At 32.7% G+C, this 72,089-nt stretch overlaps 7 protein-coding genes, 1 long non-coding RNA gene and 1 pseudogene across 10 annotated transcripts in view; 5 read left to right on the top strand and 4 right to left on the bottom strand.

Annotated features, from left to right (window-relative positions):
* Positions 1 to 390, top strand: part of LOC125854338 (intracellular ribonuclease LX-like) — a 2,321-nt gene extending 1,931 nt beyond the window's left edge. Inside the window, exon 4 of the mRNA XM_049533854.1 lies at positions 1 to 390. This exon is cut by the window's left edge and continues 66 nt beyond it. Coding sequence (XP_049389811.1) covers positions 1 to 203 — 203 coding nt within the window. The 3' untranslated portion in view covers positions 204 to 390.
* A 1,873-nt stretch (positions 391 to 2,263) lies between these two features.
* Positions 2,264 to 5,662, bottom strand: LOC125854814 (peroxisomal nicotinamide adenine dinucleotide carrier-like). 2 transcript variants are annotated; one of them, XM_049534397.1, is made up of 3 exons: positions 5,550 to 5,662; positions 5,215 to 5,299; positions 2,264 to 3,530 (listed from the first exon to the last, which is right to left on the bottom strand). In XM_049534397.1, the coding sequence occupies exon 3, from the start codon at positions 3,473 to 3,475 to the stop codon at positions 2,423 to 2,425; it is 1,053 nt and encodes a 350-aa protein (XP_049390354.1). In that variant the 5' UTR covers positions 3,476 to 3,530; positions 5,215 to 5,299; positions 5,550 to 5,662; the 3' UTR covers positions 2,264 to 2,422. The 2 variants fall into 2 exon arrangements, with proteins under 2 accessions (XP_049390354.1, XP_049390355.1); XM_049534398.1 differs by lacking the exon at positions 5,215 to 5,299 and having other exon boundaries at positions 5,550 to 5,656.
* Positions 5,663 to 6,588: 926 nt separating this feature from the next.
* Positions 6,589 to 10,604, top strand: LOC125855340 (uncharacterized). Its single transcript, XR_007445475.1, has 3 exons — positions 6,589 to 6,910; positions 9,251 to 9,329; positions 9,561 to 10,604. It is a non-coding gene; the product is annotated as an uncharacterized LOC125855340 (long non-coding RNA).
* A 2,317-nt stretch (positions 10,605 to 12,921) lies between these two features.
* LOC125855380 (transcription factor PRE6-like) lies at positions 12,922 to 14,488 on the bottom strand. The gene is made up of 2 exons (XM_049535101.1): positions 14,120 to 14,488; positions 12,922 to 13,271 (listed from the first exon to the last, which is right to left on the bottom strand). Exons 1-2 carry the CDS (start codon positions 14,252 to 14,254, stop codon positions 13,119 to 13,121), a joined length of 288 nt encoding a protein of 95 aa, XP_049391058.1. The 5' UTR covers positions 14,255 to 14,488; the 3' UTR covers positions 12,922 to 13,118.
* A 17,098-nt stretch (positions 14,489 to 31,586) lies between these two features.
* LOC125854714 (F-box/kelch-repeat protein SKIP11-like) lies at positions 31,587 to 34,436 on the top strand. Of its 2 annotated transcripts, XR_007445419.1 has the most exons (3): positions 31,587 to 31,835; positions 32,704 to 34,071; positions 34,154 to 34,436. XR_007445419.1 is itself a non-coding variant. In XM_049534296.1 (2 exons), the coding sequence occupies exon 2, from the start codon at positions 32,720 to 32,722 to the stop codon at positions 34,019 to 34,021; it is 1,302 nt and encodes a 433-aa protein (XP_049390253.1). In that variant the 5' UTR covers positions 31,587 to 31,835; positions 32,704 to 32,719; the 3' UTR covers positions 34,022 to 34,436. The 2 variants fall into 2 exon arrangements, 1 of the variants encoding a protein (XP_049390253.1); XM_049534296.1 differs by having other exon boundaries at positions 32,704 to 34,436.
* Positions 34,437 to 37,525: 3,089 nt separating this feature from the next.
* Positions 37,526 to 39,995, bottom strand: LOC125855013 (40S ribosomal protein S9-2). The gene is made up of 3 exons (XM_049534642.1): positions 39,865 to 39,995; positions 38,550 to 38,931; positions 37,526 to 37,861 (listed from the first exon to the last, which is right to left on the bottom strand). Exons 1-3 carry the CDS (start codon positions 39,890 to 39,892, stop codon positions 37,678 to 37,680), a joined length of 594 nt encoding a protein of 197 aa, XP_049390599.1. The 5' UTR covers positions 39,893 to 39,995; the 3' UTR covers positions 37,526 to 37,677.
* A 1,692-nt stretch (positions 39,996 to 41,687) lies between these two features.
* LOC125854284 (probable splicing factor 3A subunit 1) lies at positions 41,688 to 45,311 on the top strand. Its single transcript, XM_049533783.1, has 3 exons — positions 41,688 to 41,826; positions 42,279 to 44,428; positions 44,555 to 45,311. Exons 2-3 carry the CDS (start codon positions 42,287 to 42,289, stop codon positions 44,822 to 44,824), a joined length of 2,412 nt encoding a protein of 803 aa, XP_049389740.1. The 5' UTR covers positions 41,688 to 41,826; positions 42,279 to 42,286; the 3' UTR covers positions 44,825 to 45,311.
* A 438-nt stretch (positions 45,312 to 45,749) lies between these two features.
* On the bottom strand, positions 45,750 to 57,842 carry LOC125856288 (MLP-like protein 28). Its single transcript, XM_049535803.1, has 5 exons — positions 57,613 to 57,842; positions 51,926 to 52,181; positions 47,269 to 47,279; positions 46,864 to 47,061; positions 45,750 to 46,400 (listed from the first exon to the last, which is right to left on the bottom strand). Exons 1-5 carry the CDS (start codon positions 57,779 to 57,781, stop codon positions 46,144 to 46,146), a joined length of 891 nt encoding a protein of 296 aa, XP_049391760.1. The 5' UTR covers positions 57,782 to 57,842; the 3' UTR covers positions 45,750 to 46,143.
* Positions 57,843 to 69,742: 11,900 nt separating this feature from the next.
* The window catches only part of LOC125854311 (transcription factor MYB124-like), a 3,545-nt pseudogene continuing 1,198 nt past the window's right edge, over positions 69,743 to 72,089 (top strand).

Here is a 72,089-nt window from a genome sequence, read left to right as displayed (position 1 = left end):
AACATACTATTGGTGTAGAATGCAATATTGATTTAAATGGGAATAGTCAACTTTTTGAAGTTTATATTTGTGTTGATAAATCTGGTTCAAACATCATTGACTGTCCAATGATCCCAGAAACTAAGAGATGTAATGAAATTGTTGAATTTGCTGTTTTTGGATCAAGTAATATACTTGATGGGGGACATGCTTATTCTCTTTAAAGAGACTCTTTATGACAAGAAAATCATTGTTTGTAATCAATTTAATGAATTTTATCATGAAATAAGAGAATTTCTTGTATTTAATTTCATGTTTTTAGGGATGTTTATGAGTTGTGAGTTCAATGAATGGTCTGATGTGCCCTTATGTGTTGGATTGTAAAGTGGACCATTTTACTTATGACGTTGTCAAGTGAACACTTATAATTAATGAAACACAATATTTTAAACACCTCTGACTGTGGACCAAACATAAGTGGCAATAAAATTGCTGAGTTGGAAAAATTTGTGAGGTACATGCAAATTAAGAGTGTGATATTGATACTTTTCATCAAAAATACACCTATTATGAGGAGAAAAATAATTTAAAAACGGGAAAAACAAAAATATCCCATTCTTCTTCTCTTTTTTTCTATAGAAAAAAATTAGGTCATTCCATTGTTGAGTTTCCATTGTTTCCACCATTACTTATGTAATCTTGCTCCATTTCTAAAAGAAATTACTCATCCTTCAAACATCCCACAACAAACATACAAATTGAAAAGAAGAACTTTTTTGTTTGAATGATTCTTTGGGCTGATTTATTTGTCTTCAAATCTAAAATGGGTTACATAATTTGAGCTTTTAATTTGAAGGTTTAAATTGAAAACTTCTCTCTAAATTGAAAGCTCAAATTACAAGATTATATGGATTGAATTGAGGAACCTAATAACTCAACTTCAGATCAAGACGACAGAGTCAAATAACTCGATGTTGGACTCGCAGCTTGGGTTGTTACACGAAGATGACAAGAATGTATTGATTGCAGTAGCTCAAGGAATCATTTCGATGCTGGTCCATTTACTCGATTTCAGCTTTTTGCCGGGGATTAGGAAGAAAACTGTCACTGCCATTACTAAAATCTCCACAGTTGCTTCAAGCAAGCTTTTTTTGGTCGCCGGAGATTTATGTATTCTCAAAAATTTTCTAAGGATTTTTGAATCTCCGAGTGTTTTGGGGAAGGGAAATTCATGTATAGCTTTGCAAGCATTAGATCAAGAAGAGGAATTTCATCTTTTATAGAAACTTGCCAAACGAGAACATCCAATTCTCAAGCTATGGCATAAGGTGTATGTTTTATGCTTAAGGCAGATGGAAAATGGTGGGAGTGGGAGGCGGGTTTGGATTTGGGGGTGGTGGGGCGGCGGTTGGGATGACTAGATGAGAATGAAAGGGATTAAGGGATGAGAAAGAAGGTGCAACGAGAGAGGAAACAATAATATTTTTACAAAATATTATTTATTTTTTTATATTTAATTTATGATGTGGCATTAAAAAATGAGCTGGATTCTACATGTGTTTGGTTGCATTACATGCACTCTGTTCAAATGAAAAAAGGTTTAAAGTATTGTGTTTCATTAAGTTTAAGTATTCACTTGACAAAGTCATAAGTAGAAGGGTCCATTTTACAATCTAATACAAGTATAAGGGCCCATCAAACCATTCCGCCTTATTTATTTGTTTACTTCTAACACAGTGTTCTACACTTGTTTTGAAATCTGAATAATTCAAATTACGTGAAATTGAATAAAAATATCATCCATTAATAATTTGATCCAAAAATATTCAAGACAGTCTCGGATCAAAGACGTTTTTTAAGTAAATATTTTGTTTCTTACATTTTTAAAGACATTATTCTCCTAATAATAGTATTTTTTTAACTCAACTAATAATAGTTTTGAGTCAAAAATATTACTTATATCATGACACAAAACTAAATAGTGCTATTAAGAGTATGTTTGGTGTGCTATAATAATTGCGTAATAAAACACGAGATTATTTTATCTTGCGTTTGGTTGAAAGTAATAGAAAGCCCTAAGATTATTTGTCCACCATTTTTAATGAAATAAGTTATCTCATACACATGATGGAATAACTTATGACCCAGGTCCCAGAATAATTAATCCTAGAATAACTTATTCTAAACCAAACAACCCCTTAGTTTTGGCATAGCAGAAGCACAATTTTAGTCAACAGATGCACTATTTATCAAAATATAACCAAAAAGGACAAAGTTATCTCAAATAATAGTTTCATTCACCTGAGTTACTTTTCACTTTCAAGCTTACAATGGCTTTCTTTAGGGAATATTACAATTATTACTTTGTAATTTGAATACAGTACAATCATATGCAATTATGCAGCAAGAAGATTTATTAAATAGTTCACTTTATGACTGCAAGCTATACATTAACCTTACTCTTGTTAGCCAAAACGGCGTAGACTTTGACGAGCTCTTCCTTCACCATGAAAAGTACGGAGGCTGCAAAGACGCTCTGCACTATCTTTGTGCGCATTCCCTGATAGAAGCATCTGAATCCTTCATGATGAATCATCTTAATAATAGCATCGACTGTACCTGAATATCGTAATGAGACGTTTCCACTAATCTCCTGCTTTGCTTGAAGCCTTGACTTCACAACCAACAATGGATATGTGCAGACAGTTGCTCCAAGTTTAGCAAAGGCTCCGATAACAAAAACCTCCAAAGCAGTTATATTCTGCTGGTCTTTATTCTTTGCAGCACGTTTAGCCCTTAACTGCTTCGACAAACTCTCAATAATCATGAACTGAATCGAGGGATTAGACACCATGATCAATGCTGGGATGACTCCTTTCCAGAATCCTGTAACTCCTGATTCATTATAAACCTCTCGTGCAGCTTGCAATGTCCCGTAAGGATGAGGTTTCAACGAATCAAGTTCAGCGAGTTGTACTTCCAAGGAAGAAGCTGTCAAGACACTTTGAGAAGCTTCTTTTAATAGGGTTTCCTTTTTTGCCTCCATGATTTTCCTTTCTGCTTGTGTATGAGTCTGCATACGAGTAACTAGAACCCATATAGGGTTTGTCAACAATACATTTACTGAACCTGCAAGAGCTGCCACAACGAGCCAAGAAAGCATCCCAACAGAACCATCCCCTCGGCCTCTTTTCTTATTTGCAGCTGCTATAGCCTCAGCCCTGTTCTTAAAAACCTGGTAAAAATAGTAGTAGACACCCTGTGACACGGCAGTTCCAAGCAGAGAAGGCTTCAGGCCACTGTAAAGCCCTGGCAAGCCTTCGCTTCTAACAACCTGTAAGATTTGAAACAGGGCACTGCCACGAGAATCACGGCCCTCTCTTGAGACCCTCTCAGTCTGCTGCCGTGTATTGACAGTTTGGAGGGGGTAAGTAATTATTTGTGCAATTATGCCCCCACCAGCTCCAGCCAGCCCATTAGCCAAGGCACTTGACATTTTTCAGTCTTTACTGTTCAGCGTAAAGACTATTTGTGCCAGAAACACAAACCTCCTATGTAATCTCAACAATGGTTAGTAACAAGTCCTACACAACATTGATAATGCACTATTGGATTCAAGAATCCATACATTCCATACAAACAGCTTGATGGGATGATTGTTAACATACTTGTTATACCATAGTGTTATTTCAAACGCAATATTTGTTTTGATTGTTATATAAATTTTGTAGTATCATAAACGTTAAGTCCATTGTTATCCAACAACAAAAAATCCCATTTACGTAATGATACTATCTGGTGTAATCTCATGTTTAACTTATAATTTTTCTCACTTTTCTTGTGTTAATTATTTAACTATCATATTTAATTCTTCAATCTATATTTCTTACAACAACTCTAACTATATCCGAAGGTTGTATTTATTTTTTGTATAACTGAGAAAGAAATCCATATGTGACCCACCCTTTGGAGTTTGGACTAATCACAACCTTCTAAACTCAGTGGATAATGGGCCCGCCCCTCTACCCTTCTCCACTTAAATACCAGATTTCGCATTGCGTGGTGTGGGGCTTGAACTTGAGACCTAAGCCACAAATCCTTCACCTTTTGCCACTCGAGCTAGGCCTTGGGGGCAAGGAATGGCAATGGAGCGGGGCGAGGTGGGTTTAAGGCTATGCAGGGCGGAGCCGGTTTAAGGTTGTGCGAGGCGGGTTGAAGTGGGTTCTTTTTAAATTAATGTGGGGTGGGGCGGGTTGCGGGTATATGCGATTTCATGTGGGTTCAAACTTAATTTTAACTTCCTACATGTTATAAGAGCGATAGAACATTATTTATTAAAATAATTTCTTTACGTAAACTGTTTTGAATGGCTAAGAAACTAGAAAGAAGAAAAAATTATCTCACTACTTGCATTTAATATTTTGTTATTACATCAAATGTAACCAATTCAAATCTACCAAAAAAATGTTGCTGACATATCTAAAAGAGTTATAAAACATTGTAATGTTAAAATAATGTTATAACATGTTAATTTTAGCGATTAACAACAAACAAAATTTTAATTTCTTAAGTTGAAAACTTACTGAGCCTATTATTTGAAATGCTTTTTACAAAATATGTGGGATGGGGCGGGTTTTTGCAGGGTGGGCGGGGCGGGTTGAAAACAACAAAATATGTTATGTGGGGCAGAGCGGGGCGGGTTGAGATCTTAGCGGGTTTAAGCGGGTTGAGATCTTAGCGGGTTTAAGCAGCAACCGCCCCGCCCCATTGCCATCCCTATTGGGGGACATCCGAAGGTTGTATTCATCAACAACACAATACAATCATGGGCGAACGTATGGACGTATTTATAGTCTAGTTTAGGCCAACCTAGGTATTTTATGTACATACTTTTAATGTACTTGAGCCAAAGGTCTTTCAGACCTCTACAAGTCTACCTCCAACTCAACGAGATAGTGGTACGGTCTCTGTAAACTCTACACTCCTCAGACCCCACTTGGTAGGATCTCAAATGATATGTTATGTTGTACTTTCTAGAATTGATCTAATATTAATTTGCCCAAAGAAACAAGAATCGATTCCCACTTAATACATTCAATCTTCTCAATTTGTTTCAGTAGTGCACCCGTGTTATAGAAATTCTAGATCCATCTCTGAATACAATATTATACCTTATGAAAGGATATACAACAACTATCCAAACAAGCGGCAAGGAAATCAAAGAATATGACTTACTATTGCATAACACACAGATCCTGCCACAGTGATCATACTGCACAGCAACTAACAGACCGAGATGCCATCTCAATAATTGGCATGCCTGGATTTGGTACAACACCAAAATACACATTCAATCATAAATTTACCCAATTTATGCATGCCAACACTGAGATAACATCAAGGTTCAATAATATTTTTGTGCAAGTGTACAGATGATAACTATACAATTAGCTAATCAAAAGATCATCAAACCTAGATGTTATCTCAATTGTTGGTATACCAGAATTAGGTAAAAAAAAATATCCAAAAATATACTCTTTATCACTTGAATTTGGGCAGAGATATCTTACCCAATATAGACGGACAACAATCCTTCAACACCGATAATGGAGTTTTCCTTTTCAACAAAAATGGTTGTTTATGAAACAGTGGAGGCGCAATAATTGGGCAAAAGGAAAAAAATATTTTATAAAGGGGTACTAGGTTAAAGAAATTGGGCTTTCTTTGGGCTGGTATTTCACTTTTAGGGGCTAGTGAGATTTGGGCTGCAATTAATGGATTTTGATGGTATTGGGCTAACCGTGAATTACACATGAAAATCACACGAATAATTATCGAAAAAAATTGCACATATACAAAATAGGGAAAAGGGTCAAAATTGGGAATTTTCAAAGCTTTAGGTGTTGATATACGAAGCAACATGTGGACTGTATGTTGGACATGTGGTTCATATTTCGTATCATATGTGCGTTGCATGTTGAACATACAGAAAACATATGGTGGCATTATGATTAAAAAAAAACCCTTACAAATACATTTCTAGGTCGAATTGTCGTGGTTCATGTGAACCAACATGCGAGCCTCACGTGTTGAACATATGGACCACCACATATGGTGGTAGTATGTTGAATATGGCTTATCGGGAAGCATGTTCCCACTATGCTCATGGCCAGATTGATCTACCAATAATAGTGGAAATTCTATCGTTCCCTACTTAAGTCAGGTTATTGTATATGGTCTCAGACCATTGAGATCGCTACACATTTTTCATGTTTTCTTATCTCCGCAGTAAAATCTTAATTTCTTGGGGAAGAAAAACATGAACAAATTCATCTTCAATCTCAAGGTTTAAATACAACTAAATTTGTAATTTACTAAGTAGAGGTATTTATATTTACTTTTAGTTAATTAATAAAAGTCAAAATATAGGGGTTGATATTATAAAAATCATGCAAGTTGAAGAGTTACTTGTATAAATACAATGTATCTTATGAAAAAATAAAAAATGTATTTTTTTTTAATACCAAGGATATTTTTGTCCTAAAAATTTATGATTCACCCTTATATAAGCCTTGCAAACCCTAGTTACCATTCCACTCCACCTTCCACAATTTGAAGGAGCTTGACCAAAATTCTTCTTCCCCAGTCCAGGCATTCCAACAGTTGATAACATCTAGATCTGCCAATCCTTCGTATTTTTGTTCTTCTGTTTTTCACATGACATCTTCAAAACCCACTATGAGCTTCATTATGAGTTAAGAAATGGTGAGTTTTGATGATGTCATGCCTAAAATAGGATTAATGAAAGTATTAGTAAAAAGGTGTTCAAATCTGGAGGTTATGTTAAGCTGGTGGTATGCTTTGACTGGGAAAGATGACTTAGGTCAAAATAAATATGTCCAGATCTGGCACAATCTTGTGTTTGCTAATGGTGAGATTACTATACTCAGTGAAATAATGATGAATTAGTATAGTAACTAAGTCTTAATGATGAATTAGCAGCTAACTTTTATTGTAAATAAGATATATGAAGAAAAAGCCTATTTGACAATGAAAATGACCAAACATAATAGCATAGGCACCTTAGATTTTGCAACATGAGTGAAGTACAAGCATAATTTTTGTCAAGTCTGAGAGTGTTTTCAATACTTTTGTTTGATTTTTAATTAAGAGTTTCATGCTCCTACCAGAGTAAGATTGAGATTATTTTCTATGGCATGTGACATATCAGGTGTATTTGAATTCAGTTAGTCAACTTCGGTGGATGTTGTGTATCTAAGTTTAGTTAGTTGAGTATAGCGGGTGTTTATAAGGCTGTCAATGGTTTGAGAATGAAACTTATAATTTGCGTGAAGTTTGGATGTTTTCAAGCAGCTTACTGATAATAATTTGGAAAATAGTAACTTGCAGATAATAATTTGGAAAATAGAAACTTACTGGTAATAATTTGGAAAATAGTACTGATTTACTTGGTCAAGAAAATACATTCAGATCGGCACAATCTTTAGTGTTACTAGCTATTGTACATGATGCTATTAGTGAGATTACTTGAGTCAGTGAAGTCCTAATGATGAATTAGTTGCTAATCTTGTGTGTTTCTAACTATTCTACATGATGCTATTAGTGATATTACTAGACTCATTGAAGTCCTAATGATGAATTAGTAGCTAATCTTGTGTTATGCTAGCTATTCTACATGATGCTATTAATGAGATCGCTAGACTCAGTGAAGTCCTAATGATGAATTAGCGTGTTACTAGCTATTCTATATGATGTTATTAATGATATCACTAGACTCAGTGAAGTCCTAATGATGATTTAGTAGCTCATCTTGTGTGTTACTAGCTATTCTACATGATGGTATTAGTGAGATTACTAGATTCATTGAAGTCCTAATGATGAATTAGTAGCTAGTCTTGTGTGTTACTAGCTGTTCTGCATGATGCTATTAATGAGATCACTAGACTCAGTGAAGTCTTAATGATGAATTAGTAGCTAAAATGAATAAACTTTTATTGTAAGTTAGGTATACGAAGGAAAACTGTATCTGACAATGAAGGTGACCAAAGATATTAGTAAGAACTAAGAAGTAACTTGCTGATAATAATTTGGGAAATGGTACATGTAATTACCTGATTAACTTTTGTTAAGGGTCAAAGTTGGATACTTTTAGAGATATCAAAAAAAAAACTTGTCGAAGGTTACCCCATTAAGTTGTTCTTGTATCAGGTCTGATTACATCTTAGTTAAGAATTTATCCTATCATTTTAAGTTGTGCTTTCTGTATTTTTGGAGGATTTTTAGAAAACAAAACACGAAGTTTCAAAATCTGGTAAAGTCAAAGCAAGCCTAGGAAAGTTCCTGCTGTTTATCCCTTTATTCTCAAGAAGATAAATTCGTAAAATGGAGTTCATCATGGTCACTTGCAGCTAGCTATATTCAGGGATGCTAGCATTGTCTTCTAAAAAATGTCACACAAATTGCTTCGTCTTCAAATATCATTCAGAAGCTCCAAGTTTTTCAGCATTACTGGATTTGGAATTCACCCTTGACTTATCTTGATGTTCGGGTTTTTAAGGAACACATGTTACCATTCCTAGCCAATGTTTTGAACCTTGAAACTTTGATAGTTAAAAGAATTGGAGGTTGACTAATATTACAAGGTATCTTTCGAAGATGGCTAAGTTGTGACGCTCTGCATCTTTTTCTTGAGCAGATGATGCAAACTTGATCTCAGAGAAGATAGTGTTTAGAAACTGAGATGTAGATTTTCGACATATAACGGCTTTGTTCCCTACGTTCAACAACCTTAATAATGTTGAAATGCCCAATGTTTCTTGTGGTGGTACAGAGTTGTGAGTCTATGACCTCAAGTTCCCTCTAAATCAGATACGGAGCTAGCATTTTAAGTTTATGAGTTTTGCATTGTAGAAAACACAGCTTAGTTGGTGCTTGACAAGTTATTTATACATATTAAGTGGATTTTAAACGCAACTACACGGTTTTAGTCTAAGCTATTGGGTTCTACCAAACCCATAGGCAAAACTGTAGCTCTGCCTCTAGTTTAGATCTTGTGAAGTTAGCAGTATCCAACACTTTGTGTATACATACTTCATGCTTCCTAATCTTAGAGTTCGAACTATGTCATATATATGTAATTTCCTTCAAGACATTCTTGAAACAAGAAAATACTACTTTAGAATGGAGTATCCTGGACAACGCCTATTCTCGCCTTGAACATTTGATTTTTCATACTTGTACTCCACTTAAGGTGGTCCATATCTTTTTGGGACATTTCTAATTTGAAGGCCGTTGATCAGGGCAAAACAAGTTGAAGATGAAAATGTCAGGTAACAAGCTGCTCTTCTGAAGTAGATAATGCTCCAACCCTAAAATGGCATTTTAAATTGCTTGTCTGGTAACATCTTGAGTCTCAAGGAATGCTAGTCTTATTTTGAGTCCTCGTTAAATGGTTTCGTTTGATACTTGCTCCTTGGGTATTTGTTTTGGTACCTAGCATGTTTGGAGCCTGAATATGTTTCTGTTAAATTTCTTACTTTGTTTGTACTTTCTTGGCTTAGGCTTACCATTGAACATGAAATGGAAAATCTATCAATTTAGGACTTTCTTTTAGCTACCGGCCCAAACAAAAGAGATTTGCCTCTTGATCGATCGATTAATTGGATCGAAGTACGAAGGGGCTGATTGAAATCTGAGATCAGCCCAAGACTAAGGCTGAGCAACTAGCTGCTGCAGGATTGGACGTCTATCTATCTCACCACACTCTCCTACTCCTATAAAGGCCGGTGGAAGGAATGCTCTGCTCATATTTCTTAAGGCTCGTTACTGCAGCGCTCATTAACCCCTTGTGCTTCTTCCATTAAAAAAAAAGGTAGTTACTTCAGCTACCAGAGTTGGACCTTATTCACACTTGTAAGATATACTATCATTGCTCTTGAAGGTAGCTGTATCAGGGGAATCTTAGTAGTCTGAACTTTTCCTTGTTGGTGAGGGTTTAATTTTCAACCTTGTAACTCTCTCTGTTCCCCTTCCCGCTGTGGTTTGACATAATTAGTTTTCTGGTGTTTTGAGAAGTGTCTACAAATTGTTTTGATGTTTTAACCAAGCATGGATAAATAGCTTCAACAACAACATACCCTGTGAAATCCCACTAAGTGGGGTCAGCGGAGGGTAGAATGTACAGAGACCTTACTACTACCTCGTGGAGGTATATCTGGTTGTCACCAAAGGGTGTTCCTGCTGTTATTGGTGTTCAAAGTGCCATATTCATTTAGGGCCTTTGAATATGGCTCATTTTTCTTGTTGTCTGATCCCATTTGGGGCTCTAGCATGAATATTTTTAGTGGTATTGAGAAACATAGTTGATAATGAATTAGATACTGACGTTAACTTGTGTTGGTCTTCACAAGCAACATTTTGTAAATCTGCAGATGGTGACTTCTCGTATTGTACTTAATGGTTCGTTTTAGTGTAAGTGTAGGTTCATGCCTCAAATTCGTTCATCGTTCATCTATAGTGCATTTTGATACAGATTGTTGTATGGCGTCGCGATTTGCATCATATTTTGAATGCTTTGCTATTTAGCAGGCAGTGATCCACTTCTGGATTTGATACAGATTGTTGTATGGCGTCGCGATTTGCATCGTGTTTTGAATGCTTTGCTATATAGCAGGCAGTGATCCACTTCTGGATTTGGCTGCATCTATAAATGCATGTTTTGGTTCTGTTTAATACACATTCCTCCTTGTACATTTTACTGCAAATTCCAAATATAAAGTCAAGTTGTATGGCTTATTTATTTTTTTGCTTGTTTATATTAGGTAGAAGAAAATGGAAGCTTGTACAACACCAAATAAAGGTAACAATGATGGGAGTTTCAAGATATTCATGCTGTTTTCCTCGGGATGGAAGCGGATTCAGAATTTGAAGTTTATAGTATCCTATAATGATCTCAAGTGAATAATTGAATTCATAGTCAAATAACTAGTCATTCAGTGAATTCCTTGATACATATATAGGGTTCGAATAGAAGTTATTGAATTTTCGTAAACCCATGGAGAAACAAACTTCTATTCCTTAATACATATATAAGGTTCAAATAGAAGTTATTGAATTTCCGTGAACCCACGAAGAAACAAATTTCTTAGTTAGAATTCTTGAAAGTATTCACCACTAGAATATATGACTGTATTTAACTTTTCGCGTGTATCGTAATATATAGTCAGTTATAGTTCATATATATGTAAGTTATATTATATTGGTCAATGTATACTTTCTATGACTTCTGACAAGCTATATTGCATAGATAGTATTGACTAATCTTTTTATAAATAAAAACATGACTTTATTTGTTATAAACTAATAGTACTTTTATATATATATTTGAAACTATCCCTTTCATGAGCTACAAATTTGCAATTTGATTTTTGGGTGATATATTAATATCTTATAATTAAATTATCTTGAGAGTCCCCAAAATAAAAAGAATATTAAAATGTAATAAAATCATGTGCATTTCTCTATTGCATGGTCCACAGCCATGTTTAGCCAAGCTGCAGCACATGAACCTTTATGAAACCCCTAATTTGTCGAGCTACGAAATGGTCCACCACCAAGGACATGCTTTGGGACTAGTGTCTTCGTCCTAATTTACGTGACACGTTTCAAAATAAATAAATTGGAACGAAAGGATCTAATTTATAGAAAAATGCTTACGAGTTTCAAGAAATAGTTAAAATTATGAAACTTAAGAGTTAGAATATCTTGTTTTTTTAAAATAAAAAATAAAAAATCTATCACAAAACTCTTCTAATGACTAATATAATTGAACTAAGTCATAAATCTCTCTACTTGTTAGTCAAAAGACATCACATAGAAAACATGTACAACCTGGGCCACCTTTGATGTGTAATTTTAGGCCCTAAAATATGAGAGGGAAAATAACACAATTATAAACGTGTATCTCAATTGATGTGGTATTGTTCAGAATTGAGTCAAATTTCTTAAGTTTGATCATAAATTCGAATATAGAATTTTTAAATGTTTGGACACAAGATCAACATACTTTGTATGTAAAAAAATACATCTAAAAATTATAATAATTAACAATTCAAAATATTTTTAAAACATGTAAAGAAAATTACGATAAAAGAAAATTTTGTTTGACTCTTGAAATTTAAAAAATACTCAATAATTCTACTACATATCCAAAAATGCCAAATCTGTGTAGGAAAAAGATTTCATAGCTGATGCTAGTCAATCTAGAGAGAGGGAGGGGGTGGGGGAATGGTGCCCTTATAAGGTCTCTTCTCTGTTGAATTCAAAATTTAAATTTTATTCTTTCCTATTAAAATCTCAAGTTATTGTATTTAATCTCCTTATAATGACATTTCACTATATATGACCTAATTCGAATCGATTTTCATGTTTTATTTTACTTCTGTATAATAACATTATATCTCCAACAACAATAATAATATTCATGATATATACTAATACACCTTTTAATTTGTAAAACTAGTCCTCTATAACAACTATACTAAAATATATTGTGTAATAATATTTTGTAAGAAATAACATTATATATAAAAATGTTATGCCCATAATAACTTTAGGTATGAGTATCTAAAAGTTTTTTTAAAAAAATTGTATTTAAATGGTTTACAATAGTTATGGTCATAACTTCACTAGAAAAGACGAATGATGTTTGTTTTTTTAAATTATTTTTTATATTCATACTCTATATTATTATCATTAAGGTTAAGAAATATTTTTTTTCGTTTACAACATATAAAGTAATAATTTTGCATACTTTTATTTATAGCAGGTAAATAAGATCTAAACGTCAAATATCAGTATACACAATCATGAAACTTTCAGACAAACATAGTCACTGTAAAGAGGATTGACTATAATAATAATTGAATCCACAATCAATTTATAAATATTTAATAAATTTCTCAATACAAATATAAGGTCTAATTAATTAATGAACTATAAGTACTACTGCATCTTAGAAGAAGAAAAATAATAACAAGATGATAATTAAAGTGACTTACAAATTAAAATAGAACCTAGTACATTGAAATTATTGTTACATAATTAGTAATCTTCCATTATCACATAAATAGGCTTCTAATAATAGCAGCTTGAGCACTGTCACTCTCAGTAGATTCCAAAAGCACTGATAATCTATCACTTAAGTCTTCCACTTCTCTGTGTAAACTTCTTATGTAATTACATGTTTCTTGCAACACTTTGGAAGCTTCAACCTATTTTTCAAAAAAAATAATTAAAAAAAATTAGAAATTGCTTTATCGATGAGTTCTGATGAAGGTAGAGTGTACGAAGAGTCGTAGACAGTGGCAGAGCCAGAATTCTTACTAAGGGGTTCAAATTTTGAATAAGTAAAAACATGAACTAGCGGAAGGGGTTTCAACAACTACTATATACACATAAAAAATAATTTGAACCATGTATAAATGATACAATTTTCTGCCGAAGGAGGTTCGAATGAACCTCGACACTAAGCTGGCTCCACCCTTGTAGTAGACCTTACCCCCACCTTAGAGATAGAGAAACTGTTTTCGATAGACCATTGACTCATAGAAAAAGAAGTCTAGGAAAAAAAAGTAACAAAAGTACAAGAAATAAGAGATAGTAATAGAACAATAACTATGAGAATTATTTTTTTAATGTAATTAACATAAGATCAAATGTTTGTAAATATAATGCATATTTAAATGTGAGACTAGGCCAAGAAATGTTGAAGTGACAAAGAGTCCTACACCACATGCTTAAGCAACACAAAATATTAAATGAGGGAGCTTGCAATATGGCCTAGTGGGCATGAGAATATGACTTTCAAATTAAACTTATCCCTAAATTGATAATGAAGGCCACACAAAAATATGAATGGCTAGATGAAAATATAATTCATTCATTTGTACAATCACAACATAAATAGTTTATAGTAAGTAAAAGAAGAGAACAAACAAAATGTAACCAAATTAACATTTACAAAATGTGACATTGTAACACAATAAGTACAATTCAACATGTTTATATATAAGGAATTCGAACTATCAGTATATATAACTTAAACTTGAAAAAATGGTACCTTATCGGAACTCCTAGTACTGCGGCTTTCAGGGATAAGTAACTGTAACTTTGATACGAGATCAGCAATTTGATCATCACTTATTCTAGAAGCTCCTGATGATTGTCTCGAACCGCGTGTTCTTCGATTTGACATTATATTGTGTTAAGAAGGCAAGAAGTTGTGTTAATTAAGGTGTCAAGATAGAAGTTATATATAGTAATATAATGTGTTGTTTGAATGAATATGTGTGTGTGTTGTGGGGAGTTTAAAAAGAGAAGAGGATGATAACTATTTGAGAGACAAGTTATGGGCAAAGAGAGAAGAGAACCATATGAAAAAAAAACACTAAGGAACAAGTGTTGGAGGTGAAGAAGACAAGTGCATGGGAGAAAGTTGTGGGCTATTGTTCTTTTTAAATAGAAACTTGGAAAATATAATTAAGAGAGGAATTGATAAAAGATAATAAGGGGTGGGGTGGGTTAGGTTGGTTGTTCGTTCGGTAAAAGGGATAAGGAATAATTGATTCAGATTAATTTTAGGATGAGTACTTCACTCCTTGTTTGGTTGGGATAAACTCGTGGAATAACTTATTTCAAGGATTAGTTATCCTGGGATTGTAGTGTGTTATATTTATCCCACATTAAGGACACATTTGATGTGATGGATAAAAGGAGATAATCCTAACTCCTAAATAAGAACGTATCGAGATAAGTTATCCCTGCCTTTGGGTGGAATAATATTTTCGAGATAACTTATTTCGAGATAAAATAGTTAGAATGACAAAATAACCCCCCCCTCCCCCACAAAAAAAACAACTTTTCATACATCACTGTTCACATCTTTTATGCTTATGAAGGTTATTTTATATACATATTAAACAATTTATCCTTAAAAATTATATATACAATTCATATTATCTTTAATATAACAAATCAAAACATTAAAAAATAATACCATGATAACTAATCATATCATAACTTGTCTTCAAGCTAAACGATAATCTTGAAATAATAATTTCAAAATAACTTATTCCGTAATCAAACGAGTGATATCAAACTTCAACGTGAAGTGTTAGCTTTTGTCTTACATTTATTCTATGTTTTTATGTTTCTTTTCATGAAAATCATGTATCGTTAATCGCGTTCATATAGTTTAGGCATCTTCTAACAAATGTCAAGATTGGCTCTGACATTTGCCACAAAGGAGATTAGCACACAATCAATAAAAGATTCTTTATTTTCAAACTATTAAATTAATTTTATAAATACCCTCTTCAATAACTTTAAGTATACCCCTAAACAATTTAAAACATTCAATATGTCACTAAAAAATTGAAAAGTTTCAAATATACCCCTATGTGACTTTTATAATATACTCCTTCCGTTTCAATTTATGTGACATTTTTCAGATTTTGAGATTCAAACAAGTCTATCTTTGACCATAATTTTTTTATATATCTTTTAATTATTTTGAATTGTCAATTATTGTGACTTATAGTACTTTTTACGTAGTTTACAAATATATAAATTTCATTTCACAAAAAATGAAGATTCCGTGCACAAATTTTTGGTCAAATTTAAATTGTTTGACTCTTAAAAAATGAATAGTATCACATAAATTGAGACAAAAAGAGTAATTATCTTTTCACGGTGGGAAATCATTAGTGATAATAATACATATTTTAGACAAAAAAATAACGATAAAATTTTTTATAGACCGAATAGTAGATTGAGGATAAATATAAGAAACAAACAATAGAGGTATATTTGAACCTTCAATTGTACATTCTATTATTTGTAATTATTAATTATTCCTTATTTAAATAAATTTAAGCTATAGTGTAAAACTATTTTCAACCGATAATATAGTTTAACTTGTCATAGCTTATTCGTTACCATTTTATTAACTAACAAACTAATGCATATCACAAAGATTTACTTGTAAATATATTTTAATTCAATGTAAAAAATTATACCATTATTGTAAAGATCAATTTAACTTATACACATTGACAAATAATTTAACACTATAAATGTATTATATTATGTCATGACCTTTTTTAGTCATTAATTCCAGTTATTAATTATTATTTTTAGATAGTTTGATAATATAAAATCTTCTTTTACACTATACACATTGTTGTCCTTCTACATGTGTCTCCCAAACTAGTCAAGTGGCTAATAGGAAAATTTGCCCTTGTTAAACTGCCAACTTTGGGACCTCTTCTGTCAGTATACAGCACGCAAGCCCATGTTACCCTTTTTTTCGCTCGTCGTTCGATATCTGTATAGGAGTTTGACTATTTTTGAAGGACTCTAATTAAGAAAAAAAACGCCCTCTCAAGAGTTTTTTCATATCCAGAGCTCAAATTCAAGATTTCTGATTAATTAGGAAATGAGTAATTATATCCACCGCATGCAGTTTGACTATTTTTGAAGGACCCTAATTAAGAAAGAACGCTCTCTCAAGAGTTTTTTCGTATTCAGAACTCAAACTCGAGATTTCTGAATAGAAAAGGAATAGTTACATCCACTGCATCATATTCTTTGATGGTCAAGTCCATATTATCTTATTATCTCCTTGTCATTTTGATATATATACTCCTTCTTGTCTAAAATAAATAAATTTCTGAACTTTTTATAGTGTAAATAAATAATTTTTTTAACATTATTTTTCTATTTAATAGATAATTTAACTATCTTTAGCTTTAAAAAGAGTTTGGAAATAAATAAAAGGATGATATTGATAAACTCTTTTAAATTAATGTTATTGATTGATTTGTTTTTAAGGAATGTATCACATCTTAAAATTTCATTTATTTTGGATCTAAGAAAATATATACCAACAAAGACCACTCTAATCTCTAGACCTTCCCCCCACCCTAAACTAGGTGTATATAAATTAAATTGTATTTACATAATAAAATGACATCTATGATACTTATGCCCTTTAAATTAATTTGAGTGCAAGTAGTATGCACTTAAATTTATATAAAGTTAAACAAATAAAACATGTGTTTTATGTGGCAATTGATATTCTATATGTAATATGTTGTGTAGTACACATGTATGTGTTAATTTATTTAATTTTATATAAAGTTTAAGTGTTTGCATATACACACTCAAAATACGAAGAAATCAATGTTATCTGACATAAACTAAAGAGCACATTTATATATTATGTAAAACATATAGTAGGTGAAGGACACTAGCCACGTGAAGCTATGTGTGTATAGCTTCCTCATTTAATTATTTGAATAATTAATTTTCTCCCATAATTAGCTCTAATTGACACTTGCTAATTAGTAATGTCAACTAATGATTAATCTTAATACATTCTTAAATCTTCTAAATGCATGCACTAGATTCTTCTTTTACCAGCTAGTTTCAGCAAGGGATATGGTCTTCTATCTATAACCTTAAAGTTATTCATATCTAAGGATGTGTTTTTGGGCTTTTGGCCTCGGAAAATATTTTTCAAAAAATGTTTTTTTATATCTAATGATTAAATTTTTTAAATATTTACTCTAGAAAGTTTTTTAAAAATGAGTAAGATGATTTTTCAAATAAAAGCAGTTAAAACAAGTTTTATAACTGACATTCTACGTTGATTATCTCTTTCCTTCTTCAATAACCATACACTCTAATTTTATTAATTTGCCTTTGTGGCTCTTCGATTAATAGACACTCTTTTTAAGAAAACAAGGGTATGATAATCTTATTGCTATTTGAACAATCTTATAAGTATTAATTAATTAATAATCACTTGTTGAACTCTTCAAGTTTATAATTCTTATGTTATATGTTCAAATTGGTTACTCATGATCACTTAATACTAAGAATAAAATGATCAAGGGTTGTGGTGGAGTGATAAGTACTCCTTCATCCTAAATCAAGAGGTCTCGGGTTCGAGCCCCTTGGGTACAGAGCTGCCTTTGTTAGAGAGCGTTTTACCCCATGTGGGACTTCCCGGCGTGAATCTACGGCAGGAGTAATTCCAAATGTCTAATTTAAGGTGGACCTCGGTAACATGCATTGATGGATCAAACTATTTAATATAAGATCCCATAATTACATTAAAATATAATTATACGTCATGTTTCCATTTTTAGATCTTATATTTGGTTTTTGCATGAAAGCCACCATATCTTCCGGTCATCATGTCACGAGAAGTTTCGAAATAGAAGGGGAAACATAACATATTATTCTATAATTAGACCAAAAATAATAACGTATTCAGTGAAATCCCACAAATGAGGTCTGAAGAAGGTAGAATGTATGAAGAGTCGCAGACGTTATTACTACCTGATAGAGGTAAAGATGTTTCCGAAAGACCCTTAAATTAGACCAATAAACACAAGATCAATAACTTGTTAGATGTTGTTGACATTGCATATATATGATGAAAATATTTGAGTACATGTATCGATCTCTCTCTCACACACAAAACATATCTAGACATTGAACAGAAAATATATAGATAAACAAATTCCCTTGGCGTCACATTTGTTTTATTAATATGAAGTTATGGAAAACAGTTGAAATGGTCATACTCATCTACATATATAGATGAAAAGTCATCATTCTTGGCCACACTTTAATTAATTATTAGTTACTTGAGGAATGGAATGAATTATATACGTCCATAAAGTACGAGAACTTCGGGCTTCTTATAAGGTTTGGACAATGTTCTGTTTTATTTGAGCTAACTTTTAGAGTGTGAGTTAAACGTTAAGACCTATTCTTACATAGTATAAGAGCTAGACCCGAACCGATGTGTGCCCCATCGTCTCGGACAATTATGGGGGAGGAAATTAAATACCCCTTGCTCATGAATGTGCACGCACTAGACGTGCGAGAAACCTGAACTCCTTACGAGGCTTGACAATCTTCCTTTGATTGAACTAACTTTTAGTGTGTGAGTTAGGCCCGGCCTATTTTGACAGTACCATATAAGCAACTCGTATTTTAGCCAAGTTCAGCTCAATTAGGTTCGATGTGTGTGTACTTCATATATAGAGATATAGCAACGTGACCATGTTTACCATTACCACACTCATAATTTCTTTATATACACATTAATAAAGAATGTTAAAGCCTTTATTGACATTAGTTAATTGTCATTAGGTCTAATACCGCTATAAGTTTTAGGAACATTTACAAAAAAATGCTAATTGCCTCTAAAAAACAGACTTTGCTGCAATTAAGTTATTAATGCACGTTAATTAATTGCTGCTAAAAATCATTTATGGTGTAGAGTGATAAGAACTTGTATGCCATATTGGGTTTTACCTATGGTGTATACTAGCCTAGGTTAATTAGTTGCTACAACTATTGTGAATCAAATTATTTAATTCATATAGCTCAACCACCCTAGCTAGGTTTGTTTAATTAAAAATAGAGGACGTTGTATTAATCCTCTTTTATTAAAAAAAAAAAAACATGAGAATAGACATTCATGCTTCAATTTCATCTTGGCCTATTTAGCTTTTTAAAGAAAGGCTATAGAAGCCTTGATTTCTACTTGTGTAGTGGGATGAATGGTGGATTTTGAACAAATAACCGATCTTGTCCGTCGAATTTTTTAGAAAAAATCCAAATATTGCCATACTTTTTGTGTTTTCGACAATTTTTCAAAGATAATGACGTAAAAAAAGATGCTTAATAAAACAAATAAATGAAATTTGGCATGTGGATTACATTGACATGATAATGAAATTTTTACTTCATTTTGATACAAGTATATATTAGCCTAACAAATTCGTATTCAACAAAGTTTTAATTATGGAAATATACTTCCTATTATTATTAGCTCGATGACAATTAAGGCAAATCCTGGTGTATACAATTTTGGAAAAATAAAATTGGACAAATAAAAGAAAATCTCCATCAAACTTATATGCAATAAATATTTATTTTAATTAAAAACGAGAAAAAAAATCGATAAGTTAATGTTTTATCAAAGTCCATGCCACCTCCCTTTGTTTTCCATTTTTCAATTATAATTTGGTAAAAGATTATACAATATGATTCATAAGCAGCTAAAGCCACTCTGTTTTTTGTTTAGTCTCTAAAATTCAAACTTTGAATAAAAGTATAATAACATTCCAACTCATTTTAAACCTTCCCATGTGGGACAATCCTACTTTACATTAACAATTTAACAAACTTATCATCGATGTGGTGCAGTGGATGTGACTGCTTCTTTCTTAATTAGAGGTCTCAGATTTAAGTCTTGAATATAAAAAAAAAACTTAATAGGAAATATTTACCCCTCAAATGAGGCCCTATACGGCTCAAATCTGAAATAATCAAACTTTAATGCTGATATTGGACATCGGAGTGAGAAAGGTCATGTTTCATGCATATATTTGCAAAGTGACACAATATATCTTGTCATGACACACGAGGAGAATATGGACTCGAATAAGATCATATCTGGTCAAAATTGCAAAACAAGGAAAAATGATAATAAACCAAATTCATCTAATAATGATGCAAGAGGATTCATGATTGGAGAAGGGAGGGTGAGTGACGATTTAAACTTTATGGGTTCAGAATCTAGTCTTTTAAAGTTATCGATCTGTATATTAATAATTGATATACGTCTATTCAATGAGCTTCTTTTTTTTTTTCTAATACAAATATAAAATTTACATCAAAATTACTGAGTTCAACCCAACCTATAAATGGAGAAAGTTTGAAATGAGGCCTAATTTTATAGAGTCATAAATATATCAAAACTCCCCTAAATTATATACGTTTTTTCAGTTTAATACTTGAATTATTAGGTGTTGTCTAGCCATAAACTATAATATTTTCTATCTAAAATTCATGCAACGCCAAGTGGCATGAAGAGTGACCTCACTCTCTTCATAGTATGTGATATAGATAAAAAAGCTAGATCGGAAATAGCATTATCATGTGACAATTTACGTTATGTTTGTAAAATATAAAATATTATAGTTCAGAGGATAATAACAACGTATCGCTCCATAGATTAATCATTAAACTACAAAAAGTGAATAGTTTAGGGAAACTTTTAAGATATCAACTTTAATTTATACTATTAAAATGAGATTTTGTCTGCATTGTTTGTTAAAGATATACCTAAAGGCAAAAGGGAATAAAATCAAGTTTGAGATCAAGCTAATAATAGTAATTAATTAAGTTTATTATTCAAATTTGTCATAAATTTGATTGAGAAGATCTTCTATATGAGGGTTGAGTATCTTCAATAATGTGAAGTCTCTATTCATTACATGTGCCTTTAATTACTAAGTATATTATAATATGCACAACTTTGTCACATGCTAACATGCAAGAAGCTAAAAAAGTACTTTAAATTTATCTATTTTTAAGTTATGGTCCCTTTTTTATACATGGTCTCCATCTACCCCTTATCTCATCATCCACAACAATATGATAGGAAAATTTTTTTTAAGTGATATTAAATTTGGATGAGGACCGGTGGAGGTAGAGGAAGATAAAAAATTATGTATAGGATTTCTTATTTTGTATTGTAATAGATATATACTATTATATATTAAATTTCTAAAATAATAGATAAACAATTATAAATATATAAAAAAGTAAAATGTTAGTTGGATAAGAAGATGAAATGTTAAATGGACATCTTGATTTTATCATGCAAAAACTAAAAATGAGCCTCGGAAGAATGCTTAGTGTAATGATTCGTTTGATTGTTATTAAAGATATTTGTGCTAATACCCAAAGTCTTACTAATAATCTATCTAGTCAAGTTAAATCGGGCTCCAATTCGCTTGAATGGAATAAAAATATTCAAAATGTGAAAAGGAGCGAAAAAGAGGACTGATAGGGATAGATATGGTGGACCTTGAAGCGAACCCTAAATGATAAATTTCACTAAACAATCAATAATTAAGAATAAGATGTCCAATTATCTATACATTATATTGTCCATAACCCTAGATAGAGGAATTTTAACCACTCATACTTTGATTACACAAGATAGAATTCATAAAGAAACATGCAATTACACTAAGAAAAGAGTTAACATGTAACCCAAGAAGATTCATGCTTTGTTCATTCTTTAATGCAAGCGCAATGATATTTTCATGATGAATACAAATTTCTTGATACAACATGTTTTCTCCATAAACCTAATAATCCAGCATGAAATAGATTCAACTTTGCAAGATCAACAATCGCCTAAAGACCTGCTAAGGACATAATTCTTTTGCATCGTTTAATATTAATCATCAAAATTATTAAAATCATTATCAAGACCTACTAAGAATTTAATTCTTTTCTAATTACTTGTCAATCATCAAAATTAATTTCAGTTCAACTCAACATGTTAATATACTAACAAAATTTAAATTAAAGATATTGAATTCAGTCAAACTAAAACGGTAGCTTCGCCTCGTACTTGAGCCACCTGTCCTATGCAAATGGCATACGAACAAGGGATGTCCTCAACAAACATAACAGACCCACCTTAGAAATTTAATGTCATAAGCCAAAGCTATCACTATTACCATCACTATTTTCTTTCTTTATAACAAGAGCATATGTATTTTGCCCATTCCTCCATATTGAATAATGTGTTTACACACAAAGGCCTTCCCAAAGTCATGTGATCAGGGCGGCTCAACACGTTTATAGAACAAATGTTTTCTTCTAATAATTAGGGCGGCTCAATAAAATTAGGGGTGTAAAGTCAATTTTAATGGAAGACTTTATCTTTTCTGCTCCATATATTTTAAAGAGAAAAGATTCAAATATGTTATTGAATTTTTGAGAAAAAACTCATCTATGTCACAATATGTTAAAATTTTGGCTCATTTATGCAATTTTCATTTGAGAAAAGGCTCATCTAGGTCATTATTTGTTAACTAAAATTATTTCCAATTTTGCAAAACCATTTTTTATATATGTAGTCAATTATGATTCGGTCACGTGTCATTAATTAGATCATTTTTAGAAAGAAAAAAACTCAAATATGTCATCGAACTTTGAGAAAAGACTCATACATACCATATGTTAAGAGTTTAGCTCATCTATGTCATTTCAGTTAACAAATAGTGGCATGGATGAGTCTTTTCTCAAACAAAAATTGCATAGATGAGCCAAGTTTTTAACAGGTAGCATATATGAGCTTTTTTCTCAAAGTTCGATGGTATATTTGAGTCTTATCTCTATTTTAAAAGAAAAAATAACATTTAAATCTATATTGGCCTCATTCTTTCTTTTCTTTACTAGATATCTTGAATTTGATGAATCATAATGATATTTTTTTATTAGAGAGTGATTTATACTTTAATTAACCTTACATGTCTCAAAATTAAATTAATTAAAAAATTAAAATAAATATCGAACATCAAATGAAACAAAATTGATCACCCAAAAAAGTGTTCGCTTTACTAGCTTGACCCTCTAGTTGTCCATGCATTTGACAAACTGCCCCTTTTGTCTCACAATTAGAGCTATCAAAATGGGTTTGGCCCGCTAGGTCGGCCAACCCCAACCCTTGAATTAAGTAGGGTTGGGTCTAATTTTTTTGGCCCATTTAGGAACGAGGCTTTTTAGCCTAGCCTCATTTGGCCCGCTAGCCTCGTAGGCCCAACCCGCAAGCCTCAGAGGCCAGCCCTTGGGCTATGAATATTTAAAAATATTTTTTATATATATTTTTAGTAGTGTCTTATTTGTAAAGTTTTTATCAATAAATATTTTTAAAAATAAAAAATCAAGTATTTTAAACTAGCTAGTTTTTTGTGGGAGGAATGGTGGAATGATCAACATTTTCCCGCTAAATCTTACGTTGACAATTATGTATTTTTGTATGTATTCACCGAAGTGTGTGATTCATCAATGTATTTTTGTAAGTATTCACCGAAGTGTGTGATTCATATATGAAAATTTGTATGTATTGATGTCGTGTTCATAAACGTCAATGTTCGATACTCTTAGATACTCTTTTTAAGAGAGTAATATTGTTCATTTTTTGGTTGAAGGGCCAACCCGTCCCAACCCGTGGCCCACTTAGGGCTGAGTTGGGCTGCTATTTTATAGGCCCTTTAATTAAAAGGGTCAGCCCATCCCAACCCATTTAACTCTCTAGCCCGTTAGGGTTGGGTTGGGTTGGGTCAGCCCATTTTGACAGTTCTACTCACAATCATTGATAAATTTTCATTAATAGATTAAAAGTAACTTATAAATATCATAAATTAAAATTCTAAATTGTTCAAACTGATTTTATAAGAAATTAAATTAATTATGCGTTTGAATAAAGTATTGACATTATTAATCATGCGTGGTTATGAATTTGATAAAACAATTAAAATACCACTTAAAACTATTTACAAAAATATAAATTTTAAAGTATCTATACATTGAAAAAAGATGAATGATGAAGTATCTATTTGGTTGCATTTTCTTCATCCTATTATTCCTATAATTGATTTTTATCGTTTCATATTGTGATGTTTTGCCCGTTTACTTATTGTTCTTGAACTTGGAAGAGTGGATTAATATCCATAATAATCTTATTTTAAAATATTTTCGAGTATCAAGGATTATAAATTAGTTAGGATATATAACGAAAGATTAGCAAGAGGGCAATTATGCACTGGTGCAGTAGGATTATAGGAAAGGGCTCATACTAATATGGCTTGAAGCGCAATATTCTATATTGATTGAGTCACTCTTTTGATTTAGTTGATGGTATTTAATGTGAAATGGTTTCGAAAATTTAAAGAAATTGAAGATGGATTCTTCAACTCCACATGAACGCCAAGAATAATTAATTACCTATTGAGGTAAACACATGTACACTTAAGTAATTAATTACCTAGACATATGTAAATACAATCAATAATCTTAAATATAGGGCCAGAAGAAATATTTAATCCAGAATTGAAATGTATGAATTCACACATGAATTACTAATTTGTAGTAAGTCAAGAGACACTCAAGAGGAGGTATGAGACGATTAACATTTAGAGGCTACTCAACAGGAATTAAGCAATTTTCTTAGTTTTTTTTTTTTTGTGTTTGTTAGCTTATGAATTTTTTGATAATATGGCTTTCGGGTAATTTTTTCAAAAAATTATTACAGAACCACCTGTAAGGACGTAGGGACAATTCCTTTAGCCTCACCCTGAAGAGTAACCTAAAACTCATCATCCAAAAACAATCCCTTAAAAACAAAAACCTAATGGCTTATTTATATGTTAGGTTTTATTATTCTAAAGTATTAAAATACCCTTAACTTAGGGCCTTCTAGTTTAAGATCAAAGACATGAGTCTTTTTTGTTCTTTTGGGTTAGCTTTTAAATATCTTGGACCTTATGCTTCCATATAAACATATTGTGTACGGAGAAAATCATATTGGGAGCGTCACTCCTAAATGAGCTCTGCAGTACCCGATCTGGATCTTAGTCAGGACTCCAATGTGGATTCGAGACCCCGAATAGGAAACCATCCATACTTGTAAAATTGAAAGGAGAACTTTTGATTAGAAAGAATAAATTCCTAGGGTTGGAACCCATGGATGGGCTCATTTGGTAGAAGGCTAGAATCCCAACTTAATAGACTAGTCCAATAACTAAAGTTATACTAAATTGGGATTCTTACCCATATGTACTCCCCAAACAAATAGTTTACAATAAGAATAGCCCAATAACTTTTTACATTTAAAATAGCCAACATATGTTTAATTGAATTTAATGAAGCCAAATCAATTTCAATGTTAATTTTACCATCATTTCCGAGCTACCGTAGAATCCTCTTCATTTTAAAAAAAATATATGACATGAGTTATAAACACTTTTATACATTACATATACATCATCATATACTACTATATTTAACACATATTCTTATATTATACATTACATATATATTGTATATAGAATATATAAGTAATGTATATATTTTATATAACCATGTATATGTAAACATATTTAACCAACGATGATAGGCGAACCCTTTCATTTGGTGACATTCAATTTAGATAATTATCCCTCAATTGAATACTTTTAAAAATTTCAATTTTTGATAGTGCATTGTGAGTTAGAAAAATAGTTAGTTATATCAAAATCACACGTGAAAAAGGAAAGAGTGAAAGAGAAAGAGTGAGAAAAAGAAATTGGGATTAGGCTTTAAAAAGAAGTGGCTTTATTTAGGCAATATATAGATGGGATGGAGTATTGATCAGTCAAGAGCGTTCAAGTGTGAAAGATGAAATCGGTGTAGATGAGGATGAAAAGAAGAAGAAGATAAGATTAGAAATGAGGATATTCGGGACAAAGTGAGAGTGGCTTAGTTGGAGGACAATAAGATGCATATAGTGAGGTTCATGAGATGGTTCAGGCATGTGATGAGGAGATGCATGGATGTCCAATGTGAAGGTGTGAAAGGTTGGTTTCAAGAGACATAGAGATAAATCGAAGAAATATTGGAGAGAGGCGATTAGACAGGATATAATCCAGTTTCAGCTTATGGAGGACTTGATCATAGATAGGAAGGCTGTGGAATACACATATCAGAATAGAAGGTTAGTAGGGAGAGTGTATGGTCTTTTTGTTTGTCCGTACTAATAGTCACAATATTACTCTTCTAATTTTATGTCCTTCGATTTCTATTTTGTTTCTTAAAGGAAAACTATCAATTATTTTGTTGTAAGTTACTTCTATCTATAGTTTTGTTACTATTGTTATTTATAAAATGAGAATCTATTAAAAATATTTTAATCTATTTTCAACATAGAAGTAAAATACACTCTATTATTTTTAAATGTGTGCCGTCAAGTCGTACACGGCACTAGACCCCAGTCAAATTATTAAAAAAATACACACGCCATTCCTTAGCCTCTTTTTTCTTTTCCCACCTTTTATAATAATTTTATTTTGTTTTCTTTTTCTTTTTATCCCTTTTTTCTCTTGGTCATAGTCAACAAAAGTATTTGTCCAACATACAATAGGGGAAAGTGACAAGATCAAAAAATTTGAATGGAGTAAACTTAATTGGTGACTAATTTATCAACATGAGTTATAGTGAAGTGGTAGAACTCTTCTAATCTTAACCAGATGTCTCATGTTCGAATCCCAAATATAAATAAAATCTTATATTAGGAGCGTCACATCTAAATAAATCCTACAATTTGCAATTTAGATCTGATCAGAGCATATATAAAAGTTACATTTATTTCATACTACTAAGTACTAAGCTACAAATATTAGATCGTGTGATTTAATAACTATTCTCTTTCTCGATTCGTTTCTCAAAAATTAATCTGACTAATTTTTAAAATTAAATAATAAATAATATTATAAATTACAATTCTTTTTATTTTAATATTAGAGAAAAATATTAATCTAAATTCACTTTATTTGAATTTTGAAAAGCAAAGGATACTATATTATACTATATAAATTGAGACGTGTTGAAATAGTAGTACTATTATTTTGAGTAGAAGAATGCAAATGCCATCTTATTATTATTATTATCTCTTTTATTGAAGTCAATCACGTATCAAATCCTAGTCAAAGTTTAACAAATGTTACTATAGCGTTTCAGAAAATAACAACAAAATACAAAAGAGATAAATTTAAAGATGAAACCAAAATATAAGTTTGACTTATAAAAAGTAAAGCGTCGACAAAACGTGTAAAGTTGTCAAAAGGAATCTTACATATATTATTTTTAAAAAATATCATAATAGAAAATAAAATAAAAAGAATAAAATAAATACTACAAAGGTAATTAAAAAATAAATAGAATAAAAATTCTGTTTTGATCACTTAGGAATAAAATGAAAATCTCTTCTTTAAAAACATAAAACTATAATTAAAAAAATTGTAAGTAGACTATAAAGCCAATTCTTTCGTTGGTCGAGTGGTTAGTAGTCCTTTGTATTTAATTAAAAATTTTCGACTCAAACTGTATATAGGTATGAAATAATTTTTATTAATAGATATTTTACCCTAATTTAAGACATATTTAAATTTAATTAAATCTCAATATATATCAAACACGAAAAAAAAAGAAAAAAAAAGAGAGAGAATGAAAGAAAGTAAGGGACCACAAGAACTCCCTAACTTTATATGCTAATTAAATTGACAAGAATAGTTCATGTATAATTATCGATTAATCAGTTGGGAATTGTGATGGGGAATTTAATTTATTATTATATACCGTATTTATTTATTGTTTTAACAAACGGAATATATTTTTAATTTTTGTCCTTCAAATATTTATTATACTTTTTTTAGATTGGCTTCAGTTTGTGATACGTAAATATAGTGGACCAGTAAAATACATGATGTTCTTAAGCAGGCAAAACTGAGAAAAGTTTTTAATATATTTATGAATGGAATATCGTTTTAATTAAAATTGTAGGCTGTCAAAAGCTTTTAGAATAAAAAAAACCAAATTGTAATGAGTAGAATTTTACTTTGAATAATTTAATCTTAATTTTTAATTATGACATGTGCTTTTTATTTAAACAAAAATAAAAATTTGTAAAATTGAAGAGAATAAGAAATAAAGAAGAATCGGATTCACACCCAATATTATATATTATATATCATATAGTAAAAATATATTGCAGTTTCAAATTTGTGCTAATTGAACTTTGAAAATTGCTCTTTTGGTTGTGGGGCTTGCGCCTAATAATACAAAAACATGATCACATCTAAGAGTTTTTAACATATTTGATGACTCGATGACAAGTCATGGACAAAACGAAAGAAAGCAAGATTAAGATGATTTGAACATGGAAAGAGGAGATGTTTAGATGTTCTAGTGAGGAAATATGAGTAGTTGGATATCATGGATACGAAGAAAGAAAAATATAAATCGAAAAAGTATTGAAAAGAGGTGATTAAATAAAAAATGAGACAATTTAAAGAGGACATGGCATTAAACAAAAGGATAAAGCCACGTATTAGGGTACAAGGTAAGTAGGTATATATGGAGCATTGTTTTGATTTTTGAGGGGGTTAACTGTTTTCCTATAGTGTTTTATTTTTTATCCCATCATCATATATATGTTGTTAGTTGTTTATTGTGTTCAGGTTATCTTACTATTTTATGGTTGTTACTGTTTCGTTATTAGTTGCTTTGTTTCTCCATTGTCGTTTACCTTTTCATTATTTTGATATGTTATACTCGAGTCGAGGGTCCTTCGAAAACAATCTCTTTATCTTCATGAGGTAGAAGTATGATCTGCATATACTTTATCCTATCCAGACTCCACTTATAAATTCCATTGAATATATAGATGTGTGTTTACTGAATATTATTTTGGTGGACGGTTATATATCGGATATAAAGTTTGATATGATTATGGAAATTCCTATTGGAAAAGGGTAAAGTAATTAGCTACTTTTTTATGACTGACCAAATTCTTGGAGCCTTTTTTTTATTGAAAAATTAGTGTGTATCTTAAGAAGAAAAAACATAAAAGGAAGCCAACAAAGAGACATAAGTAGGCGTGGATGATGATTATTCCACAAAGTGTAAATTATCAAAAGCCGAAATAATTATGTAATTTATGTGATATTATACATTATTATATTTTGAGAGAATTATAATTCATAGTTATAATTAGATTTTATAGTAATTATCTCTCTCCTCTCTTCCTCGTCCTCGCTCTCCTCTCTTTATACTCGCGTTCACCTCTCTACTCTCTCTTTGTCTTCTCTTGCTCACCTCTCTTTTCACTCTTTGAATCTCGCTTGCCTCATTTTTCCTACTAACATATAATTATAAATCGTAATCAAGTAAACTATAATTAAGAAGCCTAATTATTTATATTTGAAATTTCCTCAAAAAAGAAATTAAAGCTGGATTCGATTCTATGTAGGGGTGTGTTTAGAGTCTATTGTATGAGAAGGAATCTGAGGTAAACTTACTATAATTTTTAATTTATTTTTGAAGTTATGTGATAACAAACGAAGAGTGTATTTTTTATGATAAATTCGTAAATTTATATATACATATGTGCAACACATCCTTAGTAAAATATTATTAGCTATTTTTACCTTTTAAAATTAGATTTCACTCTAATATTTAAAACTTGAAAATTCGTTGAAATATAGCTATGAGCAATTTAATTAAGTCAACAATATCCTATAATATTTATTACCAAATCAACTTCACACTTTAATCAGGGCGGACTCACACCTTTAGGAAGGGTGAACATATACCCACTCTTTTGGAAAAAATCATGTATATATATATTTAAGTAAATGACAAAAACTATGATATAATTAGTAGTGCATCCATGAAGAGCACAAGAGTGCCCTTATGCTACTGGTACAAGCTAGATCAACCACTCATGAGACTATGGTTTGAATCTAAGCTCATATTTAAGCTAAGACAATATTGATGCACCCGAAGTCTTCAAATCATGAGTTCACCTCTAACTTTAATCACACACAAAAGTAAATGGTACACTAAACTAATACTACTACTATATAAAAAATGATAGTTACATTTTATGCAAAAAAAGATAAAATGAAAATTCAAAACAGAAGAGGAATGTATTCCAATAAGTGTAGGGGTCACAAACCTTCTTCCCCCACGCTTATCCTTCTAAAAATAAAGTTCTACTACCCCTCTCTCTCCCTCTCTTTTTTCTTTCGTGATAACGGTGTCTGAGTTAGTTTTTGTGGCAAATTTTCACACATTTTGAACTTTATGATATATATGTCATCTTCCATCATTAATAGTTAGATATCCGGTAATTATATATTCATCAAGGTTAGGATAAATCGAAAGAATCACTAGTGTTTTTGTCTTTACTGACATTTCAACCTGAAACTTCATGTTCTCAACCACTTCATTGACTATTAGATCACATCATCGATTATATAACTATATTCGCCAAGGCTAGAACATATGAAAAGAATCACTAGTATTTTTTTTATCTCTGCGGACATTTCAATCTGAAATCTCATGCTCTCAACCACTTCATTGACTATTAGCACACACTGCCGTCAACCAGATAACTATATTTAGCAAGATAATGACATATGGAAAGAATCACTAGTATTTTTGTCCCCACTGATATTTCAACCTGAAACTCCCAACTACTTCATTGACAATGTCGACCAGATAACTATATAATCTTTATATTCATCAAGATTATGACGGATGGAAAGAATCACTAATATTGACATTCAACTTGAAACCTCATGCTCTCAACCACTTCATTAATTAACTATGTCAACCAAATAACTATATTAATCAAGATTATGACGGATGAAAAGACTCACTAGTATTTTCATCTCCACTAACATTTCAACTAGAAACCTCATGTTCTCAACTACTTCATTGACCACTGAGCCAAACCGTCGATCGATTATCTCTATTTTTGTATATTATATTCTCTCTATTTCTTGTTACTCTGTATTCTTCACACACATCATGGAATGAAAAAGAAAAAAAAAAAAGCATATGAATGACGCATTTCCAGCTATGAATGAACAGTACCTCCTCTCTTCTTCTTCTTTTTTTTAAGTATATATTAATTTAGTAGTTGACATAAAATAGCATGGAAGAGAGATAAAAGGGGTCCTCTAAAATTATGCCCCAAAGCAGAAGCCAAAGTCTACTTTGATTGCACAAAGAATCCACAGAACCCAAAATCACACACACAAAAAAGAAGAAAAAGATAGCAAAACACACACACACATATACACAGTAGAATTTTAAGTTGAAGATGTATACATAAATCCAATCAGGTAATCTTTTTTTGCATTCTAATTTTGTAAGCATGATAAAGAGATCTAATTGAATTATTGGGATTGAAATTAATACAAAATTTGTTTTTGAGTTTCTGGGTGTTTTTTTATCTGAAATTAGAGATCTGGGTCGGTGAAGTATGCATTTTTTATCCAAAGTTTCAGTTTTTATAGCAATTTTTGGGTGTTTTTGATTCTGGGTATCTGCTATTTTTTGGTGAATTTTGATTAACCCATTTACTGAATTTTCATGTATTGGAAAACTGTATCTTTGTGGAATTCACTTATCTTTTGATTTAAAGCTTCAATTTTTATGGTGTTTTATATTTCAAGTATGTAATTTCTGGTGAATTTAGTTGTTTACTGATACTCTTCAGTTGTTGTTTGTTCTTGCATGTTCATTTGATTTAAAATTTTCAGGTTTTGAGGTGTTTCTAGTTCTGTGTATGTAGATTGGCTTCTGCAGTTATGATGTGTATTGAAGAATCAAGTAAATCTGAATTGTACCTTAAATGAGTGTGTGGTTGTAAATTTGCTTTTATTCTTTGTATTTGTGTAATCTGGATTGGCTTTATTCATTATATGATACTGGAATTGCTTTATTTTGTGATCGAATTGATGTCAATGGAAAAGAGTAGTTAGAGATTGATTTCCTTTCTTGTGCTTTGATGAGGGAGAATTTTGTTGTTTGGTTGCTTAGAATTCAATAGGTTTCCGTCTTTGTTTTGATGGATTCTTATTGGGAATTCTGTTGGTTAGGTTGAATCTTGTGCTTTGATGAGGGAGAATTTTGTTGTTTGGTTGCTTAGAATTCAATAAGTTTCTGTCTATGTTTTGATGAATTCTTATTGGGAATTCTATTGGTTAGGTTGAACCTGGACGACATGTTGGAAGATCGGTCTTGTTTGGTTCCGAGGGATTTCACAAGAGAAAGCAACAACTGGTCGGCCTGCATGAATTACAGCCTCGATATGATTGAAGTTCAGCATGGTAAAAGGCCATTGGAAAATAATCAGGAGGATGAAGTTGTGCAACGCAAGTTGCCAAAGCTATCTGATGCTCGTGATGGAGAAGAAGTCGTTCTAGCGTCACCAGATGACCAAGCTGGTGACCAGCGTCATGATGAAGATACCAGTTCTCTTATTCCATCCATTGGCCGAGACAACTCTGTTAGCTCTCTCATTCCTTGCTCCAGGTCTGATTATGGTGCTATTGCATCTTTAAATCGTAGCTTCCGCTCGTTAATTAGGAGTGGGGAGCTTTATAGACTGCGGCGTCAACAAGGCGTGGTTGAGCATTGGGTTTATTTTTCTTGCCATCTACGTCAATGGGAAGCTTTTGACCCCATTCGTTGCCGTTGGATGCATCTACCATCAATGAATTTCAATGAATGTTTTGTGTTCTCAGACAAGGAGTCTTTAGCAGTTGGCACTGAGCTGCTTGTGTTTGGAAAGGAAATTTTGTCGCATGTCATTTATCGTTATAGTATACTGACAAACAGTTGGTCATCTGGAATGGAAATGAATGCACCAAGGTGTTTGTTTGGCTCTGCCAGCTCTGGGGAGATTGCCATTCTAGCTGGTGGTTGTGACTCACAGGGCAATATCCTCAGCTCAGCAGAACTTTACAATTCAGAGACTGGAACGTGGAAGACCTTACCAAGCATGAACAAGCGGCGTAAGATGTGTTCTGCGGTATTTATGGACAACAAGTTTTATGTAATTGGAGGCATTGGAGGTACAGAGTCGTCAAACGCGCTACTGACTTGTGGAGAGGAATATGATTTGAAAACAGAAAAATGGACTGAAATTTCGAGCATGTCTCCTGTCCGAGCTAGGGGTGATATGCCTGCTACTTCAGAAGCACCTCCTTTGGTTGCAGTTGTAAATAATGATTTGTATGCTGCTGATTATGCTGACATGGAGGTGAGGAAGTATGACAAGCAAAATAAAATATGGGCTACTATAGGAAGATTGCCCGAAAGAGCAGCTTCGATGAATGGTTGGGGCTTGGCTTTTCGAGCTTGTGGTGATAGGCTAATTGTAATCGGAGGGCCTAGAACCATGGGTGAAGGGCATATCGAAGTTAATTCATGGGTTCCTAGTGAAGGACCGCCTCAGTGGAACTTGCTTGGACGAAAGCGATCTGGTAGCTTTGTGTATAATTGTGCTGTCATGGGTTGCTGACATATATGATTTTTGCAAGTAGATACAGAATTGGGAATTCTTGCCAATTGGTAATTTATCCCAACCTTTTCGTTTTTGAATCCTTATGTTTTTATCTTATCAGATTACCAAACTATACCCAATATTCAACAGAATTACCTTCTTTAGAAGGTCGATCTTGAGTACGACTTTTATCATCTCCCATTTTCATTTGCATAAAACTCCAAAGGCGCCGCAGAGGTAAAATATTAACTTGAAGATGGGAGCAATACAGTGATAGATTTTGGTTCTGCTGTGATCCTTATTTTTCTTGACATTGTTGAGGAAGAAAAATAAGGTTTTGTAGTGATGTTCATTTGACATCTTGTTTTATGTACCAAATACATTTATTCTTGTTGACAGACTACAAATTGAGACATTATTGATACCTTTAGAATACCTCTCTACTTTCAGTTTAAATTTGTGTTATTTTGAGCTTTATATTGTTGTTATCGATCTGAAGGTCATTCAGAAACAACCTTTCTACCTTCAAGATTCATGAGGTAGTGGTAAGGTCTGTATACTCTCCATCCTCCAAATTTCACTTGATATGTTGTTGTTTGAGCTTTATTCATTTTATTGTGATACATATATAGTGAAAGCTGATTTAACTCTCCAAAAATGGTGGACTGTATACTTACTTATTTCTCCATCTAAGTAAGGGGGTGAAGTTTATAGCTAGTCGAAAAGTGATAAAGAAGGGTTTATTCATGCTACGTCAGTCGTATGCTTAACACATGCAAGTTGATCAGTTCACCCTTTAGAAATAGGTTAAGAAAGTCATCGGTTTAAATATGAGGAAGGATTTTTTTTTTGGTATGCCACTCCGGCAAAGGAGCGAGAACAAATTTTAACCTATTATGTCACTTTTTTTTCTTTGGAGGCTTCTCTTTCAAGGCAATTTTTTCGGGGCATCTCGTTGTTCCATTCGATTGATCGATTCAAAGTTCCAAATCGGAGCCCAAGTCCATACTTTTGACTAAGAAAAGTGGAAGTTCCTACTATGGAAACATTGGTATACAATCTTTTCGAATTAGAGAGTAGAGTATGAATCTAAAATCAATAAGAAAGAAAGTCATCAAGCAAAATAGTAATTGTCGAGTGTAGGTCTCCCATTCTATTACTCGGAGTTAGAACAATGTGTACATGTGTTAAGACTGTGGATTCTCCAAAAAAAATATTGTCCTACTCGTGTTGGATTCTCTAAACTAATTCAATAACTACTATTATGCCTTTAGTCCCAAAAAAGTTGGGATCGCCTATATAAACGCTTATTAACCATTTTACTACATCTAAACTCATGACATACCAATGTTACGTAAATACAAATCAAAAGTAATACAAGTTCTTTATATTTTTCAAACCGATTAAATCTCTTAAAGGTTCAACCATCCCTCAAAAGCATATAGGACCTCCATTAAATGTCAAAATATACGTATAAATAAAATTGATAAATTCAGTCCATATTTATTTTAAAAAATCAAGTCGTTTAACTTAAATGGACAAATATGGATATCCATATTTCCAATTGTTGAGCCCATTCATCACAACCTTATATGAGTCAAATATTCAGTTAAATTAAATAATCATTTTACCATAAAATAGAGCTCTTATACTAAATAATAATGATAACTTATGTATAACAATATTTAATAATAACATCAAAAAACTACTATAAATATCAGTCCCAAACTTGATGAGCTGTATTAATATATCAAATATAAAAATATTACGTATTAAACTTGTGTATTTGATATGATAAGTTCCAAAAAAATCTTTCTTAAAAGGAAATTTTATAATAATATTATAGATAAAGTTTCTCATTTTGAGTTTATTTTTTATTGATCAATCAAACTAAAATCGTTGCAAGTTTTAGAATTTACTACACATAACCTTAATGTTTATGCATTTAATAAACTATTAAACAATAAAATGAGACCAAGGGAGTAAGTAACTAATTATATCTTCATTTTGTAAAATAACAACTAATTTAGACTAACTATTTATAATATAAAAACACAACAACTAAAATAAATGGACCTAAACTAATTGTCACTTATCCAATTTTCTTTACAAGAAAATATAAAATATAATTTTCTTAGGGACTTCTAATAAAAAACATTTTCTTCCATTAAAATACTTTCAAATACTTTTTTGTTTAACAGATAATATGACCTAATTATTTTTCCTAATTTGGAGACAAAGTAATTAGTCAAGACTTTGAAATTAAATAAAAAAATTTTATTGAGTATCTTTCCTTGTATGAAAATAGGTATGATCTTAATATTTAGGGCTTTAAAATTTATTTTATTTAAAATTCCTTTTTGGGATTGTCTAATAGGATTATATTTCCTTTTGATCTTTATTTTATTATTAGAGCTATAAATTCTAATTAAGATTTTCCATATGTACTAAAATATAGTTGTAATAGAACATGGGAGAAAGAAAAACTATTTTGTAATTTGATCTTCATTGAACTTCTTTTAAGAATAAGAAAGGTCTTGATGAAATATTGTTCACTTTTTTAATACAGTTAAAATGAAATTTCACACTAAACAAAATAGTTATTAATTATTTTTTTAATATTTAGGAAATTAAAATCAAATGAAAATTTTACTAAGCCTTTTCATATACGAAGTAGGTAATAATTTAAAATTTTCTTATTTGAGTTGTGTAATAGAAATATAATTCTTTTTTATCATAATTTTATTTTCATTAGTTAAAATTCAATTAAAATTTACCCTATATACTATCATTATAATTATAATAGAACATGTTAGAAAAGAAAAGTATTCTATAACTTGATCACCATTAAACTTATATTTAAGTAACATCTTTTAAAGATCAAAGCGTTTTAATTTTTTTTGCATAGCAAATTTTATTATTCTAATTTCAATTTAAGCCTTTTTCCCAACATTGTTGTGATTTTTTTTTTTGTGTGCGCGCTTTCTTTACTTCTTTTTTTAGTACTGTACTTTTTAATCACGTAATGCATGAAACTATAATATGATTGATGAAAAAGTCCAACCTAAGTAAATATTATTTTTGACTAATTTCTTTGTTGGTTACATTATACTTGCATTAGATTTTTTAATTTTGAAGTCAAGTATGCATAATTCACTTTGACATTTCAATTATAGCATATGAATTATTTTAAATAATATTGTGATTAAGAATAACAAATACTATAGTCTACATCCACTAATGGAATGTACAAATGCACCACTGATGGAACCTTGCTAGTCAAAACCTTGGTAAGTTCATCAATGGTGATGACCAGAGCTCCGATGCATGGCAATGGAGACGAAGAGTTCAAGCTTCAACACTCTCTCCATCTCCCTCTCCTCTAGAAGACCCCGTCTTTCCTATTTTTCTTCAAGATTCACTCATAACTATTCTCTACGTCACTAATACATGTATAACGACCCCTTAAGAGGGTAAAATTCTCAAGAAAATCATATGGTAAGACAGATTTGGAAGGGCAGATTTAGTCAAAACTCTTAAAACACTGCAAAATCCAAAATTAGAAACTTCTGTTTAATATTTCTTTACTACTACATGAAGATAAACCACAAATAGCAGAAAAATAAGATAGGCCAGTACTACAAGCCAAATAAACCAAACACTAAGATAGTTGATCATTCTTCATCCTCTTCATCACCATCACCACCAGCAGCCTTCTTGGCAGCAGACTTTTGGTTCTTTCGCTTCACTCTTCCAGGACGGCCACCACCAAACGGACTAGTGAGAGAGAAGTCAATGTGCTTCTGGGAGTCCACCCTCACCATAAAAGAAGCAACATTCACCACCTGCCTTCCGACTCTGCAACGCAAAGATATTGTGAATCAGAACTGAGAGATCCGAATACCCGGGCACCAAATAAAAAGTAGGTATGTTACTACCCTGGGGATTCTGTATATATGTGATTCTGCTTGGTCTAAACAAAACTAGTGCTATATGCAGGCAGACTTCTTCCTTCTGATAAATATTTAAAGGAAATGAATAATAATGCAGCAGATATTATTTTCATGCCATGTCTAGTATGTTGTCATAAACTCACTACATTTAATAAAATCCTATTTGCACGGAAATGGCAATAGTAGTATAAAGTGCGTTTGAAAATAACTCCGGAATAAAAATAAAGTGTTCCTTTCCCGGCTAATGATTGACGAAAAAAGAAAATTTTGATTGATGAAATGAAACAATCTTCATAACATGGAACTTTGATCTACTAGACAATGCCAGATAAAAAACTTGTCTTTAATTGTTGATGGATCTTTGTAGCATTATAGGCTCGTCTAAACATTTGGTGTAAAATCAACGCCAATAATTCAGGAAGATTTATAAAAATAAGAAGTGGTTGAACCCAAAAATGCTATATTGGTAAATTGTGTTCTTCACAAATCCAGCAGAGATATATGCACAGCAGTGGGAAAAATTGATAAACAACAAAAACAAGCAAGACTGAAATTATTTATTTCCATTTTGCCAATAAAGGAACTATTTGTACCTGATATGCCTTTGCCTGATGAGCACTCTGGCATGATGAATTGACTTAGCCATGCCAGTCTTGAAGACAAGTGTTTGGAGACGACGCTCAAGAAAGTTCTCCACGGTGAGTGCCAAGACATAATCAAGCTTGTTTTGGCTCTCATCCAACAATCCATACCTGTTCATCCTCCTCAAGAGAGCTTCACCTTCAAAAATACGACGTGGATCCTTCTCATCCAATGTCAGAAGCATTCTAGCAGCATTCCTGATACGGCTCAAAGCATACTGAACTCTCCAAAGCTCCCTCTTGCACCTTAGTCCATACTCTCCTACAAGCTTCAATTCTGCATCCAATCGCTCCTTCTCGTAGGGCCTTCGTGGCTTCTTAAAGGTCTTCCCATCTGAATTACATATCACAATTATGTAAGATAGACTTAATTACCATGTGAATATACTATACACAGCCTGAATTTTGAGCTAAGCATATCACAGCAAAGTTGAAAAATACAGACTATTAGACATAAAGACCAATTAATGTTAGGTCAGTGCGTATAACAGATGTCATCAATCAATCAACCAATGACTAAATCACACATCAGATGTTGTCAACTAAACAACCCGAAAAATGCTACTCCCTCCGTTACAATTCATGAGACATACTTCCCTTTTCAGGCCATACCAAAAAAAAAATGTCCCCTTTCTGAAGTTAAATTCAACTCAACTTAAAAATCCATCTTTACACTTACACTTAATAAAATGATTTTTAGTCACACCAAACATCTACGGTTCATTTTAGAACACAAATTTCAAAAGTCTTCCAACTTTTTCATAATTTTCATGTCCAGTCCAAACCATGTCACATAAATTGGGACGAATGAAGCACATAATATAACTATAAGGTAAATAAGGAGTCTCTCAAAACACAGAGGTTCCATAACCTCCCTTTTAGCCCAATGGTAACATAAAAGTCCTCAATCGCATTAAAAAAACGAAGAATGAAAAGTGACCCAATTTCAAATCCGAGCAACACAATTGAAATTTACATTCCAAACCAACTGATCATACAGTTATAACCTTCAAGGTTCTCCATTAATGAAACAAATAAACTAATACAAACCAGTACAATTACCAGCTACCCAAATCTAAACAATGGTGCAATTAGCTAAAAAAACTAAAACTTTACAATAAAACCACACTATTAGCGACATAAATTGATCTCAAATGCTGCATACATCCATATTCCTACTAAATTCCCCCCAAAAAATCACTATTTTGCGTATAATCAAAGAGATACACAATGAGAGATTAGACATAAAGGAGAAAAAAATACTCACAGTTGCGATAAAAAGAGACGTGCACCATGTTTGTTCGTCTCCTTCAATGTACAGCGATCGCAGAGAAGGTAAAGGGACTACTATATACTCATCAAACCCTAATAGGCCTTTAATGGATTCTAAAAAAATTGGGCCCAAACTTTGTTTGGGTAGTAAACATAATTTTTGACCCAAAAGTTGGACTCATGGGTCAATATACTCTCGAATTCGTATTCACACGTATTTTATTTGGACATTGCTATTTAACATATATTTTTTTTTTACGAAGGCATGTTATTTTGTTGTCTCCATTTAATCTTATACCTATCGGAAATAAAATATTCAATGGATAATATTCAGTATAATACTAGTATTTAGTGAAGATTTTTCGTTTTTAAAAAGGAATAGATCACTCATTCAAAAGATAAGAGCAAGAGTTTAAGCTTTCATATCTGAATTCTCGAGTGTATATGCTTTGATTCTTCAATAAGTGAGAAAATTTGTTGGAAAAAAAATCAAAAACAATTAGAATTTTTGAAATTTTTATTGAAGACAATTTAAATTTTTGAGAGAAAAGAAGAGAGACTTCAAATAAAATTTAAATTTATGGAAGAGTAAGTTGAACGAGTATAAGTCTCTCGTATATCGCAATTACAAATCTCACATTGAAATTGTGATATATGAGATTTTACTGTACGCGTTTGCGAACTACAAGTCATAATTGCGACATCTGCATCTTATTGGTCTGGCAATATTTCAATCATGTCCTTTCCAAAAAAAATAAGTTCTTCTCACATTTAGTAGATAAATTCTATATTAAAAGATATTATTAAATAAATAAAATACATAACATATTTTAAAGATTGATGGGTTGCTTCTCAACAAACGTTTGATTTAATGTTATAACACAATGCGGGGTACTTTATCGTTTTCCCTTGAGCAACATAATGAGGTTTACTTTTGTTCTCATAAAATCGTAGGAGACGATATGTACACGAACGTGCCAAATGTCACTTACCTTGCTCTTGTCTTTTCTTTTTGAAGATCCACTTAAATTCATAAGGATGAAATTGTGTATCACTATACAAATCTAATGTAGAAAAATGCTTGAAGTGCGATTTCAAGAATTCAATTTGCAATTTATACTTGAGTTCGACATCCTCAACTTCCTTTACCATGACTACTTTTTCATCCTCACATTTTTCGTCACGAGTAACAATAAGTTTGATTTACTAGTTGTGTTTTTTGCTATCTTCCCATAGTTCTTCATAATATATTATAAGATGTTGTCTCTATCTATCTCCACAACAAACTCTTGCTCCCACAATTTTGAATTATTTTGTAATGTCGTCAAACGTGACATTGCTCATTCTTTTTGCCTTTTCATCTTCCTCCGATACAATTTGATCGGTGCGATTTATCTTTATTTTCACAAAATTATTCACTTTCATAATTTTTGAATTAATATTTGATGTCGTAAGACCCGACATCTTTTTTCTCAGTTTTGCTTACTATTGCATTTGTCAAACTCAAAAATACAACTTACAAATTAGTTACGATTAATAGTCAAGAGGTGAAATAATATTCGCAAAATACTGTAATATTCGCTTTAATCTTCATAAATTCAAACAATTCAGATTCACACTTTATTAAATGAAAGTAAATTTAACTTAAATTATATGTTACAAATAAAAAATCGTCAATAAAAACAATTGTTTACAAGAAAACTAATCATAATTTTTTTAAAAAAAGAAGAAGAAGAAGAAGAAGAAGAAGTTATCCAATTAAATAATACTAAAACAAATTGTTCCCATTTTTAATAAATGCACAAATATAAGAACGTTCTAATAACAATAAGAACAATCGATCAAATTCTAGGGTTCCAAATTTCCAATTAGGTCTTCTAATCTCAAAATTCACTGAGAGTCCGAGATTCAGAGAGAGTTCTGCCGCCGGTTGACGCCTGTCGCTGCTCGTCTTCAGGTAAGTTCCGTCTTCCTCGTCTAGTTGTTGTCATATACCAGAAAATTGCTGATAAGCTTCTCTGTTCGCCTGTTATGTGATGTATTTAGTGAGATGAGATTAGCTGTTGAAGTTAAATTTTTCATGAGAAGAGAGAGATTTTGTGTTCATATCTGTCATTTGTTTAGATCTTTTCAGTTACGTGACGTATTTAAAGAGCTGACATTAGCTGCTGAAGTTCCATTTTTTCATTAGAAGTGAGATTCATATTTGTAAATTTGTTGAGATCTTTTCAGTTATCTGATGAATTTAAAGAGCTCTTGAAGTAACGTTTTCATGGGGCTTACCCGAGGGAAAAATTATGAAGATATGAATAAGCTTCTTTTTTTTTCCCTTCAATCATTCGTTCTCAATGCCATGTGCCACAAATGAATTGTTTTTTTTTTGAAAATGAAATTCGCTGCAACTTGCAGGAATAGAAATGTTTGGCACCACAACAATATTGCCCCTTCCGGCTCCCCCGTTGGATGGGAATCTGGGACCAATACCTCCAGCTCAGGTGGTAGAGGAACCAGAGGATGATACCATGGAAGAGAATGAAGAGGACAACAATAGAGCCAACAAGGTTCCAACATCTGTTGCTACACATACGAGAACTATTGGTATCATTTACCCTCCTCCAGATATTAGAAGTATTGTTGATAAAACTTCGCAGTTTGTTGCGAAGAATGGTCCGGAATTTGAGAAGAGAATTGTTCTAAATAACGCTGGCAATGCAAAATTTAACTTCTTGAATGCCTCTGATCCTTACCATGCCTATTATCAGCACCGTTTGGCTGATGCTCGCGCACAGAATCAGGCTTCTGGAGAGCAGCCTACTCAGCCAGATGACAATGAAGCAGTCCCTGCTCCTCCTACCGCTGATGGTGCTGAGGCAACTGCTAAACCTGATCCATCAGCTCCGTTTAGACCTGTCAGAAAGGTTCTCGAGCCACCTGAGGCAGAGCAATATACTGTAAGACTCCCTGAAGGGATCACAGGTGAAGAACTGGATATTATTAAGCTTACAGCACAATTTGTGGCCAGAAATGGGAAGTCTTTCTTAACAGGGTTAACAAGCAGGGAGATTAATAATCCCCAATTTCATTTTCTAAAGCCTACTCACAGCATGTTCATGTTTTTTACTTCACTTGCGGATGCGTATTCAAAAGTTCTGATGCCTCCCAAAGGCTTGACGGATAAGCTGCAGAAGAGTGCTGCTGACATGACAACAGTCCTAGAGCGATGTCTGCATCGGTTGGAATGGGAAAGGTCACAGGAGCAGGCTAGACAAAAAGCTGAAGATGAGATAGAACAGGAGAGGGTGCAGATGGCTATGATTGATTGGCATGATTTTGTTGTTGTTGAGACTATAGATTTTGCTGATGACGAGGATCAGGATTTACCTCCACCTATGACCCTCGAGGAGGTTATAAGGAGGAGCAAGATGCCTACATTGGAGGAAGAAGAGTATGTTGAGCCTGGAAAAGAGGTGGAAATGGAGATGGATGAAGAAGAGGTGCAGCTAGTTGAAGAAGGTATGCGAGCTGCGACTCTTGAAGAGAATGGTGGTATCAGGAGTGCTGAAGCCATGGCAATTCCAGTGGAACAGGACCCACCAATGCGGATTGTGAAGAACTGGAAGAGGCCTGAAGAGAGGATCCTGGCAGAAAGGGACCCAACTAAGTATGTTGTCTCTCCTATAACCGGTGAGCTAATACCTATTAATGAGATGTCTGAACATATGAGGATCTCTCTCATTGATCCAAAGTATAAGGAACAGAAGGACAGGATGTTTGCGAAGATTAAGGAGACGACTCTTGCGCAGGATGATGAGATTTCTAGGAACATTGTTGGACTTGCAAGAACCCGTCCGGATATATTTGGTACCACGGAAGAAGAAGTTTCAAATGCGGTCAAGGCTGAGATTGAGAAAAAGACGGAAGAGCCGAAGCAAGTCATATGGGATGGTCACACAGGTAGCATTGGTCGCACTGCGAACCAGGCAATGTCTCAGAACAGTGATGAACAGAATGATGCTGCAAATGATGCAAGAAACTTTCCTGGACCGCAGGCTCCTCCACCTCCCAGACCCGGTTTTCCATCTATTAGGCCACTACCTCCACCACCTGGGCTTGCACTGAATATTCCTAGGCCTCCTAATACAGTCCAGTATTCTGCTCCTGGGGTTGCTGCTCCGCCTCCACCTCGACCTCCTATGGTTAACATGATTCCTCAGGTTCGGCCCCCACCTCCTCCCATGCCACAGATGCCAGGTCAGCAAAATCTCATGGTGAATCGCCCTCCAATGCCTCCATCGATGGGTATGAATTCTCATAGCCTTCCAATTCCACCACCTCCTGGATCACAGTTTACACCTTTGGGAGCACCTCGACCCTTTGTTCCCCACCCGATGTCCCAGCCCGGAATGTCTATGGTCCCGCCGCCTCCTATGCCCCAAGGAATGCCGCCACCCCCTCCACCTGAGGAAGCCCCTCCTCTCCCTGAAGAGCCAGAGCCGAAGAGGCAAAAGCTTGATGAGTCTATTCTCATTCCTGAAGACCAGTTCTTGGCTCAGCACTCGGTATGGATAGCTTTTTTTTTCCCCCAACTTTTACATAATTGTCTGGGTCTCTCTGTGAATTTTGCTTAGTACCTCATTTTTCTTACATCCATGGAAATTTTGTTGCCTGCTGGGGTTGTATTGCAGGGACCTGCAAGGATCAATGTATCTGTGCCGAATACTGATGAAGGGAATCTCAAAGGACAGGTTCTGGAAATCACAGTGCAATCTCTGTCCGAAACCATTGCCAGTCTAAAAGAGAAGATTTCTGGGGAGATCCAGCTGCCCGCGAACAAACAAAAACTGAGTGGAAAGGCTGGTTTTCTCAAGGACAACTTGTCTCTTGCGTACTATAATGTTGCATCTGGAGAAACACTCGGTCTCTCACTAAGAGAACGTGGTGGGAGAAAGAGATGAATGGGGAGTTATTTGCATGGCCTTCAAAGGTTTATTTTGCTACTGTTCGGCATATCTAATCCTTGTTATAAATTTTAAGAATTCTACATACTTGTTTCATGTTATTTGGGAGATTATACTGGTCGTGTACTTTAGTTTTTCTTTCTGCAATTTAATCAACTTTATTTTTCAAGCTGATGGCTGAGTATCTACTACAGATTTTGGCATGTTGGTGATCATCCATGAGGACAACAGGAAGTTTACTAGTTCTATGTCTATAAAGATGCCATGACTGTGGGTTCACGGGTTGTGTTTATGTTACTAATTTGTGTTTGTCTCACCGCGTGCAGTTGCTCCACCCTAACTACAGCTCAGTTGTTATTTTGTTGTATCTTCCGAGTCCAAGGCACATTCTGGAATTAGAACTTTTCTGATGTCTTCTTGGCAAACATTCCTTATAGTTTTGGAAGTTTCCCTTAGCAATTAATAACTCAAATTCTTCTGTGGACTTTAGGAGCTATTTCTGTAGAAGATGTGCTTGTCGTGGTGGGAGACGCTTGTCCCAAGCAACACCTGCCTCTTTTGTGGTGCGTTTTTGGGGCACTTGAGTCTTGAGTCTCTATGTTCAAGTTATATGTAGCTTCATTCTTTTTTTTGACAATGGTAACTGTTATATGTAGCTTCATTCTTTTCGTTTGTTTTGATGGAGTCTGCTGTGTGGGAGGAGTGACTAAGGTTTCTCTGATGTGCCTTTATTTTATCAACACAGCTTTATACCCCTGTTAGGAGTTGTGATGTATGCTGCATTTGTTGGTTGTGTTGCGAGGTCCTATCTCGATAACAAAAGCAGGTAGAGTTATTGCTCTTTTCACTGGTGTGTTCATTTTAGTGTTTGATGAGATCCTGTTGACAGATATCAAGATTCAACACTTCACTTTTTGCAGGCTTTCGAAGGAAGTTGCAGACTATTGATACGTCTTTCTTATGTAATCGTTGGGAATTCGTTATATTCTGGCAGATAATGTGCCATCTTAGTATTCTTCTGCTATGATTCTTAAAAAGGAATTGGTTGATCAGTTAATATATGTTTATGCTTTTGTGCATGATATTAGTACTAGTGACATATACAACAATATTCATCAAAAACAACATTATTTATTCCACATGCTAGCTAGAACTAGCCAATTATTCATCACACTAACACACATACTTATAATGTGTATGGACATTGACATTATATTATTTATTATTCCACATGCTAGCTAGTTGCAAATTATTCATCACACAAACACAGTTACTTCTAATGTTTGTGTGTGTGTATATATATATATATACACACACTATTTCTGGAGAAGGTGAGCCTCTACATCCTTGGTCATGTCAAGGATATTACGGAAGTGAATGATGGGTTCTGGGGTGTCTTCAGTTTTCTTTTCGTATTCAATTGTCCAAGTAGTCCATTGGTGGTCACAAGATGTTGTATAATCAAAGTAATTATACAACTCTAATAAGTCTCCTTCAATAATTTTCCATTTGATCAATTTCTTGTGAGGATCGATGGCTTCAATTAATTGCTTCATATACTTATGTTGTCCGGCTATAATCATTAGAAACAGAAAATACAAGATATCGTTATCACTAGTTCAACTGTTCAATACCTTATGAAAGATTTAAACATTTACAAAATATTATTTGGTGAGAAAATAATATTTGTGATGTTATTAGTACTTTGATGAATTTTTTTTATTACTAATGATTAGAAGTAATGTTTAAGTGTTAGTAGGAGCCAATAGAAAAAAATGTAAAAGTTAAAATAATTTTAATTAAAAGTTTCTTCCACCCATAAGCGAAAGAAGTTATATTCCTTTTATGAAAATTAAAGGATATACTTGTACTATATTTATGAAAATTAAACACCATCGATTTTTTTTTTCATGAAGATTATTTTCTTAAAAATTAACTTTCTTATTAGTTATTATCAAATACTCCAAATAGAGAAAATTTATGCAAGTAAATCATATTGAGAGAGAGAGATAGAGTACCAAAAAAATGTTTGTTACCTTCGATATATTTCCAACTAACAATCGAACCAGTTTTTACGATTTCACCTTCATGAATCTCAAAATGGCCGATAGTCCTAGGACTTATATTGGGTACCTGATGAGTATTGGTGTGAAAAATATCAAAAAACGAGCCCCCTCCACAATTCATCTCTATTGAAGCAATTAACTTACCTTTCAAACCCATATTTTCTACTTCTTAAGAATATCAATACGTTGTGAAAAAAGTGGTGAGAAAATATTTAGAACTTGTAGTCTTTATATAGATTTCAATTAGATGTGAAATGCTAGAAAGTATCAAACATTTTCCACCACATATCTACGAGTTAATAATTTTGCACCCTCAATGTATCATCATTTTAGCTATTCACACCTTCACCTATTTTTTTAAAAATAATTTATTACCTAACCTTTTACTGTTATAGCAAAATTAACTTTAAAAAAACTTACAATGTATCATACATATTCCTTCAAAGTGTTTAATGTGAAACTTACAATGTTGTATGATAGAATAAACAAATATTTTTATAAGAACAAATAATTGTCAAAGGTGAAATTAGAAATTTTATTAAAAATGTTCAAAATTTAAATATATATAAACATAATTTTTAACTTATGTACATAATATAATTTTTTATAAATATAACATAGTTTTCATTGAATAGTGTTTAATAACCACCTTCACTCTATATAGCTACGCCACTACAAATGGTTCATAGCACATGCTTATCGCAAAAAATAAAGAGCAACTTTCACATATAACAAACATAAAAATCATATTTGTATGTTATAGCTATAGTTTGCATAATTGCGCTCCATATCAAAATTTAGGTTTGCTATAGAGCTTTTGATTTGTATAATTCGCTAGATACATCCAATTTTATACAAATTGTTCAGTTTTGTATAAATTCATTCATACATTGTAATTTGTATAATAAGATCTGTATTTGTATAATTATAAGTGTATAGGACGAAAATATATGTATTTGTATTTGTATATACATTTTTCTCTTGGTTTATACAAACACAAACACATTTTATACATTTTATATACTTGTATACCGAATGGGTAATTGTATACCGAATGGGTAATTGTATACCGAAAATGGCTAATTGTATACCGAACCAAATGACAAAAAATGAGATGTTTGCTACGAATTACAAATAAAATAAACTATGACTATAACATTTAATTTGAATTAATAATTTGCTATTTCATATAATTTTCCCGGAAACAGCCTCTCTACCTCCACGAGGTAGTGGTAAGGTCTGCGTACACTCTACCCTCCCCAGACCCCACTTAGTGGGATTTCACTGGGTATGTTGTTGTTGTTGTTGTTATATAATTTTCCCAAAAATAAATCATATCTATTTGTTTAATTTTCTTTTCCTAATACCTATTGGCACATGCCTATTGTGTGAGATATAAAATTATAAATGAAGGATGTCATATCTCAACCACAAAATAATAACTTTTTAGACTTTGCAAAATATGAAATAAAATAACAAATAAAATTGAAGGATGTCATATCTCAACCACAAAATAATAACTTTTTAGACTTTGCAAAATATGAAATAAAATAATATACATCTTATAATGGAATATTAGAATTATGGTGGTCGATAAATGTCCATAATTTCTTAGATGCTACTTCCATTACTTCTCACCGTTATGATTGTAACCTAGTACATCTTTATAGCCTTCCTCATGATCTTAATGGTTAATCTCATGTTCATGACATTCTTTAGCATTCATTAATATAAGCCCATAAATAAAGATTGTGGATCATACATGTATGTTATACATACTGCATACTTGAATAAACTTTGAAACACTTTGAAAGAAAATAAGAAAGTTTCCTCTAACTAGTGAGATGGGAAAAACTAAATGACATCTTATTTTTTAGTTTCCCATATAGAAGATGGAAATTCAAATACAAGTCTAGATCGTGGGTATTTTCACCCCAGACCTGGCACTGACATATGCAACATATTCATCAAAAACAACATTATTTATTCCACATGCCAGCTAGAACTAGTCAATTATTCATCACACTAACACACACATACTGAGGAAGAAAAGCGAGAGTTAGCAAAAGATGTACATAGACTTGCACGCCAGGGAGTCAGACTTATGGATTCCAAGAAGGAGGAGTGGTGGTGACGAATGGGGTTGAATCATTATTAGTGTCAGAAGTAAAAGACAAGCAAGACCAAGACCCCATTTTGTTGAATTGAAGGCAAATGTTCATAAACAAAAAGTAATGGCTTTTGAACAAGGGGGAGATGGTGTGTTGAGGTATCAAGGTGGATTGTGTGTACCAATGGTGGATGGACTCCAAGAGAGGTTGAAAACGGCACAGAGTCATCAGAAATCCTACACTGATGTTAGGAGAAGAGAGTTAGAGTTTGAAGTTGATGATTAGGTGTATTTGAAGGTTTCACCCATGAAGGGCGTTATGAGATTTAGTAAGAAGGGAAAACTTAGTCCCCGGTATATTGGCCCTTACAGAATATCGAAAAGGGTAGGTAATGTAGCTTATGAGTTGGAGCTACCACAAGAGTTAGCCGCGGTTCATCCGGTGTTTCACATCTCCATGTTGAAGAAGTGCATGGGTGATCCTTTGTTGATTATACCAATCAAAGATATTGGAATCAAATATAGCTTATCTTATGAAGAGATTCTTGTTCAGATTCTAGATTTGCCAAGTTCGCAAGTTGAGAACAAAATAGGTAGCATCAGTCAAAGTTCCTTGGAGGAACCCATTTGTTAAGGAAGCTACTTGAGGAGCTAAGAAAGATATGAAGAAGAGATACCCACATCTCTTCGAATCTGGAGAAGTTCTGAATTAAGGTACTAATCCTTTCTTAGTATTTATTTTTAAGTTGGCATGTTGTTTTGCATTTAATTGTGGGTGCTTGAACTGAATGTTGCATGTTGCACCCTTAGCCTAATAAGAGTAATCTCATTCGAGGACGAATGTTACCAAGGGGGAAATATTATAACATCTCGCAAATTGAAATAACTAGGAAGAAGCTAATAAATGGAAATAGTCATTTTTGGAAAGAATGAAAATCTGGAAATTTTGTTAAGTTAGAATAAGTTGAGTTTCGACCAACTTCAAATGGACATAACTCCTAGATCAGGATGAGTTAGGTGTGCTTCCAGGTATGGTTGGAAATATCTTGGGATGATCTTTCCAACACCGCCAAGTTTGTGCGAATCCGAATTCGTATGAGTGAGATACGCCCATTGGAAGTTGGGCTATTCAAATAAGGAAATGTCCAATCCGGATTTTTGAAGGGTATTTCAGTCTTTTCCTTATCCAATTAATTAAATTCATTTTAGTGAATTAATTAAGGGTCTAAACTGAACTTGGTCAGTTTTACGCTTTTGGAAAAGAGTTAGAGTTTTAGAGAAGAGGAAAGAAGAGGAGAAAAAAGACGGAGAAGCAAGGAAATCGTCAAGTTCGTCGAGTTCAGCTTGTGGATTTCGTCGAGGGTGATCCCTACAAGGTATGTGAGATCACATAACGTTGGGTTAGTTCACCCACACGCCAAGCATGTTTAATTCAGAGTATTTTCGTCCTAAAAAGATTGAGAATTTGATGTTATTGATAGTTGTTCTTGAATTGATTTCGTTCTTGAATATGAGTTGATTAAGAAGTTTCTTGATGTTAAAGTGTTGTTTCCTTGAGTTGTTTGGGTTAGATTTTGTGTATATGATTTGGGTACATGAATCTAAAGTGAATTTGAGAAAAAGAATCGAATTAAAACGATTTAGGATCAGAAGTCGGTTCAAAAAAGAATGACACATTTCTATATTAAGTAACAATTTAACTATAAAATATATATTTTACCCTTAATGAAATGATTTACAACTACACAAATTTCTATAATTCATTTTGGACCACAAATTTTAAAAGTCTTCATCATTTCTTTCTTAAACTTCGTGGTGAGTCAAACTACCTTACATAAAATGGGACGAAGAGAGTATCTTTTTAGACTTTGGAAAATATGAAATAAAATATCAAATAAAATAACATACATCTTATAATGGAATATTAGAATTATGGTAGTCGGTAAATGTCCATAACTTTCTAAGATGTTACTTTCATTACTTCTCATCATTATGATTGTAACTCAGTACATCTTTATAACATTCCTCATGATTTTAATAGTTAGTTTCACGTTTATAATATCCTTTAATATTCCTTAATGTAAGCCCATAAATAAATCTATTGTGAATCATACATGTATGTTATACATACTTGAATAAACTTCGAAATACTTGAGTTTGCATGCTCCAGGTCGATCTGACAGTGAAATATCCAGATCTGAGGAATTAATGGAATGAAAATATACTATGTTGGTGACGGACAAGAACCCCGAACTCTTTATAAAACTTAAGTAAACACTTTTCCCTTTAAGTTAATTTTTGCAATTATTTTAGGCTCGAGATCCATTTCCTTACGATATTTATCCAAATATTTTATTTGTGTTGAGCAAATGTTATACTAATGGATGTGTCTTATGAAAGTAGTCTAAGTTCATAATTTCTCTTCTCTTTATATTTGTGTTTTTATTTAGATATGACCAAAGCAAAAAGTGGTCAATTGAATTCAAAATCTAAGAATGCAATAATGAAAACCATTCAAGTTCATCATTAAGATATTTGGCTCTAGGGTTGAATATATTCTCCATCGGAATATAATTAATTACTCTTATCATATGATTCTAAAAGTCATATTTATTCTATCATCACATGTCATTTGAGATAACTTAATTTTTCAACACCACATACGCTCCATATAGATATATAAAATAATATAAAATGATATGTAAAAAAGATATAAATATAAATATTAATACATAAAACTTGAATGACATGATACAATGTCTTTTAATTTGGCTTCAGCTAACATCTATGACCTCCAACTTTGAATGGACATTGACATTATATTATTTATTATTCTACATGCTAGCTAGTTGCAAATTATTCATCACACAAACACAGTTACTTCTAATGTTTATATATATATATATATATATATACACACACTATTTCTGGAGAAGGTGACCCTCTATATCCTTGGTCATGTCAAAGATATTACTCAAGTGAATGAGGGGTTCTGGGGTGTCTTCAGTTTTCTTTTCGTATTCAATTGTCCAAGTAGTCCATTGGTGGTCACAAGATGTTGTATAATCAAAGTAATTATACAACTCTAATAAATCTCCTTCAATAACTTTCCATTTGATCAATTTCTTGTGAGGATCGACGGCTTCAATTAAGTGCTTCATATACATTTCTTGTCCAGCTATAATCATTAGAAACAGAAAATACAAGAGATGTTATCACTAGTTCAACTGTTCAATACCCTTGTGAAAGATTTAAACATTTACAAAATACTTTTGGTGAGAAAATTATATTTGTGATGTTACTACTATGATGAATTTTTTGTTATTACTAAAGATTAGTAAGTAATGTTCAAGTGTTAGTTGGAGGCTTGGAGCCAATTAAAAAAAATGTAAAAGTTAAAATAATCTTAATTAAGAATTATTTCAAAAGTTAAAATAATTTATGCAAGTAAATCAAATAGAGATAGAGAGATAGAGAGAGAGAGATAGAGTACGAAAAAATAATGTGTGTTATCCTCGTAATATTTCCAACTAACAATCGAACCAGCCTTTATGATTTCACCTTCATGAACTTCAAAATGGGTGACATTTCTAGGACATATGTTGACTATATGATGAGTATTGGTGTGAAAAACCTCAAAAACTGAGTGTCCTCCACACTTCATCTCCAATGAAGCAATCAACTTACCTTTCAAACCCATATTTTCTACTTCTTAAGAATAGCAATACGTTGCTGAAAAAAGTGGTGAGAAAATATTTAGAACTTGTAGTCTTTATATAGATTTTAGTTAAATGTGGAATGCTAGCTAGTAGAAACATTATTCACCACATATCTACGAGTTAATAACATTTTGCACCCTCAATGTATTATCATTTTAGCTATTCACACCTTAACCTAATTTTAAAAAATAATTTATTACCTAACCTTTTACAGCAAAATTACCTTTAAAAAAAACTTACAAGGTATCATACATATCCCTTCAAACTGTTAAATGTGAAACTTACAATGTTGTATGATAGAATAAACAAATATTTTATAAGAACAAATAATTGTCAACGGTGAAATTAAATTTTTTATTAAAATGTTTAAAATTTAAATATATATAAACATAATTTTTAACATATGTATATAATATATAATTGTTTATAAATATAATATAGTTTTCATTGAATAGTGTTTAATAACCACCTTCACTCTATATAGCTATGCCACTACAAACAGTTAATAGCACATGCCTATTGCAAAAAATAAAGAGCAGCTTTCACATATAACAAACATAAAAATCATATTTGTATGTTATATCTTTAGTTTATATAATTACTCTCCATAGCAAATTTTATGTTTGCTATGGAGTTTTTTATTTGTATAATTCGCTAGATACATCCAATTTTATATAAATTGTTCAGTTTTGTATAAATTCATTTATATATTGTAATTTGTATAATAAGATCTGTATTTGTATAGTTATAAGTGTATAGGACGAAAATATATGTATTTGTATACACTTTTCTCTCGCTTTATATAAACACAAATGCATTTTGTACATATTATACATTTGTACACCGAATGGGTAATTGTATACCGAAAATGGCTAATTGTATACCGAATCAGATGGCAAAAAAATGGGATGTTTGCTGCGAATTACAAATAAAATAAACTATAACTATAACATCTAATTTGAATTAATAATTTGCTATTTCATATAATTTTCCCAAAAATAAATCCATCTCATGCTTCGATTTTCAATGAAAGATTTAGCTTACTTGTGCTTATAGTTTTGAGTTATTTCGTCATTAGGTCCTAAATAGATCAACCAAAAGACTGATGTGTTTTTACCCCTGATGAATTTTCACTTCTATATTTAACATGAACAGATGAAAGAATATAAAAGTGAAATGGAAATTAAGAAATATTTGAAGAGCATATTAAAATGTGATTTAACTCTCGAAATTGCATATGCGTCATATAAAGGAAATATTTTTTTGATTTTTTCACCTTCCAAAAATGCCTTGTACATGTAGTAATGAAAATAGGTTTGGTCTGGAGTTCACGAGGTTTTTCTCTTAGTAAGTGGTTATTTTGGTTGACGATAATATTATGAGTTACTTTTTCCGTATTGTATATGCGATCAATAAACTACTCTCTGTTTTCTACATTGCTGTCACTCTTATTGGTCTATAAGGACTCTGAGTCTTAGACATTCATTGATCTGTCCAGCGTTATCCACAAGAAGATAAAAAAATATTACTGGTTCTCTTACAAAATACATAGAAGATTATTGTTCAGGTAGAAAAAGAAGAATTAAGAGAACAACTAACTGTTCACGTGTGAAATCCCGTTCTCTCTTCAATTGACTTGGGAGTAAAAAGATCAAAACTTTGCAAGACAACTGCATCATTTTAAAGATTTTGACAATGTAAATAGTTCCCCTGTTGCAAACTGTGCTACATGCCAGTGGTTAGATCGATAAGCTACCTTGGTTCTCTCTGTTTTCTACATTGTTGTCACTCTTAGTAGTCTCTTAGGATCTGGATGTAGTCAAATTTTACAAAGGAATTATTAAAATTGATGAAAAAGTAACACACATAAGATGGATTACTAACAACAGAAAGAAAGAAGATATCAAATCTTGAGGAAAAATTAACCAGCTGATACCTGAAGGGGCAAAACTATCAACAGTAACAGAGGAAGACGACGCAAGAGAGGTAGAGCTTCGATTTTGTCTACGGGAGTACCTGTAGAGGCATCACTACAACTCTCAGGCTGAGGCATTAATTAACCTGTCCTGTGCTATCCAAAAGAACATAAAAAACCATCATTTTTCCCTTATAAATGGTGATAGTTTAGTTAGGAAAAGAAAAGGAGAACAGCCAATTGTTCACGTGTGAAACTCGTGGAAAAGTAATAGTTCAAGTGTGTTTATCTCTTCAATTAACTTGTCAAATGTGAATCTGATAACTGGGGAACTTGTGGATTGAAATTATATGTAATTCGAGTAGAAAACATTGCTTCGTTACCTCAAAGGAGGTCTTCCCAGAGTTAATAATATTGCAACATTTAGGCAGATGAGTACCGACTGCGTAATATAAGTTAATTAGAATGAATTGTCTTTAAAACTTTTCCTAAAAGAAAACAGATGCATGTTTTTGTACTTTTGTTTCTTGCTTTGGTGTGATAGTGTTTTCCTCTGTAAACAGAAATTGTTATTTTTTCGAACACCAATTTTATATGCCACAACACTTGCTTGAGCTAGATTATTACGTTGTGATTGATCCCTAGTAGTTGTTACCTCTCTACCTTAACACTTGAGATCGAGAAAATCCTTGGGAGTAAAATAGTTTAGTGATCTGGAAATACATGAAATTTTTTGAGCAAATAGGACTTACGAAAGACACTCAGTTCACTACCTATGTCTATGTATGCTAAAAAGGAAATTTCAAGTTTGTAAGGGCACACCAGAAGTTTCTTGGGAATAAAAACAGTAAATCATTTTCATGCTTTCTAACTATTTTCTTATTTGTACTAAAGTTAAATATGGAGGTTCAATTTAGAATAGAGGGACGAGTTAAACAACATTTTATATATATTTTTCTACTAAAAGTTTCTGCATCGGATATTATTTATTTGTCTTTTCAATTAGAAAAAATTTAATAGCACAAGTAGTAAGTTTTTCTTTCTTTTCACTGGGATTCAAGAGTTGGTGTTCAATATCCTCAACTTTTCTTGAATTCCTGCCGAGACTAGCCATCTAATAGCCACAAACTTAAAAGGGTTGCTGGTTATGACCTCTTATATGGGTGTGATATATTTTGTGTAAATTAATATATTCATGAAGGTGCGTACCGTGTTATAGCTACTATAATATTAATGGTGGTATTTATGATATATATATATATATATTTTTTTTTATTTTTTTTTAGGTATTTATATATATTTTCAAAGAAAAACGCACTATACTGGGATAGTGAATGTACGACCACCAACTCAACATCACTACATTTTCTTTTGATGGTTCCCTATTTCATGTTATAATTTGGATGCGTCATTGTTATGGTATCTGGAGATTAGTTATAGTACCAATTAAACTTATTTCGACCATAGCACGGGCACCTTTATCTAGTAAAATTATAAATCAAGGATGTCATATCTCAACCACAAAATAATAACTTTTTAGACTTTGCAAAATATGAAATAAAATAACAAATAAAATTGAAGGATGTCATATCTCAACCACAAAATAATAACTTTTTAGATTTTGCAAAATAATATACATCTTATAATGGAATATTAGAATTATGGTGGTCGATAAATGTCCATAATTTCTTAGATGCTACTTCCATTACTTCTCACCGTTATGATTGTAACAAAGTACATCTTTATAGCCTTCCTCATGATCTTAATGGTTAATCTCATGTTCATGACATTCTTTAGTATTTCTTAATATAAGCCCATAAATAAAGATTGCGGATTATACATGTATGTTATACATACTTCATACTTGAATAAACTTCGAAACACTTGAAAGAAATAAGAAAGTTTCCTCTAACTAGTGAGATGGGAAAAACTAAATGACATCTTATTTTTTAGTTTTCCATTCAGAATATGGGAATTCAAATACAAGTTTAGATCGTGGGTATTTTCACCCCAGACCTGGCACTGACATATACGACATATTCATCAAAACAACATTATTTATTCCACATGCTAGCTAGAACTAGCCAAATATTCATCACAACAACACACACATACTTATAATGTGTGTGGACATAGTCACATAGACATTATATTGTTTATTATTCCACATGCTAGCTAGAACTAGCAAATTATTCATCACACAAGCACACTTATTTCTAATGTGTGTGTATTATTATATATATATATATATATATATATATATATATATACTATTTTTTGAGAGGGTGATTTTCTATATCCATGGTCATGGCAAGGAGAAGACCCAAGTGAAGGAGGGGTTCTGGGGTATCTTCAGTTTTCTTTTCGTATTCAATTGTCCAAGTAGTCCACTGACGTTCACAAGATGTTGTAAAATTACAATAATTATACAACTCTAATAAATCTCCTTCAATAACTTTCCATTTGATTAATTTCTTGTGAGGATCGACGGTTTCAATTAATTGCTTCATATACATTTCTTGTCCAGCTATTATCATTAGAAACAGAAAATAAAAGAGATCGTTGTCACTAGTTCAACTGTTCAATACCTTATGAAAGATTTAAACATTTACAAAATATTATTTGGTGAGAAAATAATATTTGTGATGTTATTACTACTTTGATGAATGATTAGAAGTAATGTTTAAGTGTAAGTAGGAGCCAATAGAAAAAAAATGTAAAAGTTAAAATAATTTTAATTAAGAATTTCTTCCACCCATAAGCGAATGAAGTTATATTCCTTTTATGAAAATTAAAGGATATACTTGTACTATATTTATGAAAATTAAACACCATCGAATTTATTTTTTTCATGAAGTTTATTTTCTTAAAAATTAACTTTCTTATTAGTTATTATCAAATACTCCAAATAGAGAAAAATTATGCAAGTAAATCCTATTGAGGGAGAGATAGAGTACCACAAAAATGTGCGTTACCTTCGTTATATTTCCAACTAACAATCGAACCAGTCTTTACGATTTCACCTTCATGAATCTCAAAATGGACGATATTTTTAGGACATATATTGGGTACCTGGTGAGTACTAGTGTGAAAAATATCAAAAAACGAGCCCTCGCCACACTTCATCTCCATTGAAGCAATCATTTACCTTTCAAACCCATATTTTCTACTTCTTAAGAATAGCGTTACATTGTGAAAAAAAGTGATGAGAAAATATTTAGAACTTGTAATCTTTATATAGATTTTAATTAAATGTGAAAATGCTAGCTAGTAGAAACATTATCCACCACACATCTACGAGTTAATAACATTTTAATTACACCCTTAATGTATATCATTTTAGCTATTCACACCTTAACCTATTTTTTAAAAATAATTTGTTACCTAACCTTTTACTTTTATAGCAAAATTACCTTTAAAAAGAAGTTACAAGGTATCATACATATTCCTTCAAAGTGTGATAGAATAAACAAATATTTTTATAAGAACAAATAATTGTCAACGGCGAAATTAGAAATTTTATTTAAAATGTTCAGAATTTAATATATATATATATATATATATATATATATATAAACATAATTCTTAACTTATTTACATCATAAAATTTTTTATAAATATAATATAATTTTCATTGTAGCACATGCCTAATGCAGAAAATAAATCATATCTATTTGTTTAAATTTCTTTTCCTAATACCTATTGGCACATGTCTATTGTGTGAGATATAAAATTATAAATGAAGGATGTCATATCTTAACCACAAAATAATATCATTTTAGACTTTGCAAAATATGAAATAAAATAACAAATAAAATAACACACATCTTATAATAATGGAATATTAGAATTATGGTGCATGGTCGGTAAGTGTTCATAACTCCTAAGATGTTACTTCCATTACTTCTCATTATTATGATTGTAACCCAGTACATCTTTAATTATAACCTTCCTCATGATCTAAATGGTTACTTTCATGTTTACGACACCCTTTAGTATTCCTTAATATAAGTCCATAAATAAAGCTATTGCGAATCATACATGTATGTTATACATACTTGAATAAACTTCGAAACACTTGAAGGAAATAAAAAAGTTTCCTCTAACTAGTGAGATGGGAAAAACTAAATGACATCTTATTTTTTTAGTTTCTCATCCAGAATATAGAAATTCAAATTCAAGTCCGGATCGTGGGTATTTTCACCCCAGTCCTGGCACTGAAATACTTGGATCTGGGGGGATTAATAGAATGGAATACGACATAAGTGACATGCAAATACCCATGGTTCGGACTCCGTATAAAACTTAAATAAACACTTTTTCTTTTAAGTTAATTTTTGCGATTATATTAGGCTCGAGATCCATTTCCTTCTGAAGATGTATCCAAATATTTTATTTGTGTTGAGTAAATGTTATACTAACGGATGTGTCTCATGAAAGTACTAAGTTCATAATTTATCTCCTCTTTATATTTGTGTTTTTTATTTAGATATGACCAAAGCAAAAAGTGGTCAATTGAATTCAAAATCTAAGAAATGCAATAATGAAAACCATTCAAGTTCATCATTAAGAGATTTGGCTCTAGGGTTGAATATATTCTCCATTGGAATATAATTACTCTTATCATATGATTCTAAAAGCTATATATATGCCATCATCACATGTCATTTGAGATAGCTTAATTTTCAACACCACATACGCTCCCATATAGATTAAAATAAAATAAAGTGATATGTAATAAAGATCTAGATATAAATATTAATTAATACATAGAACTTGAATAGTTGAATGACATAATACATAAATATGTCTTTTAATTTAGCTTCAGCTGACATTTTGTAATGACCCGAAAGGTCATTTTGGTAATTTTTCGTGGAAATGACTATTTTGCCCTTTCGGTAGTTGCCCCGAGTCCCATGTTTTGTGGTTGTAAAGTTAGTTTGAGGAAAAGTTGGTAAAAAGTTGAGTTTTTATGAGTTAAAGTTGGTTAAAAAGTGCTTTTTCGAGTTATTTGGAGTTTCGGGACTCGGATCGGATTTCCGTCGATTCCGACAGTTTTAGAATGTCGAAACGGGTCTGTGTGAAGTTACGGAGTTGAATTTGGAGTTGAAATGAAGAATTGAGGTCCTAAGTTGCTAAAGTTGTGAAATTGTGATAAAGAGTTGACTTTGGTCAACATATGAGGTTCCGAGGCTCGGATTGAAATTCCGAGAGTACCGTTGGTTTCGGGAGGCGATTCTAAGTCTAGAATGAGTCTTGGTTGAATTTTTAGACGCTCCGTTTGAGTTTCGAATTTTTTTGGCGTTAAACTAGTTTCTTGGCATCTTATTGAATTTCGGGTCAAGGAGTCCTCGAATTCAAATTCCGACGGTTCCATTGAGTCCGGAACGTCGAATTTAGTGGGGGTACATATTTAGTTTGTGTGCACGAGATTCCGAACGAATCCCGAGGGTCCAACGGGGACTTAAACTTTGGTGTTATTGTTGTGTTTCAGCTGCAATAGCAGTCTTTTTTTAGTCAAAAACCAGTAACTATTTTCCCCCAACTTGAAAAATACTCATTTCTCCATTTTTAGACTTTGAGAGCTCGAAAATAGGTGATTTCAAGTGGGTTTTCGCAAGGAATTCATTGGGTAAGTTATTTCCAACTTATATCTTTGATTTCCATCGATTATTTATGGATTTTAACATCAAAATTTGAGATCTCAACTGAAAAATTTGGGGGTTTTTGCCTAATCCGAATTTAATAGAAAATTTGAGTTTGTGAACTCATTTCAACTCCTTTTTCGAAACGGTTTTCACTATTGGATTCTAAATTTCTTGGGGAACATTTTTCACTAAAAATTTCCAGATTTCGAGAATATTTTTCGGAACGAGATTTTTTTGACCATTTTACCCTTTTCTCCAAATTTCACGATATTGGTGTTGTTAGATTCGTATTGATTGTGAGATTCCATTTATGAATAGATTGTGGTGATTTGGAGCGTGCTCGGAAGGGTAAAACTCAAATTTGAGTTACTAGTTGAAGTGTTTTGAGGCAAGTGACTTCTAAACTTTGTTAAACTCTTAGACTACACATGACTACTTTCCTAATTGTGTTGGGGAGTAATGGGGATTGAGGATGAGTTTTATTTGTTGATTGAAATTGTTGTAATTGAAAGATGGGGAATAAAACGAGCTAAATGTGTTATATGTGACTTGAATTTGTTGAATAAGTCATGTGATAACTGATATTGAGGGGATAGAAGAGCATGAGTAGGCTATGATTGATACAGACATTGATGTTGAGACAGATGATGTGTAATACTATGATGTGGTCGTGATATGGTTGTGATTGAGACAGATGATGTGTAATACTATGATGTGGTCGTGATATGGTTGTGATTGAGACAGATGATGTGTAATACTATGATGTGATCGTGATATGGTTGTGATTGAGACAGATGATGTGTAATACTATGATGTGATCGTGATATGATTGTGATTGATGACATGTGCATATTCATTATTCATCCCATGTGTGAACTATCTGTTGCATGAGTTCTGAGACACTGATATGAGGATGGATGGATATGAGACACAGTTGAGACTAGCTCCGGCTAGAGATATATGAGATGGACTAGCTCCGGCTAGCGATTTGGATGCCGATGGGATCTGGTTCCGGCGGTGATACATGGTCCATGTGTGGCCCCCATGGGTTCTGATTTGAGTATTCAGCGCGGACTGATTACGTCAACAGATATGTATCGTAGGACAGACATGCATCATGATTACATGACATTATTATTGCATTTGCATCGCATTTGACTTCATCTTTGTCTGTGGTGTGTGGATTTTACCTATTTGCCCCTCTTCATGTGATATATGATCTATTTGCTCTTACATGAGGATATGAGGTTGATGTTGAGACACTGTTGGATATATCTGTTGATTATGAATTGTGTAGTATAGGTTGTTGGTTCGCTGTTAGAATGAAGTTTCGGTGGTTCGGTTAGGATTGAAAGGAGTTGTTTGTAGCTGCTAGTTTAGCTTAGTTTAGTGTTACTTGCGAGTACCTGTTGCTTTTGGTACTCACCCTTGCTTCTACACAGTTGTGTAGGTTGACAGCTCTATCAGATCGGACTTATTACTCATCTTCAGATTAGAGCTTCCAGACTTACTTGAGAGGTAGCGGTTCATTCCAGACGTGCCCTCAAGTTATCTATTTTTACTGTTCTGTTCTATTCTAGAACTTTACTATGAGACTTGTATATTTTATTCAGATTCTATATTAGAGGTTTGTACATGTGACAACCAATTCTGGGGTTTCATTGAGTTTATTTAAAAACTTCCGCTTATCTTTCTATCTTATTCTTGTTTTATTAATTCCGTATCGTCGGGTTTTTGGGTGTTAGGCTGACGTGTCCGGTGGGGTTTGGACACGTGCCATCACATCCGGTTTTGGGGTGTGTCACATTTATGCCCTCTAACTTTAGATGTGCAAAAGTAGATACTTAAATTTGTATAAAATTGAATAAGTAGAGACACATGTCCTACGTTGGCATAATACACGTACGTAAGATGCCATATAAGACAAATGTGTATGTTTAACTTATTCAAATTTAAATGTCTACTTCCAATGTCGTATGATAGAATAAACAAATATTATTATAAGAACAAATAATTGTCAGCGGCGTAATTAGAAGTTTAATTAAAAATGTTCAAAATTTAAATATATATAAACATAATTTTTAACTTATTTACATAATATATTTTTTTATAAATTTTATTGAAGTGTGTTTAATAACCACCTTCACTCGATATAGCTACGTCACTGCAAACGGTTTATATAGCACATGCCTATTGCAGAAAATAAATCATCTCTGTATGTTTAATTTTCTTTTCCTAATACCTATTGGCACAATATGCCTATTGTCTGAGATATAAAGTTGTAAATGAAAGGATGTCATATCTCAACCATAAAATAAGACTTCCTCTGTCCATGACTTACTTTCCTTTTTAGTTAGTCCAAAAAAGAATGACACATTTTTACATTAAATAACAATTTAACTATAAAATATATATTTTATCCTTAATGAAATGATTTACAGCCACACAAATTTCTATCATTCATTTTGGACCACAAATTTTAAAAGTCTTCATCATTTCTTTCTTAAACTTCGTGGCGAGTCAAACTACCTCACATAAAATGGGACGAAGAGAGTATCTTTTTAGACTTTGCAAAATATGAAATAAAATATCAAATAACATACATCTTATAATGGAATATTAGAATTATGGTAGTCGGTAAATGTCCATAATATAGAATTTGTGAACTCTTACGAAGAAGAAAAGAGAATGCAGAAACAGAGATCTCTTGGAAGAATCTAGAAGAAAGCTACATTTCAATGTGTATTATCAATTCATTGTATGTGCCCTTTTACATTTCAGCCTCTATATATAGAGGATTATATTTGTTGTTACTAACTAACCTCATAACTAACAATGTGCCCTTTTACATTTCAGCCTCTATATATAGAGGATTATATTTGTTGTTACTAACTAACCTCACAACTAACAATGTTAACAACTTAACTAACTGCATAACAAAATGTAAAGCACGTGACTCTAACTAACTTGTTAAACTGACCAATCACAATACAACAGCTCAACTTATCTATATTTCAATACACCCCCTCAAATTGAAGGGTGGAAGACATCTAACACACCAAGTTTGGTCATGAGGAGATGATGTTGACTAACACCTAGCCCTTTTGTGAGTATATCAGCAGGTTGCATGGTAGTGGACAAGTGCTTAAGTTCAATGAACCGTGACTTCACCTTCTCTCGAATAAAATGACAATCAATATCTATGTGCTTCGTACGCTCATGAAATACTGGATTTTCAGCTATTTGGATGGCTGATTTGCTGTCTGTGAACACTGGGATTGGAGAGGCACCTGGAAAGTGTAGTTCATCTAGTAATCCTGCTAACCAGATTAGTTCAGCAACAAGGGCTGCCAAACTTCTATACTCTGCCTCAGCTGAACTCCTACTTACTGTCGGCTGCTTCTTTGATTTCCAAGAAATAAGAGAATCTCCAAGTTTTACCATGTATCCAGTTACTGATCTTCGTGTGTTTGGGCATGAAGCCCAGTCTGAGTCACAGTATCTTGTGAGTTTTGTAACACCAGTCCCTCTTCTAAGCATTACTCCAAGTCGTGGAGATTTTTTAATATATCTTACAACTCTTAGTGCTGCCTCCCAGTGTGAAACCTTAGGGTGTTGCATGAATTGACTCAGAACCTGGACACTGAAGCAAATGTCAGGTCTGGTAATTGTCAAATACAACAATTTACCAATCAGTCTTTGGTATGCTGTAATATCTTCTAACTCTGCATCATCAGATCCACCAATGTATCGATCAAACTCTATGCTGGTCAATTTGTGGTTGAACTCTAAAGGAGTGCTTACAGTCTTTGCTCCACTCAGTCCAATCTCTGAAATAAGTTGTAAAACATACTTCCTCTGATTCAGTAATAACCCTTCTTTAGACTTCAAGATTTCAATCCCCAAAAAATATCTAAGACTTCCCAAGTCTTTCATTTTAAAATATTTGTGCAGTGTGTCTTTGGCTTCTTGAACCATTCTGGAGCTATTCCCAGTTATTAAAAGATCATCAACATATACTAAAATCACAGCCATTTCAGTTCCTTCCCTTCTAACGAAAAGAGAGTGATCATGAACACTTTGAGAGTAACCTGTTGCCAACAGTGCCTCAGTGAACTTAATGTTCCATTGTCTAGATGCTTGCTTGAGACCATAGAGTGACTTCCTCGCTTTCACACCTTAGATTCCCCCTGTCCCTGGAAGCCCAGAGGAAGTGCCATATAAATGTCTTCAACTAAATCACCTTGCAAGAAGGTATTGTTAACATCCATTTGAGATAAGTCCCAACCATAGGAAGCTGCTAGGCTAAGCACAGTTCTAATGGTAACCATCTTTACAACTGGAGAAAAAGTATCATGATAGTCAAGTCCTTCTCTTTGAGTATAACCTTTGGCAACTAATCGAGCTTTGTATCTATCCACAACACCATTTGACTGATATTTGATCTTGTACACTCACTTTGATCCAATTGCTTTCTCACCTGGAGGTAAGTCAACAACTGTCCAAGTGTTGTTATCTTCTAAAGCCTTAATCTCTTGTTGCATAGCATCAATCCACATCTTATCTTGTGATGCTTCATGAAAAGATTGAGGTTCCACAGCTGCTGAAAAAGCCTGCAAATAGGACTGATAACCTGAGGATACATTATCATAACAGACATGGTTAGTGATTGAGTGAGGACTTGATTTTTTAGGCACAACATAATCTTTGATCCACACAGGAGGCTTGCACTGTCTGGTAGTCTTCCTTAAACTAACATTAATTGGTGGTTCATCAACAGGAGGTGTAGGAGTGTCAGTATGCACATGTTCTGTGGGAAATGGCTCTATTGGACCAACCTCGGGAGGTTCAGCATGAGAGCCTTCCTGATCATTATTGGTATTGGGAAGCTCTTCAATATGTGTATGACATGGTTCTGCAGGAGATGAATATGTTGGGAGAACTTGATCTATGTTCACATCATTGTTAGCATCAGCCACAGTATCTAGGAAAGGTGAAAGCAAGGGACAAGGACCTGTATCATTAGATTGCATAACTTTAAAAGGAAACACTGCCTCTCTGAACACAACATCCCTGCTAATGAACACAACTTTCGCCTCAAGATCATATAGCTTATATCATTTTTGTGTGGAAAAGAACCCCAACAAAACAACTTTCTTAGCTCTGGCTTCAAACTTTCCACCTCTTGACAAAACAGTAGCAAAACATAAACATCCAAATACTCTTATATGTTCTAGTCTAGGTGCCTGACCAAATAGCCTTTCATAAGGAGACTGTCCATTTAACACAGCTGTAGGCAGCCTGTTAATTAAGTAAACTGCAGTTTGTACACATTCACCCCAAAATCTACTAGGAATATGAGATTGCATTTTTAAAGCTCTACTTGTGTCCAATATATGCCTATGTTTCCTTTCAACAATACCATTTTGTTGTAGAGTGTATGGATAGCTACTTTGATGTATGATGCCTAAAAATGATAACAATTCATTTACTTGACTGTTAAAGAACTCAGTACCACTGTCAGATCTCAACACCTTTATTGCACAATCAAACTTATTACAAACCATTGATATAAAGCTTCTCAACACAACTATTACATCCTTCTTAGTTTGCAGTAAAGAAATCCATGTAAATCTGCTAAAGTCATCAACTACAGTCAGAAAATAATGTTTTCTATCATAAGTTGGATCTCTATGAGGTCCCCAAACATCTAGATGTACTAGTTGAAACATCTTAGTAGTATGAGTAACACTAGAAGGAAACTTGAGTCTACACTGCTTTGCCAAAGGGCAAATCATACAGTCTTCTTGTACTGCCTCAACCAGTTTATTTTGCAACATAGGTAGATGCTGCAATACTTTCAAAGAGGGATGTCCCAATCTAAGATGCCAAGTTTATGTTCTTCTGAGTTCTTGTTTTTGAGTACTGCTCCAACAGTAGGTAGTACTTCTTGTCTGAGAATATACAAGCTATCATTTTCCTTACCAATCCCAATCACCTCTCTAGTAAAGAAAGCCTGCATTACACATAAATCAGGATAGAAAGACACCATGCATTTCAGATCCTTAGTCAGTTTAGAGACTGACAATAAGTTGAACCTGAAGTCTGGGACATGTAAAATATTTTTTAACTTGCAATTCCCCAAAATCACTGCATCTCCTACATATTCTACATGAATTTTATTTCTTGTTGGCACTTGCACCTTATTACAACTGGATTCTAATAATTTTCTACATTCACTTAACATACTTTCACAATATGTAATATGATGTGTAGCTCCGGAATCAATAATCCACCTCACTGTATTTCCAGCAACATTATCAGGCGAAGGATTCATACTTGCTGCAGCATTGGCATCAGCCCTGCAGGTTCCTGTAGGTGAGGAAGGAGGCAACATCTTAGTGACTTGCTCATATTGCTCCTTGGTGAAATAACCTCCTGGGAAATAGGATTTTGATGCTGATCCAGATCCTGATGCCTCAGAAGTGGAGTTATTTGCATATGCTGATCCAGATCCTGATGCTTCAGAAGTGGAGTTATTTGCATATGCTTCATTCACAGATCCATATCCCTTTCTCTTACTCTTGAAGTCTGCTGGAAATCCTACAATTCTATAACAGTTTTCTCTGGTGTGACCTTTGTAACCACAATGATCACACACTAGTCCCATCCTTCTGCCTTGTGAACTCTGACCCTAAGTCTTCTTAGTTGGAAAATTGTTGTTGATCTGATTGTTGAAATTATGTGGTTGAGCCCCTCTTCCTGCCATCATTGTTAAAGGTTCTTTACCTCTTTCTGTTTGTCCTAGCTTCCTTTGGCTTTCTTCCTGTATAGCCATTGCATAGGCTTGATTTACACTTGGAACAGATGGACTCAACAGAATTGAACTCCTTACTTGAGCATAGCTCTCATTCAAACCTACCAAAAACTGCAATAACCTTTGTTGTTTAACATGTTCAACGGTGAGCTTGACTCAGCACAATCACAAGAAGGAGAAGGCACCATCACATCTATCTCATCCCATAGATCTCTCATTTTGGAGTAATAAGTTGTCACAGAATCAGTTCCTTGTGACAATATACTGATCTCTTTCCACAAGTGAAAAATCCTTGTCAAATTGGACTTATCAAATCTCTCCTTGAAGTCATTCTAGATCTTCTTCGAACTAGAAGCATATACTATGCTAGTCATTAATTCTGGTGCAACTGCTGCACTTATCCACGATAAGACAACTGCATCACATCTTTCCCACCTGACTGCCAGATCTCCCTTGTATGAGCTCTTAGCACATGTGCCATCAACAAATCCAGTTTGTTTTTTACTAGTAGTGCTAATCGCATTGACCTGCTCCACACACCATAGTTCTCTGGCCCTGTGAGCTTCATAGGAATCAAGGCAACACAGGTGCGTCTGATGCTTGAAGATGAAGTGGATGATTATGATTCGTCTGGGGATTATCTTCTACCTCTGAACTCTATGATTCCACCATTGCTACAACTTCAACAATTGCAGAAACTACAGATTCAAACCTCTAAGGAATCCCTTGATCAATGCTCTGATACCATATAGAATTTGTGAACTCTTACGAAGAAGAAAAAAGAATGTAGAAACAGAGATCTCTTGGAAGAATCTAGAAGAAAGCTACATTTCAATGTGTATTATTAATTCATTGTATGTGCCCTTTTACATTTCAGCCTCTATATATAGAGGATTATATTTGCTGTTACTAACTAACCTCACAACTAACGGTGTTAACAACTTAACTAACTGCATAACAAAATGTAAAGCACGTGACTCTAACTAACTTGTTAAACTGACCAATCACAATACAGCAACTCAACTTATCTATATTTCAATACATAACTTTCTAAGATGTTACTTTCATTACTTCTCATCATTATGATTGTAACTCAGTACATCTTTATAACATTCCTCAGGATTTTAATAGTTAGTTTCATGTTTACAATATCCTTTAATATTCCTTAATGTAAGCCCATAAATAAATCTATTGTGAATCATACATGTATGTTATACATACTTGAATAAACTTCGAAATACTTGAATTTGCATGCTCCAGGTCGATCTGACAGTGAAATATCGGGTTAATACCTCAGATGGTCACTTAACTATCCACTTTTGCCTCAGAAAGTCACTCAACATTTAATTTTCACTAAAAAGTCACCATGTGAGTGACTTTCTGAGGAAAGATTGGATAGTTAAGTGACCATCTGAGTATTAACCCGTGAAATATCCGGATCTGAGGAATTAATGGAATGAAAATATACTATGTTGGTGACGGACAAGAACCCCGAACTCCTTATAAAACTTAAGTAAACACTTTTTCCTTTAAGTTTTGCAATTATTTTAGGCTCGAGATCCATTTCCTTACGATATTTATCCAAATATTTTATTTGTGTTGAGCAAATGTTATACTAACGGATGTGTCTCATGAAAGTACTCAAGTTCATAATTTCTCTTTTCTTTATATTTGTGTTTTTATTTAGATATGACCAAAGCAAAAAGTGGTCAATTGAATTCAAAATCTAAGAGTGCAATAATGAAAACCATTCAAGTTCATCATTAAGATATTTGGCTCTAGGGTTGAATATATTCTCCATCGGAATATAATTAATTACTCTTATCATATGATTCTAAAAGTTATATATATTATTCTATCATCACATGTCATTTGAGATAACTTAATTTTTCAACACCACATACGCTCCATATAGATATATAAAATAAAATAAAATGATATGTAAAAAAGATATAAATATAACTATTAATACATAGAACTTGAATGACATGTTACAATGTCTTTTAATTTGGCTTCAGCTGACATCTATGACCTCCAACTTTGAATGTACATAAATAGGTACTTAAACTTATATAAAATTGAACAAGTAGACACACATGTTCTATGTGACATAATACACGTAGGACGTCGCGTAGGATAAATGTGTCTGCTTGTTTAATTTTATACAAGTTTAAATGTCTATTTGCGCATATCTAAAGTTAGAAGACATAGATGTCAGTTGAGACTAAGTTAAATAACACATTTATGTATTATGCCGAACTTGAATTCATTTTTCCAACTTAGAAACTTTTACCTAGGGTTCCATATGTTCCTTTTACATGCAACTATAGATTCCCTCTCTAGAAAGCTTGTTTTGTACATGTACATTTCCCCCCCTTCTTTTCTTGAAAATATTGGAGTAGTATATCCTTTTGACTTGTTAGAACTTGGAAGATAGTATATGAAAGTTTATGGGTTGATTTTACGGATCGTCACTCAATTTTTATTTTGTTTCACTAAAATTGTTGAATTATATATTATAATATAAAAGTCACCCGATTTACTTAAGTATCACATAAAATCATTGAATAATTTTTTTTTATAACCAAAGGTGGCTCAATTTTACCTAAAGATCATAAATATAATATTATTAATAAATCAATGAAGTAATTTAATTTAAACTTCAAACTAGAGGGAGTATATATTTTCTAATTTTGGAATTCATTATGCATAGAATTCCAATAGTATAAACTAGTGAATCCAAGGAGAAAGGTATCCAAGTAGTGTAGCACTATTTCCCCCTTTTTGTCCCCTAAGCCATTTCTATATAAATCAATCATTCATCCAAAAGGTTCTTTTGTAACATAGCAATCTATTTATTATAAGTTGTGAAAAATGAAGAAGATTAAAGGAAATAATTGTGATGGAGCCAAACCAAAAGAAAGACATATTGTGTCTTGGTCACAAGAGGTACTAATTATTATTATGGTTATTTGACACTAATTAATTTGGAATTAAGACATGATTGATTGGTTGGTTATTGTTTTATATTTGTTTTGGTCCTTTTTGAGTTGTTGTGTTGTTGCATCACATATTTGGTCACCTGATGCTATAGAGGCCGGTCCCACTCTAGTATCCGTTTTGATTCATGCAGCTACGTCAATGATAACAACTTGTATTGATGTTTGTTTTGAGTTGCAGGAGGACGATATACTACGAGAGCAAATTCGTATTCATGGAATTGATGACAAGTAATGCCACTTATCCTTTCGATTCTTTTTTTTGAGTTGATTTCTCAAATAATCACTCGACTAATAGTTATTATAGAAAGTCATTTTCTTTGTTAAGGAAAAATTGAAATCAAGAAGAAATATGATTTTTCAAGATAATAACTATTAGTTGAACTACCAGCTAAGAAATCAACCTTTGAAAATATTCAATAATCTTAAAAAGGGCCATATTTTTGGTATCTTATAAGACCAAAAAGTTTGTCCATATGGCTATGAAATGTAGCCTGATGACAGAGTCAGAATTTTCATTAGGAGGGTTGAGGGTTCAGAATATGAAAAGTAAACATACGAATAAGTCGAATGGGGTTTAACATCTAACATATATACGTAAAAAATAATTTTAACCATATATATATAGTGTAGTTTTCCGCAGTCCTTGAGCCCTTACTAGCTCTGCCCTTTGAAGCTAAATGATTTTTTTTTTCTTCATGATATATGATGTAGTTGGACTATCATAGCTTCAAACTTCAAGGATAAAACAACTAGACAATGCAAAAGAAGGTTTGTTCCAAAATGTTCTCTCTGTTTTTGACATTTTCCCCTTTTTCATCTACTGTATTTTTTCGTCTTTTGGTTAACTAATGTGATTGTGTTTTTAAAAAAAATCTGCAGATGGTTCACTTATTTGAACTCTGATTTTAAAAAAAGTGGATGGTCACCCGAAGAAGACATGCTTTTATGCGCGGTAAAATGATGTTATGTTGAATGTAACATTGTACTTAAGTCGCATTTCTATTTGGGAGATTTGGTTTTGTAATCATTTACAAACTTGTTCGACTTATGTGAATAAGGCCTCATTTGTTTCCATTAAGATTAAGACGTCTGAATCTGAATGAACTGTGATTACAATGTACATATCTGATAGAAAAAGATTGCTTGCGCGTTTGCAGGCTCAAAAGATCTTTGGAAACAGATGGACAGAAATTGCAAAGGTGGTATCAGGCAGGTAATTACCAACATTGTATTTTGGTACTAATTGTTAGAGATTATGTTTTGTGTTTTGAACTTTTCCTTCGCTTTTAATACAGAACGGATAATGCTGTGAAGAATCGATTTACTACAATCTGCAAAAAGAAAGCAAAACATGAAGCAGTGGCTAACGAAAACTCTACTTCATACATTAATTTAAATAACAAGAGAGTTATGTTTTCAGACAGAATATCTGATGTTTCCGCTCCTGATAAGAAGCTGAGGTAAAATGAATATAGCTTGGTTCAATTATGTCGCGGAGATACCAAAGTTATGTATTATATAACATACACTCGTTGTGATATAGGAGGAGGAACACTATTGAGAGCTCTGTTGATGATTGTCTGAATAATAATCAATCGCTTAGACATCCATTTGCAGTGCTTGCTCAGAATGCCAATAACTTGAAAGAGACATATGAAAATGGTAACAATCTTTAACTTTGTAAAGGGACAGTAGAATATTAGATGAGAGAACATATCATTGATTATGTAACGGACTTTTTATGGATTTTCAAGGAACGTTCCTTAAGAAGAATGATCGAAAGATAAATGTGTTGAGGCAACAAGAAGAATTACTGAACTCACTGGCACTCAAAGTTGATTCGAAAAACACTAACCAGAGTCTTGAAAATGCTTGGAAGGTAAGGTTAATTAGTTGTAATTTTTTGTTCTTCTTTTTTTCTGTATCTAAAACACATTGAGCTCTTCACTTCGCTTAATGTGTTCTTTAGTGTCATCATCAAGGCT

Source organism: Solanum stenotomum, chromosome 2 (assembly GCF_019186545.1).
Source record: "Solanum stenotomum isolate F172 chromosome 2, ASM1918654v1, whole genome shotgun sequence".
Taxonomy (NCBI): domain Eukaryota; kingdom Viridiplantae; phylum Streptophyta; class Magnoliopsida; order Solanales; family Solanaceae; genus Solanum; species Solanum stenotomum.
Note: the sequence above shows the minus strand (reverse complement) of the source record. Positions and strands in the feature narration are given on the sequence as shown.

Excerpts from the sequence above, each read along its gene's own strand:
- LOC125854814 (XM_049534397.1), bottom strand. The coding sequence starts at position 3,475 with ATGTCAAGTGCCTTGGCTAATGGGCTGGCTGGAGCTGGTGGGGGCATA.
- LOC125855380 (XM_049535101.1), bottom strand. The coding sequence starts at position 14,254 with ATGTCAAATCGAAGAACACGCGGTTCGAGACAATCATCAGGAGCTTCT. Across the intron at positions 13,272-14,119 it reads GTACTAGGAGTTCCGATAAG|GTTGAAGCTTCCAAAGTGTT; the intron begins GTACCATTTTTT and ends TTTGAAAAATAG.
- LOC125854714 (XM_049534296.1), top strand. The coding sequence starts at position 32,720 with ATGTTGGAAGATCGGTCTTGTTTGGTTCCGAGGGATTTCACAAGAGAA.
- LOC125855013 (XM_049534642.1), bottom strand. The coding sequence starts at position 39,892 with ATGGTGCACGTCTCTTTTTATCGCAACT. Across the intron at positions 38,932-39,864 it reads CGTCTCTTTTTATCGCAACT|ATGGGAAGACCTTTAAGAAG; the intron begins GTGAGTATTTTT and ends TATGTAATTCAG. Across the intron at positions 37,862-38,549 it reads ATCAGGCAAAGGCATATCAG|AGTCGGAAGGCAGGTGGTGA; the intron begins GTACAAATAGTT and ends TTTGCGTTGCAG.
- LOC125854284 (XM_049533783.1), top strand. The coding sequence starts at position 42,287 with ATGTTTGGCACCACAACAATATTGCCCCTTCCGGCTCCCCCGTTGGAT. Across the intron at positions 44,429-44,554 it reads AGTTCTTGGCTCAGCACTCG|GGACCTGCAAGGATCAATGT; the intron begins GTATGGATAGCT and ends GTTGTATTGCAG.
- LOC125856288 (XM_049535803.1), bottom strand. The coding sequence starts at position 57,781 with ATGATTGCTTCAATGGAGATGAAGTGTGGCGAGGGCTCGTTTTTTGAT. Across the intron at positions 52,182-57,612 it reads TAGTTGGAAATATAACGAAG|CTGGACAAGAAATGTATATG; the intron begins GTAACGCACATT and ends TAATGATTATAG. Across the intron at positions 46,401-46,863 it reads TAGTTGGAAATATATCGAAG|CCGGACAACATAAGTATATG; the intron begins GTAACAAACATT and ends TAATGATTATAG.